This window comes from Triticum aestivum, chromosome 5D (genome assembly GCF_018294505.1).
Source record: "Triticum aestivum cultivar Chinese Spring chromosome 5D, IWGSC CS RefSeq v2.1, whole genome shotgun sequence".
In the NCBI taxonomy this organism is placed as follows: Eukaryota; Viridiplantae; Streptophyta; class Magnoliopsida; order Poales; family Poaceae; genus Triticum; species Triticum aestivum.
The window spans coordinates 499,916,661-499,988,749 of NC_057808.1; the positions used below are offsets into that span (position 1 = coordinate 499,916,661).

The 72,089-nt window shown below is 45.8% G+C and overlaps 3 protein-coding genes across 3 annotated transcripts; 2 read left to right on the top strand and 1 right to left on the bottom strand.

The window, feature by feature from the left end:
- Positions 1-22,270: 22,270 nt before the first annotated feature.
- On the bottom strand, positions 22,271-23,645 carry LOC123123200 (RING-H2 finger protein ATL38-like). Its single transcript, XM_044543666.1, has one exon. The coding sequence runs from the start codon at positions 23,576-23,578 to the stop codon at positions 22,562-22,564; it is 1,017 nt and encodes a 338-aa protein (XP_044399601.1). The 5' UTR covers positions 23,579-23,645; the 3' UTR covers positions 22,271-22,561.
- Positions 23,646-28,231: 4,586 nt separating this feature from the next.
- On the top strand, positions 28,232-29,073 carry LOC123123202 (pathogenesis-related protein 1). The gene has a single exon (XM_044543669.1). It carries the CDS (start codon positions 28,374-28,376, stop codon positions 28,872-28,874), a length of 501 nt encoding a protein of 166 aa, XP_044399604.1. The 5' UTR covers positions 28,232-28,373; the 3' UTR covers positions 28,875-29,073.
- Positions 29,074-49,613: 20,540 nt separating this feature from the next.
- LOC123123201 (pathogenesis-related protein 1) lies at positions 49,614-50,401 on the top strand. The gene has a single exon (XM_044543667.1). It carries the CDS (start codon positions 49,674-49,676, stop codon positions 50,175-50,177), a length of 504 nt encoding a protein of 167 aa, XP_044399602.1. The 5' UTR covers positions 49,614-49,673; the 3' UTR covers positions 50,178-50,401.
- Positions 50,402-72,089: the final 21,688 nt, after the last annotated feature.

The following is a 72,089-nucleotide window of genomic DNA, read 5'->3' on the forward strand; positions in this document are numbered from 1 at the left end:
AATTATAAAATGCGACAATTGCTAACATGATTCGGACAGACTTAAGCATCACTACGGGTGAGAAGGTCTCATCGTAGTCAATCCCTTGAACTTGTCGAAAACCTTTTGCAACAAGTCGAGCTTTATAGACACTAACATTACCGTCAGCGTCAGTCTTCTTCTTGAAGATCCATTTATTCTCAATTGCTTGCCGATCATCGGGCAAGTCAACCAAAGTCCACACTTTGTTCTCATACATGGATCCCATCTCAGATTTCATGGCCTTAAGCCATTTCCCGAAATCTGGGCTCACCATCGCTTCTTCATAGTTCGTAGGTTCGTCATGGTCCAGTAACATAACTTCCAGAATAGGATTACCATACCACTCTGGTGCGGATCTTACTCTGGTTGACCTACGAGGTTCAGTAATAACTTGATCTGAAGTTTCATGATCATCATCATTAACTTCCTCACTAATTGGTGTAGGTGTCGCAGAAACCGGTTTCTGCGATGAACTACTTTCCAATAAGGGAGTAGGTACAGTTACCTCATCAAGTTCTACTTTCCTCCCACTCACTTCTTTCGAGAGAAACTCCTTCTCCAGAAAAAATTTGAATTTAGCAACAAAAGTTTTGCCTTCGGATCTGTGATAGAAGGTGTACCCAACAGTTTCCTTTGGGTATCCTATGAAGACACATTTCTCCGATTTGGGTTCGAACTTATCAGGTTGAAGCTTTTTCACATAAGCATCGCAGCCCCAAACTTTAAGAAACGACAACTTTGGTTTCTTGCCAAACCACAGTTCATAAGGCGTCGTCTCAACGGATTTTGATGGTGCCCTATTTAACGTGAATGCGGCCGTCTCTAAAGCATAACCCCAAAACAATAGCGGTAAATCAGTAAGGGACATCATAGATCGCACCATATCTAGTAGAGTACGATTACGACGTTCGGACACACTATTACACTGTGGTGTTCCGGGTGGCGTGAGTTGCGAAACTATTCCGCATTGTTTCAAATGAAGACCAAACTCATAACTCAAATATTCTCCTCCACGATCAGATCGTAGAAACTTTATTTTCTTGTTACGATGATTTTCAACTTCACTCTGAAATTCTTTGAACTTTTCAAATGTTTCAGACTTATGTTTCATTAAGTAGATATACCCATATCTGCTCAAATCATCTGTGAAGGTGAGAAAATAATGATATCCGCCACGAGCCTCAATATTCATCGGACCACATACATCTGTTTGTATGATTTCCAACAAATCTGTTGCTCTCTCCATAGTTCCGGAGAATGGCGTTTTAGTCATCTTGCCCATGAGGCACGGTTCGCAAGTACCAAGTGATTCATAATCAAGTGGTTCCAAAAGTCCATCAGTATGGAGTTTCTTCATGCGCTTTACACCGATATGACCTAAATGGCAGTGCCACAAATAAGTTGCACTATCATTATCAACTCTGCATCTTTTGACTTCAATATTATGAATATGTGTATCACTACTATCGAGATTCAACAAAAATAGACCACTCTTCAAGGGTGCATGACCATAAAAGATATTACTCATATAAATAGAACAACCATTATTCTCTGATTTAAATGAATAACCGTCTCGCATCAAACAAGATCCAGATATAATGTTCATGCTTAACGCTGGCACCAAATAACAATTATTTAGGTCTAAAACTAATCCCGAAGGTAGATGTAGAGGTAGCGTGCCGACCGCGATCACATCGACTTTGGAACCATTTCCCACGCGCATCGTCACCTCGTCCTTAGCCAATCTTCGCTTAATCCGTAGCCCCTGTTTTGAGTTGCAAATATTAGCAACAGAACCAGTATCAAATACCCAGGTGCTACTGCGAGCATTAGTAAGGTACACATCAATAACATGTATATCACATATACCTTTGTTCACCTTGCCATCCTTCTTATCCGCCAAATACTTGGGGCAGTTCCGCTTGCAATGACCAGTCTGCTTGCAGTAGAAGCACTCAGTCTCAGGCTTAGGTCCAGACTTGGGTTTTTCTCCTGAGCAGCAACTTGCTTGCTATTCTTCTTGAAGTTCCCCTTCTTCTTCCCTTTGCCCTTTTTCTTAAAACTGGTGGTCTTATTGACCATCAACACTTGATGCTCCTTTTTGATTTCTACCTCCGCAGCCTTTAGCATTGCGAAGAGCTCGGGAATTGTCTTATCCATCCCTTGCATGTTATAGTTCATCACGAAGCTCTTGTAGCTTGGTGGCAGTGATTGGAGAATTCTGTCAATGACGCTATCATCCGGAAGATTAACTCCCAGTTGAATCATGTGATCATTATACCCAGACATTTTGAGTATATGCTCATTGACATAACTATTCTCCTCCATCTTGCAGCTGTAGAACTTATTGGAGACTTCATATCTCTCAATCCGGGCATTCTTTTGAAATATTAACTTCAACTCCTGGAACATCTCATATGCTCCATGACGTTCAAAACGTCGTTGAAGTCCCGGTTCTAAGCCGTAAAGCATGGCACATTGAACTATCGAGTAGTCATCAACACGTGACTACCAGGCATTCACAATGTCTGCAGTTGCTGGCGCAGGTGGTGCACCTAGCGGTGCTTCCAGGACGTAATTCTTCTGTGCAGCAATGAGGATAATCCTCAAGTTACAGACCCAGTCCGTGTAATTGCTACCATCATCTTTCAACTTTGCTTTCTCAAGGAACGCATTAAAATTCAACGGAACAACAACACGGGCCATCTATCTACAATCAACATAGACAAGCAAGATACTATCAGGTACTAAGTTCATGATAAATTCAAGTTCAATTAATCATATTACTTAAGAACTCCCACTTAGATAGACATCCCTCTAATCCTCTAAGTGATCACGTGATCCATATCAACTAAACCATGTCCGATCATCACGTGAGATGGAGTAGTTTCAACGGTGAACACCACTATGTTGATCATATCTACTATATGATTCACGCTCGACCTTTCAGTCTCCGTGTTCCGAGGCCATATCTGTTATATGCTAGGCTCGTCAAGCTTAACCTGAGTATTCCGCGTGTGCAATTGTTTTGCACCCGTTGTATTTGAACGTAGAGCCTATCACACCCGATCATCACGTGGTGTCTCAGCACGAAGAACTTTCGCAATGGTGCATACTCAGGGAGAACACTTATACTTTGATAATTTAGTGAGGGATCATCTTATAATGCTACCGTCAATCAAAGCAAGATAAGATGCATAAAAGATAAACATCACATGCAATCAATATAAGTGATATGATATGGCCATCATCATCTTGTGCTTGTGATCTCCATCTCCGAAGCACCGTCATGATCACCGTCATCACCGGCGCGACACCTTGATCTCCATCGTAGCATCGTTGTCGTCTCGCCTATCTTATGCTTCTACGACTATCGCTACCGCTTAGTGATAAAGTAAAGCATTACAGGGCGATTGCATTGCATACAATAAAGCAACAACCGTATGGCTCCTGCCAGTTGCCGATAACTCGGTTACAAAACATGATTATCTCATACAATAAATTTAGCATCATGCTTTGACCATATCACATCACAATATGCCCTGCAAAAACAAGTTAGACGTCCTTTACTTTGTTGTTGCAAGTTTTACGTGGCTGCTACGGGCTTAGCAAGAACCGATCTTACCTACGCATCAAAACCACAACGATAGTTTGTCAAGTTGGTGCTGTTTTAACCTTCGCAAGGACCGGGCGTAGCCACACTCGGTTCAACTAAAGTTGGAGAAACTGACACCCGCTAGCCACCTATGTGCAAAGCACGTCGGTAGAACCAGTCTCGCGTAAGCGTACGCGTAATGTCGGTCCGGGCCGCTTCATCCAACAATACCGCCAAACCAAAGTATGACATGCTGGTAAGCAGTATGACTTATATCGCCCACAGCTCACTTGTGTTCTACTCGTGCATATGACATCTATGCATAAAACCAGGCTCGGATGCCACTGTTGGGTAACGTAGTAATTTCAAAAAAATTCTACGCACACGCAAGATCATGGTGATGCATAGCAACGAGAGGGGAGAGTGTTGTCCACGTACCCTCGTAGACCGAAAGCGGAAGCGTTAGCACAACGCGGTTGATGTAGTCGTACATCTTCACGATCCGACCGATCCAAGTACCGAACGTACGGCACCTCCGAGTTCAGCACACGTTCAGCTCGATGACGTCCCTCGAACTCCGATCCAGCCGAGCTTTGAGGGAGAGTTCCGTCAGCACGACGGCGTGGTGACGATGATGATGTTCTACCGACGCAGGGCTTCGCCTAAGCACCGCTACGATATTATCGAGGTGGATTATGGTGGAGGGGGGCACCGCACACGGCTAAGAGATCAATAGATCAATTGTTGTGTCTTTGGGGTGTCCCCCTGCCCCCGTATATAAAGGAGCAAGGGGGAGGCGGCCGGCCTAGGAGGAGGGCGTGCCAAGGGGGGAGTCCTACTCCCACCGGGAGTAGGACTCCTCCTTTCCTTGTTGGAGTAGGAGAAGGGAAGGGAGAAGGAGAAGGAAGGAAGGGGGCGCCCCCCTCCCTAGTCCAATTCGGACTAGTCCATGGGGAGGGGTGCGGCCACCCTTTGGGGCCTTTCTCTCCTTTCCCGTATGGCCCATTAAGGCCCAATACGAATTCCCGTAACTCTCCGGTACTCCGAAAAATACCCGAATCACTCGGAACCTTTCCGATGTCCGAATATAGTCGTCCAATATATCGATCTTTACGTCTCGGCCATTTCGAGACTCCTCGTCAAGTCCCTGATCTCATCCGGGACTCCGAACTCCTTCGGTACATCAAAATACATAAACTCATAATATAACCGTCATCTAACTTTAAGCGTGCGGACCCTACGGGTTCAAGAACTATGTAGACATGACCGAGACACGTCTCCGGTCAATAACCAATAACGAAACCTGGATGCTCATATTGGCTCCCACATATTCTACGAAGATCTTTATCGGTGAAACCGCATAACAACATACGTTGTTCCTTTTGTCATCGGTATGTTACTTGCCCGAGATTCGATCGTCTGTATCTCAATACCTAGTTCAATCTCGTTACCGGCAAGTCTCTTTACTCGTTCCGTAATACATCATCCCGCAACTAACTCATTAGTTGCTATGCTTGCAAGGCTTTAAGTGATGTTCATTACCAAGTGGGCCCAGAGATACCTCTCCGACAATCGGAGTGACAAATCCTAATCTCGAAATACGCCAACCCAACAAGTACCTTCGGAGACACCTGTAGAGCACCTTTATAATCACCCAGTTACGTTGTGACGTTTGGTAGCACACAAAGTGTTCCTCCGGTAAACGGGAGTTGCATAATCTCATAGTCATAGGAACATGTATAAGTCATGAAGAAAGCATTAGCAACATACTAAACGATCGTGTGCCAAGCTAACGGAATGGGTCAAGTCAATCACATCATTCTCCTAATGGTGTGATCTCATTAATCAAATGACAACTCATGTCAATGGCTAGGAAACATAACCATCTTTGATCAACGGGCTAGTCAAGTAGAGGCATACTAGTGACACTTTGTTTGTCTATGTATTCACACATGTATCATGTTTCCGGTCAATACAATTCTAGCATGAATAATAAACATTTATCATGATATAAGGAAATAAATAATAACTTTATTATTGCTTCTAGGGCATATTTCCTTCACAGCATATCATCAACATACAACAAGAGAATAATGAAGTCACCCTTGGCATACCTCTTCATAAAGACACAATGATCAGGTTGTGCTTTATGGTAACCAAGCCCAGTCATAAAAGACTCAAACTTCTTGTACCACTGTCGAGGAGCTTGCTTCAAGCCATACAAGCTCTTCTTCAATTTGCAAACTAAGTGCTCCTTGCCTGCAACCATGAATCCCTCTGGCTGCTCCATGTATATCTCCTCCTCTAGGACACCATGTAAGAATGTTGTCTTCACATCAAGTTGTTCAATTTCCAAGTCCATGGTGGCAGCCATGCCAAGCACAACTCGGATCGAAGACATCTTGACCACCGGAGAGAATATCTCATCATAATCAATGCCCTTTTTCTGACTGAATCCTTTCACAACCAATCTGGCCTTGTACTTTGGATGTGAGGTGCTTTCTTCAGTCTTCACTCAGTACACCCACTTGTTCTTCAGTGCTTTCTTGCCTTTTGGCAGATTCACCAACTCAAAAGTATCATTCTCGTACAGGGAAGTCATCTCATCCTGCATGGCTTCTGACCATTCTTCTTTGTTCTCATCAGACATTGCCTCCTCATAGCATGAGGGCTCACCTGCATCTGTCATCAACACATATTGATGTGGTGGATATTTAGAAGAAGGAATGTGACCTCTTTCACTTCTTCTTTGCTGCTGCACTGGTGGTGAATCAGGTGGATTTTCGTTGGCATCATCATTACCAACTTCATCATCATCATCACTTGATGGCTGCTCGTCACTTTGACTTGTACTGCCTTGATCAGTTGCATCTCCACTGTCTTCAGTGTCATCATCTCCCCCATGATTGTCATGCACAAGAGGAGGACGGATTGGATCCATGTCAACCTGAGGTGTGTTGGTCATTGGCTTCTCTGGTTTCCCAATATCTTTTATTGTTTCATCTTCAATGAACACCACATCTCGGCTTCTCACAATCTTTCTATTGGCTGGATCCCATAACCTGTAGCCGAACTCTTCACTTGGTTGGCTAAGGTAGATGCACTGCTTTGTCTTGCTATCAAGCTTCGATCTCTCGTCCCTTGGAACATGTACAAATGCCCTGCAACCGAAGACCTTCAAGTGCTTGTATGATACCTCTTTCCCTGACCAAACTCTCTGAGGAATATCACCTGCAAGAGGAACTGAGGGAGATAGGTTAACCACATACATAGCATTCATCAATGCTTCAGCCCAAAATGAATTAGGTAAATGAGCATGAGAGAGCATAGCTGTGACCCTTTCTGTGAGTGTCTTGTTCATTCTCTCAGCAAGACCACTGAGCTGAGGCATCTTTGGTGGACTCTTCTCAAGCCTGATGCCAAACTTTCTGCAATACCTTTCAAAGGTACCACGGTATTCACCACCATTGTCTGATCTCATGCACTTCATTTTCCTGCTAGTTTCTCTCTCAACCTTGGCATGGAACTCCTTGAACGCTTCAAGCGTCTGGTATTTGTGTTTCAGCACATACACAAAAACCTTTCTGGAATGGTCATCAATAAAAGTCACAAAGTATAATGCTCCACCATGAGATTTTTCAGTCATGGAGAAAACATCCGTGTGCACAATATCAAGAACATTTTCTGCATAATATGGAGGGAGTGTACGAAATGCAACCCTATGTTGTTTGCCAGCAAAACAATGTGCACAGGGTTTCAAGGATATACCTTTCAACTCAGGGAGGTACTCCATGCGAGCAAGAGCATGCATGCCCTTATCACTCATATGCCCAAGCCTCTTGTCCCACAATTCAACCAAAGTGTCTTTTTCAGCAATGTTCAACACCTCATTGCACAACTTGGTCTTAGTCACATAGAGATTACCTTGCTTGCTTCCTCGAGCCACAATCAAAGAGCCTTTGGTGAGCTTCCATTTTCCTTCACAAAAATAACTAGGATGTTTGATATCATCAAGCTTGCCCACTGACAACAAATTCAGCCTTATGTCGGGAACATGCCTCACATCATCGAGCACCAATCTGCAACCTGTGTTTGTTTCAATGCATATAGAGCCCTTGCCAACAATTGCCGACGAACCACTATTTCCCATCCTCGCTTGGCCAGTAACACCACTAGTGTAAGATGTGAAATTCTCCTTGTGTGATGTGATGTGGAAGGACGCACCTGAATCCACAACCCAACTCATGGCATCATCACGAACAACACTATAGCAATCTTCATTTTCAATGACTAGATAGTCTTCATCTGTTGTGGTCATGGCTGAACTGCTCTCAGCCTTTTGCTCGATTTTCTTTGTGAGTTTCCCCTCTGCAAGCTCTCTTTTGTACTTCCTGCACTCGCTCTTTATGTGTCCCGGATTGCCACAATGAAAGCAAGTAATATCTTTTCTCTGTTTTGACTTTGATCTCCCCCTGGATTTATTTTTGCCTTGCTGAAATCTTGTATTGCTGCGTCCACGGTTCTCATTCTTCCCATGGGTTTCAGCCACATACGCATCAGAAGAAGAGGCATCACCCTTTTCCTTCTTTCTGGCTTCTTCATTCAGCATAGTGTTCTTCACCATCTCCAAAGTCAGCTTCCCATCCGGAGCTGAATTGCTAAGTGACGCAACAAGCGTGTTCCAACTATCAGGCATGGAACTCAGCAGCAACAATGCTTGCACCTCATCCTCAAAGTTGATCTTCATGGCTGAAAGTTGATTTATATGGCATTGGAAGTGTGACGCCCCCGGTTCGACCATACACTAATCATACACGCAAATGTGTACGATCAAGATCAGGGACTCACGGGAAGATATCACAACACAACTCTAGACACAAATAAAACAATACAAGCTCGATACACAAGCGTCAGCGGAAGCAACAATATCTGAGTATAGACATAAGTTAAAAAAGGATGCCTTAAGAAGGCTAGCACAAAAGCAACACGATCGAAGAGGCAAGGCCTCCTGCCTGGGACCTCCTAACTACTCCTAGTCGTTGGCGGTCTCCACATAGTAGCATCCGTCGGCGGTGGCATCTGGCTCCAAGGATCCACCATCTGGTTGCATCAACCGGAAAGAAGAAGGAAGGGGTAAAAGGGGTAGCAAAGCAATCGTGAGTACTCATCCAAAGTACTCGCAAGCATCAGATCTATGCTAAGTATGCATTGGTATCAAATGGAAGGGCTGTGTCTGTGGACTGAACTGCAGAATGCCAGAATAGAGGGGAAGGCCTAGCCTATCGAAGACTAGCATCTTCAAGCAGATCCAAGCATCTTGCAGCAGGTAGAAGAGTAAAGAATAACAGTTTATAATTAACAAGCATGTTGTAGAATTAATGCATAGAGATCCTTCTTCGACTCCCTGCGAGAAAGCAATCCTGGAGCCACATATCCATCACATATCAAGTATCCATTTCTAGTTGTATAAGATCAGGATACAAGTCTGAACGTCCATTACCGTGGACACGGTATTCGAATATATATCTTCCCTGCAGGGGTGCACCACGTTTTCCAACATGCTCGATCACTCTGGCCGGACACACCGTTCTGGGGTCAATGCCCGGCCTCGGAAGATCAACACGTCGCAGCCCTACCTAGGCTCAGCAGAGAGGTCCCCGCCGGTCTACATCCTAAGCACTCCGGGGTCTGGGCCCATCGCCCGTTGCACTCCGGATCGTTGCGCGCAGGGCGATACAGGCCACCTCCACTGGGGCGCCGACCAGGCCGTGCCGCAATGCTGAACTGGACGTCTGCCAAAGCTTCGGCTGATACCACGACGTCGAGGCCCATAACTATTCTCGCGTGGTGGTTAGTGCGTAAAGGCCAGAGGCCAACTCAGAACAAATACCCAACCTGTTAGTGCATTATTAAAAGAAGTGACGGCTGTCGGGACAAGTCCGGAGCTATCACCCCCTCCTGGGTGATACCGCTAAACAGCCAGCCGCCACTGTCACCTCGCACGGGTGCTCTCCGGGCCCGCCCGACTTTCACCAATGTCTCAAGTAAAGTCAAGGTAACCGTGTGTCCAGACATCAAGGGGAAAACCCGAGGAATCACCCCCGGTGGATTCCACTCAATGTAATCACCAAGGTGAACGTAAGAGGGACCACCCTCGAGGTTCACACTTGAGGTGTTGCACGACAGAGCCGTATCGGGAATGGTGAAAGAGGAAATCACCCTCGATGACCACGACCGAATAGCTACACTACAGAATTATCATCAGGAGTGCGTTACGAGGGATCACCCTTGGCACTCGATAGTAGCTCTGCAGAGTCGAGCAACTAAAGGGGCGTGATGTGATGTGACGTGTCAGGCTCTGGTCATCGATCACGTTGATCGAGTCGTCGAAGATGAAGCAGGGGCAACAAGGACAAGGTGGAGGTCACTGATGGATCACTATCCAACCTATACTAAGCAGTTTAGGGTAAGCAGGTAGGTAACAATAGCAGGTACAAAAGCAGGCTATGCATCAGAACAGGAGCAATCAATAACAGTAGCAAAATCTAATGCAAGCATGAGAGAATAGAATGGGCGATATCGGGATGATCAAAGGGGGGGCTTGCCTGGAAGCTCCGCTGAAAGGGAAGAAGGGTCGTCGTCGACGTAGTCGATCACAGGGACATCAACAGCGGTCTCGGGGTCTATCGGAGAGAAGAGGGGGAAGAAACAGTAAATATAGAGCAAACAGATGCATGACAGGCAATAAGCAGCGCTATGGGTGCTCTAACATAGTACTACGCGATATCGGCAAAGGGGGAAAACATCCGAGAAAGTTTTCCCGAAATCCGGCATTTTCAGACAGAGGAACCGGTGGGGAAAAGTTCGATGTTCGCTATGCTAGGGGCATGTGACAGATGAACGGAGAGCGTATTCCGATTCGTCTCGTCGTTCTCAGCAACTTTCATGTATAAAACCTTTTCATCCGAGTTACGAATTATTTTCTATTAATTTCCAAAATTTAATGCCTTTCTAGATTTATTATTAATTCGAATTAAAAACAGAATAAACATTTGTCACCTAGCTCTACACTAGCCTGAGTGTATGACCAATGGGGTCCAGGAGGGGTACAGTCAGCAGAATTGACCCAGTCAACATTTGACTGGTCAATAGGGTTTGGGTCCCACTTGTCATTGGCTCATCTTGCTAACTGCAGTTTTAAATTAACTAATCTACTTCATTAGGTTAACTAAGATTAATTAATTAAGTTAATTAAATATTTAACTAATTAATTAATTAATTTTTTGTTAATATTATTTTTAACCTTTTTTTAGGCAGGGGCGTGGGCCCTTCTGGTCAGCGACCCACAAGGCCTTAGCGGGTGAAACGATTATCGGGCGCTGGGGCGTGCGGGCGCCCGAGCGGAGGCCGAGCCCAGGGCGGTGCCGGCGGCGAACAGCGGCGCAGGGGGGGTGTGCAGGCCGGCGGCCACGCGCGGCGCGGCGGGCGGGGCTGCAGGGCAGGGCGGCGCGTCGCTTGGAGGAGGAGGCGGGTGCACGGGCGGCCCGAGCGGCAGAGCTCCGGCGGGCGCGCAGTCGCGGGGCAGAGGCGGGGCGCGGTCAAGGGGCGGCCAGGGCGCGGTCGGGAACGGGCCCGGGTCGCCGGAGCCAGGGGCGCCGGGGCAATGGCTTGGACGAGGCCGGAGCGAGCGGGTGGCACGGGAGGAGTGGCGCGAGCAGCCCGTGCGCACGGCAGAGAGCAGCGGGGGTGGCCGGGCGTCAGCGGAAAGCGGCGACACGAGCGGGAGCGGGGGCACGACGCCGGGCGTGGAAAAGACAACGGCGACGAGCGGCGTGGCGGCCAGCAGGCAGGAGAAGTAGCAGAAGACGGCGGCGATAGGCGGCAGCAGCACTAGCAGTAGCAGCGACGACACAGCAGCAAGCAGGGCGCAGGAGCAACACATCACGCACGCACATACGCGCATGCGTACACGGGAGGCTCGGACGAACTCGGGGACGGCGGCTACAGCGTCTACGACGAGGGAATCGGAAGGCGAGGCGAGAGTTGCTCACCGGGCTCCTGCAGGTGTGCTAAAGCGGGCTCGGGGGAGGCCTGGAGGAGCGAGACGGCGGCGATGAGCACAGCGGCTGGAGGTTGAAGAACGGGAGGCAACGAGCGTTCCGGTGGCTCCCAGCCCACGTACGTGGTCGGAGTCGGGGTAGCGGACGCGGGTGGAGCTCATGGGCACGTCGGGGCGGCGGGGAAACACTGGTGGCCGCGGGATCTCGGAGTGCAGGGCGATGACAGGGTCCAGGGAGGAGCGAGCGCACGAGGGAGAGGGGAACGAGCGAGGGGGGAAAGGAAATATCTGGGTGCTGACGAGGCTGAAAGGGGGGAGGGTTGGTCTTATCCCACCAGCGGCTCGGGCTGGCTCTGGTGGGTCGAGGCACAGTGAGGGGCGGGGGCCTCTCTCCTTTTATTTACTCTGCATTGTCTTTTCTTTTTATATTTTCTATCTTCTATTTAGTTTTATTATAGTTTTAGTTTTACAAAATACAACACTAGCCCCTAATTCAACACTAGTAACTTATGCCACTCCCAATAATAGTTTGAGGTTTAAAAAGAATAGTTTAGCGTTTTTATAAATTTTGACAGCATTTAGCTTATTATTTTAGCCAATGTTTTATTTAGTTTAGTGCAATTAATCATTTTATAAAAATGTAGGGTCACCACTATAATTAGTTATGGAATATTTTCCACACTTTGAACATTTTATTTTGTGTGTTTGAGAAATTTGAATTTTGAGCTTTAATTTGAATTTGAGTTTGAACTAAGATTTGGATCAAGCGAGGATTGGGAGCAGTAATGCTGATGACATGACACCATTAGCGAGGGTTTACTGTAGCTTAATTATCCGGGCGTCACAGGAAGACATTCAAATGCTCAATCATATTTGTGCCATCTCGGTACTCAAGCTTTGCAAGTCTTTTGATCACCGAGACATTGTTCATTGATGTCTTCCTCTCATACATAGACTCCAACTTCTGCCACATCTCATAAGCATTTGTGTCGTTTGCAACATGGTGAAAAATATTGTGGTTGATATACAACCGAATCATACCTACTGCCTTTCTGTGCAACACTCTCCATTCTTCTTCCGTGACACCGGTGGGTATCTTGTCTTTCACAATTGGCTCATACAAATCCTTGCAATAAAGGATGTCTTCCATCATGGGCTTCCATAATGAGTAATTGGAAGAATCAAGTTTTATCAATGCCACTTGTAGTAGCGCTTTCTTCCAAAGCCATTGTGAGCAGCTCTTCCAGCAACAATCAAGCAACTGGGATTTGCAACCTTCTAAGCAACCAAGGCTCTCATGCCACTCTGTTGGGAATTAGCACACAAATGCACTTGTGGTTAACTGAAAACTGCAGCGGAAACAAGATAATCTCAGCACCACATCATGTACTAACTCAAGGATCATTGCTTGGCACGGAAGGAAACATATGCAGCAGCATAAATGGAGGCAGGAAATGTTACTCAACAGGCAAGACACTCCTCAGCCTAGTGTCTTGCGGTAGGAGTAAGTTTCTGGACAGCACCAAGCATCAATAAAGAGACACCAGATTTTACGTGAAAAACCCCCCAACTTGAGGGGAAAAACCACGGGCCGAAGCCACCCAAATCCTCTTCCACTATTATCAAATGTGGGATACAATAAGTTCTTCTCTAGACATCACTAAAGGATCTCATACATCAAGATTTCTGAATTTTGGATGAACACAACAAGATTTGGAGCTCAAGAACTAGGGATTGGAATAATCTCACCAAAGATGGTGGAACCGAAGCTTGAAGGAGACAAGGTAGTGGATCTGAACCATCACAACCTTGGGGAGGAGCTCCATTTGCTTCTTCGTTTAATCTTCCTCTTCTTCCCTTAATCTCTTGGTTTTCTCTCTTCTTCTCTCTTGAAGGATGAACTGATTTTCGTCATATTTGGTGATGGCTGTTGGATGGACGTAAAGCATCCCATCCACTCACGTGCAAAGTTCAAAATGACCCTAGGTCATAACCCTAATGTATAGTGGGCTTCTGCACCTCTTTGGGCTGCCTAAAAAGGCCTCAAATGGTCATCTCCTCACAGCCCACGTGAGGAGGATATCCCAACAGAGGGCGACCCACGTGCGGACGTCGGGGACGATGCGCTCGCACTGGCTGGTATCCATGACCATGATCTTGTTGCCTTTAGCCGCGAAGAACCTGCTCGCCAAAGCCTCAAGGCGGACGAGGAGCCCTCGGAAGGTGCTGCGCCGTCGGGTGGCCGTCGTCATCCTGGGAGGAATAGGGAGGAAGGAGGGTCCGACGGTAGATCGAACTTGCGGATGCCGTATATAGCCTCCCCGTCGTTCTTGACGAGGTATAGGCGCCGGCGGCGGCGCTTCCGGCCGACGCGCCCGTTGTACGAGGGTCTCTTTGGCATCCTCCTCTGTTGTTTCAACTTCTGTAGTGTTGCTTCGATCGAACTCGAAGAAGGCGAGTCCGGCCGATGTCCGATGTCGATGCGAAGGCGGTGGAGATGGAGTAGCGAATAGCGATGCCGCACGTCGACGTGGCTCTTTCTTCCGGCAGAGCTATTTTTTTCTCCTCTATGTATTGCGCGAGAGATCCTTTTTTTAGAACTAAATAAAAGCCAGCGCGTGGGATCAAACCCCCCACATCAAATACGGTTTGGAAGGCAAACTCCAACTTAGTTAGCTAGCGCATGGCGCTCCACAAACGGGTCAGCCCAATACTGTAGACACGGCAGCGGTTTTAGAAAAGTTCCGTGGACTGGGTTGACCGGTTTTAGAACCTTTTGTGTTGTTTTTTTCTTTCTTTTTTATATGTTTTTTATTGATTTTTCATCGGTTTTTCATTTTTTCTGCCAATACATGCCTACTTTTTCAACACTCTTTATACTTTTCTTGTGTACATCTGAAACATTTGTTATACACATTGAATTTTTTTGCATGATTAACATTTATTATGAAATAAAAGTTAAAATTTAAATGTTTTTCTGTCAATACATGTCAAATGTTTTTAAAATTATACACAAAATTATTTTTATACTATGCAAACATTTTTTTACATTGTACTCCTTCAGTCCCGAGTTGGTTGCCTTAATCTTAGATTTGTCCAGATATATCTAGACATGTTTTAGTGTTAGGTATATCCATATCTAGAGAAATCTAGGACAACTAATTTATGACGGAGGTTATATAACAATTTTTGAAAACTTTATGAATATTTTTTTCTGAAATGTGTGAGCATTTTTTAATGTAAGTACATTTTTTGAATGGTAGATTTTTTGAATTACATAAATATATTTAAGCATAGTACAATTTCTTTTTAAAAATGCCACATCGATATATTTTCAAAACGCCTTAACATTTTTAGAAGGTCACAACATTTTATTGAATGCTATTAACATCTTTTTAAAGGTGACAAACATAAGTGCTTTTAAAGAGGTAGATTTTTTCGACAAAGGGTGGATTTTATTGACTCAAAATGAAGCATCAAGTTGATACAAACACGATGAGAACACACCCGACCTCTGCATAACTAAGATGCACACAACCAACACCAACGCACACAAAAACCCTCTACCAAATAGTAAAGTCATATAAGACCAAAGCTATGCCTAAGCGAGAGAAAACCCCAAAGCGAACAAATCCGCGATCGACAAACTACAACAATGACCATATCCACACCAACATCTCATGACACCATAAGGACAACGGGGTTCTTCAATAGCAACACCTTCATGAAGGGAGCGATGCTCGAGCATCGCCGTCACCGGATCCAACCACCAAAGGCCGGACTCTAAGTTTTCACCATGAAGAATCAGTCTAAGCATATACGAGCAATGCCTTCAACAACGGAATGACGCAAAAACATCACCATTGCCATGTATGACCACTCGTGTCAGACATAGGTTTTCACCTCGAAGCTCGAGACCGGGTACTCGAAAGCACAACCATCGAAGTCAAACATATGTTGTCGCCACCGCTTTTCCACGATCCTAGCAGCTGCTCGCCGCTGTACAACCATATCCTCTACGTCAAGTCGTTGTCCACCGTTTGAATCTCGTCGCCGAACGAAACCACCGGATCTGAAGAGAGTAATCCCCGCGAAGATCTTTCGGTGGCCATCGCAATCCGCAACGAGGCCGCCGCTGACCGGAGTGATCATCATGGACCAACACCGTCGGCGGAGCACATCACCGGTGAGTGCCATCTGGCCAAAGAGAGCCCTATCCAGGCCTATAGACCAAAAGCAGACATGACCGGATCTGAAGCACGAAAGACAGATCTGTCCACCAGGCAAGAACCACGGCACCGCAGCCAACTTGGCCACAACACCACGGCCAAATCCACCGAGGCGCCCCTATGGCCAAAATCCAATGCTTAGCAGGAGCACTGCCGCCACAAAGCGCATGGATCTGGCCGTCGCACTGCACCGGCCCCGCGCCTCCGGCACAGCCTCGCCGCCATGCCGCCGGTAGCCGTCACCACGCCCCACAGGAGGACATCGAGAACAGTCGCTGGTCGCCACGACCCAGCCGAGTCCCGACGCGCGCCGACGTGCCGCCCTACAGATCGAAGGCCGTCGCGAGAAGGCGCCCCGCCGCCGCCACCGGCCGCGTGAGCTTTGCCAGCGGCGTCCTCCGGCAGCGGCGCGGCGAGGCGTGTAGAAAGGAGCAGCGGCGGCGCTAGCAACAACGTTCCGCCCGAGTCACCCAGGGCCAGGCGATGCGGGCGTTCTGTTGCCGAGTTAGCGGTTCAATTTCCAGTTTGGTGTAAGGCTGTCGCTTCGGCTCCGCACACCACATGTACTGTAGATAGGATAGGGGGAAGTGGCAGTTTAAGGCCTTGCATAATGCAAGGTGTTTAGGGGAGGTGCTTAGAAAAATAAACCAGTCTTTCCTTAAGCACCGGTGCTTATTTGTACAAGATAGAAGCTTAATTAGGCGTCTCTTCTGTAAAAATAGACACCGGTGCTTCAAAAAAATTCAATTTATTTTTCTAAGCACCTACATTGTACGAGGCCTAAACGGGAAACATCCAAAGAGATGAGCGCCGCACCAAAACGATTTTACTGTTGGTTGTGGTCAGTCGCAGTCAAGGACGTTGGTTTGACCATGAGCACTTTCAGTTAGTACACTTGTGAAGATTTAGAATAGATTGGATGCGAAAAAGAATAGAGAGGTAAGGGTGAATAAAAACCAAACTAAAGAGATAGCAACGAGTGAATGCAAATAAAAGGACAAATATCATATCAATCTAAGGCAGTTGAAACAAATGAGTAAAAACCAATTTGAGGTGGCATTACCCAAAAGCCGGTGGCCAGAAAATTGAAAACCACATGAAACATGATGATCCGACGACCGTGCGGGGGGGGGGGGGGGGGGGGCTAGGCGGCGAATCCGATAGCAGGGAGGAGCTTGACAGGGACATCGATGGTGATGACGTAATCCAGTGGTAGGGAAGTTCGAAGACGGTGGCAGGAGCTCGGGAATGGCGACGAGGTGCTCAGGGACGACGGCGGGAGCTCGGGGATGGCGGCGGATTGGGTGCCGCGTCTCGAGCTCGGTGTTGAATGGGGGTTGCGGCAAACAACGCTGAGGGACTGCATGGGGCGGCCGGTGTCGCAGGGACGGGGCGACCGCGTAGCAAGCTCGACGCGGTCGGGGGGTCAGGGTGGAAGTCACCGAGGGGCGGGATAGGGCGGTGCGTCACGGTGGCTGGCGGGGTGGTGGTTATGAAAGTTCACTAGATGTTGGGTTCCGCTCACAACCTTTTTTCGACAACCTGTAGCAAGAAAATAGGGCATTTGCAAAAGCTTTTGGGCACCAAATAGAGATAGGGCATCCGCTAGAGCTGGATTTTGGTCCAAAATGCCCCAAACGGCAAAAAAATAAATAAATTTGGCACGATCATTGTTTTGCGTCATCTGTTGCACATGCTCTAACTGACAATCCTTTTCCGTTAGTCAAGGACCATCCACGAGCTTGCAAAAAAAAGTCAAGGAGCTCGTGGATGGTACGTTTGCATCATGGAACTGGGAGGTTATCCAGAACATCTTTTTGCCTATGGACACTGCAACTATCCGTACGTAGCTAAACTAAGCGCTTTTGTTTGAACAAAAAAGATTCTTGTTTCACCGAGGAAAAGAGACAAGTTCTGGATAAATTGACAATGCTGAATTGAATTGTCTAATTTAAGTTCCGCCTATTCCACATTAATGGGAGTACATTACGTTTCTGTTTCACGAATATGATATTTTTTGGACATTTCTAATAATAGCAAGCCTTATTCCTATTTTGGCATTTGCATCCTGGATTTTTTGTTGTGGAATTTTGAAAGGAAAGGGAATTTTTACATTGCGTTCTGCTTTATCCCTTCCCATGCTCGTCGGGACAAAACTGCGACGTGAAAGCTGGCGTTTCGGGACGGGGTTCTTCCAAACACCATAGCCGAGGCCCGAGGAGAAGAGGCGGTCAAATTTGTGGTGGATCGAGGTCCCGGCTAAGCTGAAAGTTTTTCTTTTGAGGTTAGCAGAGTAATCCCTCCCACCTACGATCTGCTTCAACATCAAACACAGACACCAAAAAGCTTGGTGCTGTTCTAGCTTTCTGTTCTTTTGTTCTTGTTGAACACTGTACTAGGACCCGTTTTGTTTTTTGGGCTTGTATGCAACGGATGCTTAGGGGGTGTTTGTTTCCAGGGACTTTTTTGTGTAGGGACTAGAAAAAGTCCCTCTTAGAGACTTTTTTTACCAAACGGGATGGACTTTTTAGGAACTAAACTAGGCATTTGGGACTAAATGAAGAAGACTCTCAAGAAGAGTCTTTTTGGGACTTTTTGGGACTTTTCCAATAATGCCCCTCCATGCATCCATTGGCCCGCCACTCCATGGTGTTGTTTGATTGTTATTTTTCTATATACTAGGGGCAACATGATCATTTAATAACCTCTAGGAAGGGGCTAGGGACTTTTTAGTCTCTGGAAACAAACAGGGAGGGACTTTTTAGGACTAGGGACTTTTTAGTTGCGACTAGAAAAAGTCCTAGGACTAGAGAACCAAACACCATCTTAGAATCAGTAATCTCTTCTTTTTTTCAGTTTTGCTATTTCACATCTAGATGTAATATATTATCTCACATCTAAGCCTAGAACCGTTCGATCCATACCTGATTATTTATGAGTGCGCTGCGTCCCGTGTCGCCGTTGTTTCGTTTCCAACAGCTCATGTGTGCCGCGTACGTCGTTTGTTTTTTTGTTTGGCCCATTGTCCATGCGTATGCTTGGGCTTTGTTTTTCGTGTGCGTTTTCTACTCGGTTGCTGCGAGGAAGTTAAATGATAGGCAGAGTACTTTGTCTTTTTTTTTTGATTCCCTTTGTTCATTTCTATCTTCTCACTTCTCTTTGACTTTGACCCATCTACAAGCCGCACAAGTACAAAGGAGAAAGCGGCCAGATAGATGTGGTGGTGGCTTGCTCCACTCATAAAAGAAGGGTCTGGCGCCTGCCTTCTTGACTCTATTCTTTTTTTTTTCTATTTTTCTTTTTTTGAATTCATGTTTTTTTCAGATTTGCTAAGACATATTTAGATGAGATATAGTTTTCTCACATCTAAGTTTCTCACCATACGATCTAAAGCTTTTTTGTGCAAATTTCGTGATCATTGTTTGCGCGTGACTTCCTTCCGTGTGAGAGAGAGAGAGAGAAAGAGAGAGAGAGGGGGGTGGGCTGGCCTTTTTGTTTGTGTCTGGGCCCGGACTAGGCCGGTTTTTTATGTATGCGTCCGTGTGGAGAGTGGACCGCTTTTGTTTTTGTTTTCAGTGTGCTTTGGGGCGAGCAATTTCATAAGTATGTTTTAAATTCTCAACATTTTAAGTGCTCTCTCATCTAAGTTTGTCATTGTTTGATTTAGTTCCTGCCATTTTCATGCAAGCACTCTATCTATTGGCCTCGCTTGTCAATGTTTGTTGCATCAGGTTTGCTATTTCACATCTGGATGTGAAATAGTACCTCACATATAAGTGCATTTTCATATGATAAACTTTGCTATAAGATTTGTTTATTTTCCCTTGTTTGTTTTTTCCTTATTTGTTTTTTTTTTCATTTTTGGTTTTAAAACTTTTGTTTTTTGTTTTCTTTTTTGGTCTTTTTAAATTCATGATTTTTTAAATTCTATAAGTTCTTTTTAGTTCACGTTTAATTTAATTCTCATAATTTGCATGAAAGCGCTCTACCTTCCGCCCCGCTTGTTGTTGTTTGTTTATTGTGTATCCTGTTGTTGGCTCAGTCATGTTCGGCTCCGCTTTTGTTAGCCCTCGACTCGCGACTGGGGCCTGACCTTTTTTGTCCCAGTTGCAAGTACGTCCTCAACTCGCAACTGGGGCCCAACGTTTTTTGAACGAGTTGCAACTCCGCTCTTGACTTGCAGCTGGGCCCAACCTTTTTTTCCTAGTTGCAAGTCGACCGTCGACTCGCAACTGGGGTCTGACTTTTTTTATAGTTGCAAGTGCACCCTCGACTCGCAATTGGGGCCCGAACTTTTTTGTCCCAGTTGCAATACCCCCATCGACTTGTAACTAGGACCTGACCTTTTTTTTGTCCCAGTTGCAAGTCCACCCTCAACTCGCAACCGGAGTCTAGCCTTTTTTGTACGAGTTTCATGTCCACCCTCGAGTCGCAACTAGGGCCTGACCTTTTTTCCCTATTGCAATTGCACTCTCGACTCACAACCGGGTCTCGACACTTTTTATCCTAATTGCAAGTCTACCCTTGACTCACGACGGGGCTCCGACCTTTTTTGTCCCAGTTAAAAGTCCACCCTCGATTCTTAATTGGGCCCCAACCATTTTTGTCTTAATTGCAAGCCCGCTCTCGACACAAATGGGGCTAGACTTTTTTTCCAAGTTGCAAGTCCACCTTCGACTCGCAACTGGGGCCAACCTTTGACGAGTTGCAAGTCGACCCTTTACTCGCAACTAGGGCCCAACCTTTTTTTTGTCTGAGTTGCAAGTTCACCCTCGACTCGCAACTGGGGCCCAACCTTTTTTTGTCCGAGTTGCAAGTCCACCCTTTACTCGCAACTAGGGCCCAACCGTTTTTGTCTGAGTTGCAAGTCCACCCTTTACTCGCAACTAGTGCCCAACCGTTTTTGTCTGAGTTACAAGTCCACCGCCGACTCGCAACTGGGGCCCAACCTTTTTTGTCCGAGTTGCAAGTCCACCCTCGACTCGCAACTAGAGCTCAATCTTTTTTGTTCGAGTTGCAAGTCCACCCTCGGCTCGCAACTGGGGCCCGACCATTTTTAGTCCCAATTACCACCCTAGATTCGCAACTAGGACCCGACCTTTTTTCCCAGTTGCAATTCCACCGTCGACTCGCAACTGGGGCTCGACCTTTTGTTGTCCCAGTTGCAACTCCACCCTTGATTCGTAACTGGGGTCCAACCTTTTTGGTCCCAGTTGCAAGTCCAAACTCGACTTGCAACTAGGGCCCGACCTTTTTTATTCCCAATTGAGAGTCCATCCTCGATTTTCCATTTGGGGTCCGACCTTTTTTTGTCCTAGCTGCAAGTCCACCCTCGTCAGCGAACATACTATAGATGAGCCGGCCCAAATAGCTAGGATATGTTTTTTGTTTTGTTTCTTTATGTTTTTCTGTTTTTTTATGTATCATGTTTCTTCAGTGGTTTTCTTCTGCTTTTAATTTTTCTATTTTTCAAAAATTGTTCTCATTTTTATGATTCTTTTTCCATAAATTCACAAGTTTCAATAAATGTTTCAAATATGTAAATTTGTTAATTTTTCCAAAATTGTTGGTGCTTCTCAATTTTCTAAAACAAATCTAAATGTGTTCAAATTTTTGTTCTCTTCTTTTTTATCTATTTTCTCTATTTGGTTTTCTCAGTTTTTTTGTTTTTTCCTGTTTGCTTTTAGTTCAATGTATATAAAAAAGTTTGCTTTTAGCTCATCATATATAAAAAGGTTCACCATATATCAAAAAAGAATTTTCATTGTATATTGCGAAAAAAAAATTTTGTGGGTGTTCAAAACATTGTTCACCGTACATTAAAGGATTTTTCACCGTACATTAGATTTTTTTGGCAATCATTAACATTTTTATAATTTAAAAAAATTATGTAAATTCGTGAACATGTTTTTGAAATATGTTTTCACCAAACTTTGTTCCTTACTGAAAATTAATTATAAAATAATAATAGTGAAAAACGCAAAAACCAAAAGACAAAAAAATCGTTAGTAGCCTAGAAGCTAGTTGTGAGAGATGTACTTGTAATGTATAACGATCGGACGCAAAAGTTAACAAATCGATGTTAGCACTACCGATCAGTTTTCTTTGAGAAAAAGCTAGCGATCAGTTTTTATATGGGTAGCTAGCGACCAGATTTTTTTTAGGGAGCTAGTGACCAGATTTGCGTACAGGCCAGCCACACAAGGAGGACGCAGGGTGAGCAGGTTTTTAGTTTTCGGCATTGACAAATTAAAATCAAACAAAAAGGATAAACAGGGAAAAAAAGGTGGCGCTGACATCATACTTAGATAATATCTCACATCTAGATGTGACATAGACGGCTCTTTTTTTTTTCTGTTGCATCTGTATAATCTGATCCCCAGTGGTTCCTGTGACAAAATACTCTGACGGTTCCGGAAGTATGGGACATTACCTTATGGATCCTCACTCTGACGGTTCAACAGTGAATCCTGGAACAATTACTACTAGTACGAACTAATACTACGGAGAAAATAGAATGCCGATCACTCACGCTCTGTTTCTTGAAATTCTGAAGGAAAATTGATCCAATTCTCTGATCACAGTTCACAACCAAACCAGCACAACTACCAAATCATTTTCTACCTCAATGGGGTCAATGTTCCGCTCTCATTTTCGTCAATCGTTTCTCTTGTCTTCTCCTGCTCCCCGCGCAGAGTCATCGCGCCGCCAGCGAGACGAGCCCCCGGACTTGTCCTCGACGTCGCCGCTCCACCCATCCCCGGGCGCGAAAAGTGAGAAGAGCCTCGCCACGGCGCTCCGCACAGAATTCCCGCCGGCAGCTGGGTCGTGGGCGCTCCCCTCCCTCACGCGCACGGACGCGACCGCGCTCGTCACGTGCCTCAGCCTGTGCGACATCAGGATCTCGAGGCGAACGTGCTCCGGCAGCCGCAGCCGGAAGCGCTCCATCCCGCCGGCGCGCTCGTGCCCCGTCGAGTTGGACCGCGGCAGCGCCTCGCGCCCGGCCTCGCGCCGCGTCCTCGCGAGGATCCTGGTCCTGTCTTCCTCCTCCTCGCCGCGGCCGGGGTCGTCTTCGATTAGCACCACCGTATGGTGATCGTGAACAGGCGGCGAGCCGGGTGGCACCGGCGTTTCCAGCTCCTGATCTGGCACTCGAGGCGGCGGCGGGTCGAGGACGCTGGCGCGGCAGAGCGGGCACGTGACGTGCTTCTCGAGCCAGAGGCCGATGCACTGCGGGTGGAACGCGTGCGGGCACGTCGGGAGGAGGCGCAGGCTGTCGTCGTCGTCGAACTCCAGGAGGCAAACCGCGCACTCCAGCGGGTCGACACGGCCGTCGCTGATCCGGTGCTGCTTGACGTCACGGTAGGACACTAGCGGCAGCGCCGCGATCTCGGCGGCGTCCAGGCCCTCCTTGTGGTGCGAGTGCGCCCACTCCGCCGAAGAGTTCTCGGCGGCCGGGGGGTCGTCTGGCGGCCGGTACAGGCGGAGGCAGGCAAACGCGAGGAGGACGACGAAGACGGGGAAGAAAATGGCCATGAAGAAGGAGATGGCCATCACGTCGGAGAAACTCATTGAACTGTCCGATCCCGGGCCTCCCGGCGTCTGCGCTGCTGCGCAGGAAGCGATCGCCGTGAAAACGACGGAGGCGAAGGCACGCTTGCGGGAGGCGGCCATTGCGCTGCGCCCCGGCGGCTAGGGTTGGTTCTGGCGGAGCTGGGCGTGGGCGTGCTGGGTCCCAGAGTCTAGGAGTTACTAAACCCTACCAAAATTTCCGTTAAGATACGTGCGCTTTCCATTTGCACGCCGGCGTGACATTTAAAAAAAAAAATCAAGGATACGTCAAGGGCGCCAAGAAGGCAGATACTCCCGTACGGGCACCTCAAACCCGCCTCATACGTTTGGGTAGGCCGCCCGATCACTGACCAGTCATGTTTTTCTGATCCAGACAACTCCAAACGGGTCTCAAACGTCTGGATTGACCAGCAACCTTCATATCCAGCCCAAATATGAGGCGGATATGGGGCGCTTGGGCGCGCTCAGGCACGCGTAGGACTGACGAAGAGGTCCCACGCAGAGTCGCCCGGAAACCCAGCGGTCCGACGTATGCCTGCTCCGTCGTCGCGGTGTGAACACCGCGTGGCGCCGCTCCGGCTCGCTGCCCGAGAGCAAATCCGCCTATTTAACCCGTCCGGAGTCCTGCAACCCTAGTCCATCCACCTCCCCCCTCTTCGCGCCACCAGTCCGAGCCCATCCACCTCCTCCCTCTCTCGCTCCGGCGCGCTACCCACGCTCCGGTGCTCCGCCATGGTCCGGACGAAGATCACCTACTACGCAATGCTCCGCCGAAGCGCTGCACCGAGATCCAATAGGAGATCTGGGCAAGACAAGCCGCGCGCACATCCCGCATCGCTGCCGGGCTGCCTCCGGACTTGCCGGAGCCGAAGGAGGAGGAACAGCCGGGGGAAGAGGAGGACGAGGCGGAGGAGCAGCAACTGCCGGGCTTCAACATGAAGCAGGCGGAGGCGGAGTTCGCCGTCACCCAGTCCGACAAGATGGCGGAGCAGCAGACCATCTTGAAGTCCATCCGGGATGAGGCCTATGTGGAGGCCAACTGGGCGTTCCTCCGAAGGAGCAGGCGGCGTCCGACGCGCTCTTCGTCGAACTCGACGCGGAGATAGAGGCGAAGGAGGCCGGAGTGGAGCAGCCGGAGGCGCCAGAGGAGCCAGAACTGCAGCTGCCGCCAATCCTGCCGGAGCCGGGCACGGAGATCGTCGACATCTTCAATGATGAGTAGGTAGGTGATCGGCATAGTATGTAGGTTATTTCATTTACATGTCTTTGTATGGATTTAAGAATCTAGTACAAGATGTTCGGATGCATCAAATGAAATTTAAGGCGTGCTCGATCACTGCTTGCAGACGTGCCTGGACGCGTCTGCCGGCGTTTGAGGGGCTATATTTGACATATCCGGGTTTACATGCTGACGAGGCTTGGCTGCTCAGTTCCGAGCTTCGATACGTACGTGCTTCCCGCCAGTCTTCGGCACCGTACGGTTATAGCAAATGGGATATCGAGGTATCTTTTTTTTTCAAAACCATATACTCTTTTTATTTACAATTCAACCAGCATTACATCACTTAAAATAAGAGAGGGTTGAACTCGCTAGGAGCCTAGGAGGCTCAGCAAAAAAAAAGCTATACAAGACAGGCCCTGAGCCAAATTTTCTAATTCATGAGCACCAGAATTAGTCTCTAGGACAATGCACAAAGCGAGGTACAAAGTAAGTTGCACATGATATTCACATTATAAAAAGTATCTTTAATTTTTAAACATCAATACCAACACAAATGCTCATAGAGATAGAATATGTGTGCGTTCATAAAGTACCCTTAATTAGTCAGTGATTTCGAATCATCGTGAGAGTCCTTTTGTCTTGGGCCTCGCTGGGCAAGAACGTTGATTTCAGAGGGATGTATAGGAAGAAAAGGAACGGACGCTCGGCATGAAAACAATGTATGTAACATCTAAAAAATGATTATACAATTTATTTATTTTTGCAACCGGAGAATTTATTTTTTACCATTCAAAAATATACGTTACATTTTAAAAAATGTTTGTGCATTTCAAAAATATGTTCATGACATTTAAAATTGTTTATACAATCTACAATAATGTCTGTGTAGTTTAAAAAATGTTTCATATCATTCAAAACTATTTCAACGTGTATTTGAAAAACTTTTCACACACATTCAAAAATTGTGTTTGAAAAATGTTAATCATGTATTTTAAAAATATTAAATGTGTATAAAAATGTTTTAGATGTATATACCAAAAATGTACAATGTGTATGAAAAAATAGATATCAAAACATGTATTTGAAAAATGTTAATCATATATTGGAAAATTGTTAAACATGTAGAAGAAAATTTTCTTGCTGTATAAAAAATATATACAATGTGTACGAAAATGTAGACATGTGCCGAGAAGCAAAGAAAATAAGGAAAAAATGTCGCATAGTTTTCAAAAATGTTTATTGCCATTAAAATTGTTCAAACGTGTATATGAATTTTTTTACCAAGTATTCAAAAAAGTTCAAAACATGCATTTTAGAAAATATACATCATGTATTCAAAAATTGTCAATGTGTATAAAAAATTGTTGAAACCATGCATTTAATAATACCCTCCGTTTCAGCCCCTGTTCAAGAATTCGTCCGATTAACCAGTTAACTTGCTGATTAATCGCTACTAGTAGGGTCACCGAGTAGTTGATAAACTGATAAATTAGCCGATTAATTAATTAAATGGCTAATTAACTTGCCGATTATCCTATTAGTCCCCTACCCGCCAGCCAACAGAGCAGCTACCAGTTAGCGATTTCCTCAACAATGCTTATAGCTCTGGCGGCAACGTGGCCTCGGGACTATTCTTCATGACTCATTTGGGGCTTCATTACCCCTCAAAAAAAATTTGGGGCTTCATTGTTGCTGCATGCAGGTACAAGCATTCATGGTTGGATGTTCCATCGATAGAGGCTGAAGATTTATTGAGGGTCTACAACTAGCAGCAGAATTGGGGCCCTTGTGATGGTGAATAACTTGATGAAAATTGTTCAAGCCTGGAAGAACCCGTTAGAGTACTTCCCTTCGGGGGCGATTGTCACTGATAATTGTCAAACTTTAATCACAAGCGTTAGCAGGGCGACAATTATACACCGCCGGCGAAAAGCAAATGTAGCTTCACATGAACTTGCTCATTTTGGTTTTATTAAAATGGCTTGTGAGGTCTGGAGGAACCATCGCTTGATTTATCGACTCCAATTGTTCTAAAGGACATAACAATCATTTAATAAAGTCTCTAAACTATAAAAGAAAAAATCCTCCCTTTAGGGCCTCTTTGATTCGCAGTTTTGAAAAAGCAGGAATAGGGAAATCATAGAATTGGAATGTCGTGCTCATTTGAATTCTACCGAATTTGAGTTTGTTTGATTGCATCACAGGAAAAACAACGATTTTTTTCTAAGAGGTTAGAGTGGATGTTAGATTTCTTACGGAATGTAGTACAATTGATTCCTTTGGAAAAATACGAATCAAAGGACCAATGTTGAAAAAATTCCTAAGAATTTTATTTCTCCACAAATCCTATAAAATTCCTATGAATCAAAGTCCTCCTAGGTCCCTCTTTCTAATATCAGGTAAATATTCGTTTAGCCACTCGCAATTGCAGGTCTTATTTTCTACGAATTCATTAAATCTCAGCTGGCTCAAACTCTACATGAGATCATAGAAAGAGGTTAATGCTATTTTTTTAGTTTATTTTTGTATGTTATTTGTACCTAAATGGCTAAATATGATAACGTCATGCAACTCGATTAAGACTTGATTAAATCTCAGTCAACTGAAAGGTAGCCAGTACCAATCATACTACGTACCAACCAAGCACAAGTACATACGTCACAACTGAGAAGGCCTGACCTGATCTCATACAATGAAGGCGACATGTACATATGTACCATGAGATCGAATGACGAAGATGCATGTGAACTGAGCGTAGCTCGGTTAGTTAGGTTTCTTGTCATATAACCATCCCCTCAGGGTTTAAGTTTTAGGCTTAACATCGGTGCCCGCATTTTTTTAAATATATTTTAGCCTTTCCGGCAATGTTCGTTCAGTGAGAGGACTCAATATCTCGAAGGTGTTCATATGTGCGTTCATAGGGATAGTGTATGTGCTTCTGTGTGAGCATCTACAAATGTTGTGAAAAAAAATGACGAGGATACGTCGTGCTACACCATCGGCGCGCAGAGGTAAACTCAGAAGAAATAACACGTTACACTTTTTTCCACCGGACAACGAGCAAGACAAGTCGAAGCTTACTACACATCGGCGGGCAGAGGTAATCTTATAGAAAGATGACATGACTAACTGACGCGACGAGCCGGACAACGCACCTTTTTCCACAGTTGCACTTGCGTTTCCAAAGCACCTATTCCAACACGTACTTTGGGCGCAATATTACTCCGGCAATCACGGGCAAGCAAGTCATCTAGAACCTCAGGAATCGATCGAGAACCACAAGAACTGAAAAGCCTTCGTCTAGTCAATTATAGTACTGTACTAGAGTTTATCCTCCCTCTCCCTGCCGAATGCCGATCGATCGAAAGCGCAGGTGCATGGAATTCCTGCCGTCTCTTGAAAAATATTACGTACTTGGATTGAATTTCTCGAACTTGACCAGTCAAGAATTTTTTGCTGAACTTTCATTTAAGAAACCCAGTGCAAGGAACCTAACCTTCCTCAACTTTCCAAACTTCCCTACTTACCATGGAACCTATGCAGTATAAATACACTACTCATGGTCGCAGCACCATATCTCATCATCTAAGATAGATTCACAGATAGTACATATTTCCTTTCCCTCAAAAAAGAAGAAAGATTATACATATTCCCTCACTTTTGTAAGCCATAGCGATGGAGTACTCGCTGAAGCTGGCAGTAGTACTGCTCTTAGCTCTCGCGTCCGCCATGGCGGTCACGGCCCAGAACTCGCCGCAGGACTTCGTGGACCCCCACAACGCGGCGCGCGCCGACGTCGGCGTCGGGCCGGTGACCTGGGACGACAACGTGGCCGCGTACGCGCAGAACTACGCGGAGCAGCGCCGCGGCGACTGCCAGCTGATACATACTCCCGATGGCCGGCCGTACGGGGAGAACCTCTTCGGAGGCGGTGGGACCCAGTGGACGGCGGCGGACGCCGTGAGCTCGTGGGTGTCGGAGAAGCAGTACTACGACCACGGCAGCAATAGCTGCTCCGCCCCGGAGGGCGACTCGTGCGGGCACTACACACAGGTGGTGTGGCGTGACTCGACGGCCATCGGCTGCGCCCGCGTCGTCTGCGACAGCGGCGACGGCGTGTTCATCATCTGCAGCTACAACCCGCCGGGCAACTACGTGGGGCAGAGCCCATACTAGGATATGCATGCATTCGTGCATGTACGTAGCAGAGCGTATATTTGCATAAAGAATAAAGCCGAGATCACAGTCGTGATAAGATGTGAAACTTTAGCAGGAGATATTCAAGGTATGTGTAGTTACCCTTCATGTAAGTTGTACTATCATTGTAGGTCCCTGCTATGCAGGGCTTATGAATGGAAATAAAGTTTTATTATCAGGGGTGAAGCTAGAGAAAAAAAAGATAACCTAGGTGTATAGCTTTAACATTAACATAATGATTAATGTAACGTCACTAGTTGGATGGGATCTGATTGGATGAACTCCCACACCTTCCGAGCCGCACGGGACGCCTTGAGCCAGGATGCCATATAGCATCCCTCGCTAATAGGAAAAGGGGCTTTTATCCCGGTTTGTAAGGGTCTTTTGTCCCGGTTTTTGAAACGGGACTAAAGGGTCGTTACTAGAGCCCTAATCCTTTAGTCCCGGTTCTTACACGAACCGGGACAGAAGGTCCTCCACGTGGCCGCTGCTGCCAGCCCAGGCAGGGGGGGCCTTTGGTCCCGGTTGGTGCCACCAACCGTGACCAATAGGCAGGGCCTTTTGTCCCGGTTGGTCCCGGTTGGTGGCATAGGCATCCACGCGTCAACATTTCAGGGGCTGGAGTTTTTGTTTTTTTGAGGGGGGGGGGGGGTTGCGGGGTTAATTTAGGTGTTTCATATATTGTGTTAGCTAGCTAATTAATAAAGAGAAGTGTCCTCTCTTATCTCCGTGCTTGGTCGACGCTACGTACTATATACGTATGGAGAGGACTAGACACGCTAGCTAGTAATCAAATGAAGGAAACAGAAGATCGTCATGAACATATGCATACAGAGAGAAGTGATATCGACCACCTCTCCTTCTCTGAGAGATTGGTCGAACAACAAGTTCTCGTATATCTATCCGACACTACCGGCTACATATATACAATAATTATCTCTTACAATACAATCTCCTAATTAAATTGTAAGAACACAGGGTCCACATAGTATTCTCCGTTTTCAGCGATCACGCGGTCAAGGAAGAATGCCGCCAATTCCTCTTGAATTCCTCGCATACGATCTGGTGCTAGGAGTTCATCCCGCTTCCGAAACATCTAATTTGAAAAAGGGGGTCAATACATATACATATGAATAAATGAAACTCAACACAAATGATGGTAATAAAATAAAATTGTGAATATTATTGCTTACGCACTTCATATTGTTCTTCAGAGTAGCCCCGCTCACAGGTCGTGTAGCGGATGGACTCGCAAACGTAGTATCCACAGTAATTATTCCCGGGTTCCTGCCACAACCACTTTACAAGAAATAGAGGTCAATCAAACTGATAAGCAAGCATGCTAAATGGTATTGATGAAACTAGCGCTTGAATCACTAGGAGATGCGCGGAACATGCTACTGTAGTACTTACTTTCGGGTGTTTAAATTGCAGCTTCTTCGGCAGTCCCGGAGCTTTTGTGGTGAATTTTCTCCAAACCCTGCCAGACAAAGAAAACAATTACTTGATATCAGGAAATGAACAAAGTTGCTGATATGGTGGATAATGATCGATTTAACTTACTTCTCGAGCATTTGAGTCATGTTCGCATAGTCCTGGGGATCTTTTCGTCTCGAGTCTAAGACGGTTACTACTCCCTGCTCAAGCTTAATCTCTAGGAGAATATAGTGGAAGCTGTGCATGCATGCATAAGTCATCAATTACATTACCATAACCTGGACTAATAAGGGAAACCGAATATGCACAAGACAGTAACACTCACTTGAAGTTGTAAGGAAAGAGTATTATATCTTTGTTTTGATTTAATACCAACGATTGTAGCAAGTTGGCCTCGGCTTCTTTGGGATGTTTTTCAACCGTATATGCATCTATGAGATTTGTGTTAATGAACCAAATATCACCGATTTGTCTTTTCTTCAATTCGGCGATCTTCAATCTGCATAATATAGTGAGGATAATTATAAATACATGCAATGAAAGAGCTGACCTATATGGAGAGACTTAATGATAGAAGTAGTACTACTTACAGACAGTAGCAAATGATCGTTGTTTTATCGAGGGCCTTTTGATTGTAAAACTGGAAGAAATCCTCAAATGGAACATTCAACAGTTCAATTCCAACGAGGTCATGCTCCGGTTTAACTCTCAGCGTCAAAGTACTCGTCCCATCAGACTCTCTGCAGGTTTTCATGTACCAATCATGTAATCTTCGCATCATCGTTGTTAGAGATCTTTCATCTTTGACGAGAGGCTTCCCGTAATGGTATTTGTGTTCGTCCACCTCCATGATTTCATAATGTACATCGTCGGGCAGGTAATCTCCAAGATTGCTATAACCGGGCACCATCCTCGGATCATTAGCGACGATGTCTTTTGACACCTTGAGCGGGGGGCACGATTGGTTCGCTTGTTCGCCGAGCTGGGCAATTTTTTTCCAGCTCGTCGTTCTTTTAACCTTTGATCACTGACAGTACTTCCCGACCGCTCCGCTTCGGCATATGTCTTTGCAAGAATGCACTCATAGTTGCCTCTCGGCGGAGACTTTGGTGGTTTTGTCAGGGCAGCCAGAGTGCGCTTTGCTTTCACCGGATCTACCTTCTCCTCCGGAGGTGAATGTTTCTTTGCTTTCACCCCTTCAAAGAAGTTTGTCACTTCGGCTCGCACGATCTTCCTGGTTTCCTCCTCGGTCCTCTCGTATGGTAACTTCTCTGGAGTCTTCAGAGAAGGACCGAATCTGTATTGCCTCCCGCCTCTGGCAGCTGTACTGCTAGACGCCGGCAGAGCAGACGGAGCGGCTGCGGCTGTCTTCTTTCCTTGCTTACGAGGCGGAGGAGAAGGACTACGACGCGCCGGAGCAGCCGCAGCGGCGGCGGGTCTCTTCCGCCCTTGCTGACGAGGCGGAGAAGGAGGAGGCTGGCTGCTCTGGCGCGCTGGCGCAGGCGGAGAAGGTGGCGGAGTGCCGCCACGCGCCGGAGAAGGAGGCTGAGTGCCCTCATCACTCGCCGGAGGAGGAGGCGGAGTGCCGCCAGGCGCCGGAGAAGGAGGCTGAGTGCCCTGATCACTCGCCGGAGGAGGAGGCGGACTGCCCTTACTCGCCGGAGCCGTCCAGTTCGGAAGGTTGATGAGCTCTTTCCGCCATAGGCACGGAGTCTTCAGAGCTAAACCCAGCTGAGTCTCCCCTTCACCGGTAGGGTGGTCAAGCTGGAGGTCCTCAAAACCCTCCGTTATTTCATCCACCATCACCCTAGCATATCCTTCTGGAATCGGCCGGCAATGGTAGGTTGCGCCGGGTTCAGGAGGTAAAACAGAGCCAACAGCCGCCTTGACTTTGAAGTTCTGCCATTGCGCCATAAGGTGGCAATGTTGAGACTCCGTGATAGCATCCACGGGGTAGCTAGCAGGAGCCGTCAAGACATGCTCCAGCTGAAGCAGCTCGGTGGAAGCCACGCTGCTTCTCCGCTGAGATGGCGGGGTAGCTTCGGGGGTAGTTTCGGCATGTCGATTGCTGTCTCGTTCCTCTAGCGCTTGAACCCTTTCGTGCAGCTTCTGAATTTGGGTCTGCTCCATTTTTTTCCTCCTCTCCTGGCTTTTGTAACCGCCTGCGTCCGGAAAACTAGCCTTCCACGGAACGGAGCCTGGCGTGCCTTGTGTCCGTCCATGGTGCTCAGGATTCCCGAGGGCCATTGTGAGCTCGTCGTTCTCTCTGTCTGGAACGAACGTCCCTTCCTGCGCTGCATCGATATATTGCTGAATCTTCTTGACTGGTATTCTCAAAAGCTCGTTCGTCCAAACGCACCTCCCTGATACAGGGTCCAAGGTTCCGCCAGCCCCGAAGAACCAAGTCCGGCAACGGTCTGTCCAGTTCATTGTCTGTGGTTCGATCCCTTTTTCAAGCAGATCATTCTCAGCCTTGGCCCACTTAGGCCGGGCTTTGAGGTAGCCACCTGACCCCGTGCGATGGTGAAGCTTCTTCTTCGCAGCATTCTTCTTGTTTGTCGCTGACATCTTCTTACTCTTTTCGATGTCTTGTGGGCCACAAATGCGGGCCAGTGATCTCTGATCTTCTCATACCGGCCGATGAATTCTGGTGTCTCTTCTTTGTCAACAAACGTTTTCAGCTCATTCTTCCACCTCCTGAATAGGTCTGCCATCTTCTTAAGAGCATGAGACTTGATTAATTGCTCTTTAACTGGCTTCTCCGGATCCTCCTCTGGCGGTAGGGTGAAATTTGCCTTCAGCTCAGTCCAAAGATCATCTTTCTACATATCATTGACATAAGACACCTCAGGGTCTTCCTTCTTACGCTTATACCATTGGTGGATGCTGATCGGGATCTTGTCCCTAACTAGAATCCCGCACTGAGCAGCAAAAGCATCCTTTGTCCGGAGGGGTTCAATCGGTTGGCCGTCGCGCGCGATTGCTGTGATCTCAAACCTTTCATCCGAGCGCAACTTTCTCTTCGGGCCTCGTCTCTTTACCGCAGTTGTGCTCGATCCGGAGGGCTAGAAAAAAGAAGAAAGACGAGTGTTAATTAATATGTGTACATACCAAAACAATGAATGCATCAATTAGCTAGTCCGCACAGGCTTAACTAATATATTTACCTGGCCGGACTCTGTTCGGTCACCGGAGCCGTCACCACGGGCTCCTTCTTGCACCAGCATTGGGTCACCGGAGCCATCATAATCATGTCTTTCCTCCTCCACTCTTCGATCACCGCAGCCTGCTTCTTCACCCTGTTCTTCCATACCATCATTGTCGTTAAGATACGACAATATATCACCTCCGGCTAAGATTATGTCCCCCAACACCTCTTCTGCTTGCTCGTCTTGTCCGTGCTCCATTGTTTCTGCAAATATTACAACATGGCAATTCTTACACAAACATGACAGCAGGTGGTTAGTGCAAACGTAGACCTAGCTTATTCCGGGTTTGGGGTGGCCTTAGCAACGCTTCAAGGGTAGGGGCGCGGCGGGAGGGGGTAGGAGACCGACATCGTTTTTTTCTACGGTTTGGGTGTGATCGAGAGTTTTGGTCGAGCGAGAGGGCCGGGGGGTGCTCCCGTGGTATAAGTTATCATGGTCGAGAGGGGGTATAAATATCGATCGTCCATCATGTCGAAGTTATCTGGGAGGGAGTTATATATATCGACAACGACGACATACATACATGGGAAAATAATGTTATCGGGGAGGGGGTATATCAGCCCCCCCCCCACGTGTTGAAGTTATCGGGAGGGGGTTATATCGACAACGACAATGAACGTACATGGGAAAATAATATTATCGGGGAGGGGGTATATCGACCCCCCTCGTGTTGAGGTTATCGGGAGAGGGGTATATCGACGACGACAGACCCGATAAAACATAAGAAAACGAAGAAGAAACAAAAATAGGAGAAGAAAAAAAGGAATAGAGGAGAAGATCGAAGAAAAAAAAGAAGAAAAAAAAGAGGAGAAGAAGAAAGGAATAGAGGAGAGAAGAAGAAAAAATAGAATTCTATTTTTTCTTCTTCTCTCCTCTATTCCTTTCTTCTTCTCCTCTTCTTTTTCTTCTTTTTCTTACCGCGATTTAGGGAGACCTATCTTCTTAAGGCCAGAAATGAAGTCAACACAAAACCCAATGACATCCTCTGTTTGATGGCCCATGGAGATGCTTCCTTCTGGCCTAGCGCGGTTACGGACATATTTCTTTAGGACTCCCATGAACTGAAGGAAATATGCCCTAGAGGCAATAATAAAGTTATTATTTATTTCCTTATATCATGATAAATGTTTATTATTCATGCTAGAATTGTATTAACCGGAAACATAATACATGTGTGAATACATAGACAAACAGAGTGTCACTAGTATGCCTCTACTTGACTAGCTCGTTAATCAAAGATGGTTATGTTTCCTAGCCATAGACATAAGTTGTCATTTGATTAACGAGATCACCTCATTAGGAGAATGACGTGATTGACTTGACCCATTCCGTTAGCTTAGCACCCGATCATTTAGTATGTTGCTATTGCTTTCTTCATGACTTATACATGTTCCTCTGACTATGAGATTATGCAACTCCCGTTTACCGGAGGAACACTTTGTGTGCTACCAAACGTCACAACGTAAATGAGTGATAATAAAGGTGCTCTACAGGTGTCTCCAAAGGTACTTGTTGGGTTGGCGTATTTCGAGATTAGGATTTGTCACTCCGATTATCGGAGAGGTATCTCTGGGCCCACTCGGTAATGCACATCACTATAAGCCTTGCAAGCATTGTGACTAATAAGTTAGTTGCAGGATGATGTGTTACGGAACGAGTAAAGAGACTTGCCGGTAACGAGATTGAACTAGGTATCGAGATACCGACGATCGAATCTCGGGCAAGTAACATACTGATGACAAAGGGAACAACGTATGTTGTTATGCGGTCTGACCGATAAAGATCTTCGTAGAATATGTGGGAGACAATATGGGCATCCAGGTCCCGCTATTGGTTATTGACCGGAGACGTGTCTCGGTCATGTCTACATAGTTCTCGAACCCGTAGGGTCCGCACGCTTAAAGTTACGATGACAGTTTTATTATGAGTTTATGTATGTTGATGTACCGAAGGAGTTCGGAGTCCCGGATGAGATCGGGGACATGACGAGGAGTCTCGAAATGGTCGAGACGTAAAAATCGATATATTGGACGACTATATTCGGACTTCGGAAAGGTTCCGAGTGATTCGGGTATTTTTCGGAGTACCGGAGAGTTACGGGAATACGTATTGGGCCTTATTGGGCCATACGGGAAAGAAGAAAAAGGGCCTCAAGGGTGGCCACACCCCTCCCCTTGGTCTGGTCCGAATTGGACTAGGGAAGGGGGGGCGCCCCCTTCCTTCCTTCTCTTTTTCCCTTCCTGTTTTCCTATTCCATATGGGAGGTGGAATCCTACTAGGACTAGGGAGTCCTAGTAGGACTCCACACTTGGTGTGCCCCCTCCTAGGGCCGGCCTCCTCCTCCCTTGCTCCTTTATATACGGGGGCAGGGGGGCACCCCAGAGACACAACAATTGATCCTTGAGATCTTTTAGCCGTGTGCGGTGCCCCCTCCACCAAATTACACCTCGATAATATCATTGCGGAGCTTAGGCGAAGCCCTGCGTCGGTAGAACATCATCATCGTCACCAACATACTGATGGGATTTTGGAATCACTTGATGCTTCCGAACCGTGCCTCATGGGCAAGATGACTAAAACGCCGTTCTCCGGAACTATGGAGAGAGCAACAGATTTATTGGAAATCATACATACAGATGTATGTGGTCCAATGAATATTGAGGCTCGTAGCAGGTATCATTATTTTCTGACCTTCACAGATGATTTGAGCAGATATGGGTATATCTACTTGATGAAACACAAAGTCTGAAACATTTGAAAAGTTCAAAGAATTTCAGAGTGAAGTGGAGAATCATCGTAACAAGAAAATAAAAGTTTCTACGATATGATCGCAGAGGTAAAATATTTGAGTTACGAGTTTGGCCTTCAGTTAAAACAATGTGAAATAGTTTCACTACTCACGCCACCTGGAACACCACAGTGTAATGGTGTGTCCGAACGTCATAACCGTACTTTATTGGATATAGTGCAATCTATGATGTCTCTTACCCATTTACCACTATCGTTTTGGGTTATGCATTAGAGACAGCTACATTCACGTTAAATAGGGCACCATCAAAATCCGTTGAGACGACGCCTTATGAACTGTGGTTTGGCAAGAAACCAAAGTTGTCGTTTCTTAAAATTTTGGGTTGCGATGCTTATGTGAAAAAATTTCATCCTGATAAGCTCAAATCCAAATCGGAGAAATGTGTCTTCATAGGATGCCCAAAGGAGACAGTTGGGTACACCTTCTATCACAGATCCGAAGGCAAGACATTCGTTGCTAAGTATGGATCCTTTCTAGAGAAGGAGTTTCTCTCGAAAGATGTGAGTGGGAGGAAAGTAGAACTTGATGAGGTAACTGTACCTGCTCCCTTATTGGATCACAGAAATCTGTTCCTGTGACTTCTACACCAATTAGTGAGGAAGTTAATGATGATGATCATGTAACTTCAGATCAAGTTACTACCAAACCTCGTAGGTAAACCAGAGTAAGATCCGCACCAGAGTGGTACGGTAATCCTGTTCTGGAGGTTATGTTACTAGACCATGACGAACCTACGAACTATGAAGAAGCGATGGTGAGCCCAGATTTCGCAAAATGGCTTGAGGCCATGGAATCTGAGATGAGATCCATGTATGAGAACGAAGTGTGGACTTTGGTTGACTTGCCCGATGATCGGCAAGCAATTGAGAATAAATGGATTGTCAAGAGGAAGACGGACGCTGATAGTAGTATCACTATCTACAAAGCTAGAATTGTCGCAAAAAGGTTTTCGACAAGTTCAAGATGTTGACTACGATGAGAGTTTCTCGCTCGTATCTATGCTTAAGTCTGTCCGAATCATGTTAGCAATTGCCGCATTTTATGAAATCTGGCAAAGGGATAAACAAAACTGCATACCTTGATGGATTTATTAAAGAAGAGTTGTATATGATACAACCAGAAGGTTTTGTCAATCCTAAAGGTGCTAACAAAATATGCAAGCTCCAGCGATCCATCAATGGACTGGTGCAAGCATCTCGGAGTTGGAATATACGCTTTGATAAGTTGATCAAAGTATATAGTTGTATACAGACTTGCGGTGAAGCCTGTATTTACAAGAAAGTGAGTGGGAGCACTACAACATTTCTGATAAGTATATGTGAATGACATATTGTTGATCGGAAATAATGTAGAATTATTCTGCAAAGCATAAAGGAGTGTTTGAAAGGAGTTTTTCAAAGATAGACCTCGGTGAAGCTGCTTACATATTGAGCATCAAGATCTATAGAGATAGATGAAGACGCTTGATAAGTTTTTCAATGAGTACATACCTTAACAAGATTTTGAAGTAGTTCAAAATAGAACAGTCAAAGAAAAGAGTTCTTGCCTGTGTTACAAGGTGTGAAATTGAGTAAAGACTCAAAGCCCGACCACGGCAAAAGATAGAAAGAGAATGAAAGTCATTCCCTATGCCTTGGCCATAGGTTCTATAAAGTATGCCATGTTGTGTACCAGATCTATTGTATACCCTACACTGATTTTGGCAAGGGAGTACAATAGTGATCTAGGAGTAGATCACTGGACAGCGGTCAAAATTATCCTTACTGGAATAAGGATATGTTTCTCGATTATGGAAGTGACAAAAGGCTCGTCGTAAAAGGTTACGTCGATGCAAGTTTTGACACTAATCTAGATGACTCTAAGTCTCGGTCTAGATACATATTGAAAGCGGGAGCAATTAGCTAGAGTAGCTCCATGCAGAGCATTGTAAACATAGAAATTTGCAAAATACTTACGGATCTGAATGTGACAGACCCGTTGACTAAAATTATCTCACAAGCAAAACATGATCACACCTTAGTACTCTTTGGGTGTTAATCACATAGCGATGTGAACTAGATTACTGACTCTAGTAAACCCTTTGGGTGATGGTCACATGACGATGTGAACCATGGGTGTTAATCACATGGTGATGTGAACTATTCATGTTAAATCATATGGCGATGTGAACTAGATTATTGACTCTAGTGCAAGTGGGAGACTGAAGGAAATATGCCCTAGAGGCAATAATAAAGTTATTATTTATTTCCTTATATCATGATAAATGTTTATTATTCATGCTAGAATTGTATTAACCGGAAACATAATACATGTGTGAATACATAGACAAACAGAGTGTCACTAGTATGCCTCTACTTGACTAGCTCGTTAATCAAAGATGGTTATGTTTCCTAGCCATAGACATAAGTTGTCATTTGATTAACGAGATCACCTCATTAGGAGAATGACGTGATTGACTTGACCCATTCCGTTAGCTTAGCACCCGATCATTTAGTATGTTGCTATTGCTTTCTTCATGACTTATACATGTTCCTCTGACTATGAGATTATGCAACTCCCGTTTACCGGAGGAACACTTTGTGTGCTACCAAACGTCACAACGTAAATGAGTGATTATAAAGGTGCTCTACAGGTGTCTCCAAAGGTACTTGTTGGGTTGGCGTATTTCGAGATTAGGATTTGTCACTCCGATTGTCGGAGAGGTATCTCTGGGCCCACTCGGTAATGCACATCACTATAAGCCTTGCAAGCATTGTGACAAATAAGTTAGTTGCAGGATGATGTGTTACGGAAAGAGTAAAGAGACTTGCCGGTAACGAGATTGAACTAGGTATCGAGATACCGACGATCGAATCTCGGGCAAGTAACATACTGATGACAAAGGGAACAACGTATGTTGTTATGCGGTCTGACCGATAAAGATCTTTGTAGAATATGTGGGAGCCAATATGGGCATCCAGGTCCCGCTATTGGTTATTGACCGGAGACGTGTCTCGGTCATGTCTACATAGTTCTCGAACCCGTAGGGTCCGCACGCTTAAAGTTACGATGACAATTTTATTATGAGTTTATGTATGTTGATGTACCGAAGGAGTTCGGAGTCCCGGATGAGATCGGGGACATGACGAGGAGTCTCGAAATGGTCGAGACGTAAAAATTGATATATTGGACGACTATATTCGGACTTCGGAAAGGTTCCGAGTGATTCGGGTATTTTTCGGAGTACCGAAGAGTTACGGGAATACGTATTGGGCCTTATTGGGCCATACGGGAAAGAAGAAAAAGGGCCTCAAGGGTGGCCGCACCCCTCCCCTTCCTTCCTTCTCTTTTTCCCCTCCTCTTTTCCTATTCCATATGGGAGGTGGAATCCTACTAGGACTAGGGAGTCCTAGTAGGACTCCACTGAACGTGTGTAGAACTCGGAGGTGCCGTGCGTTCGGTATTTGATCGGTCGGATCGTGAAGACGTACGACTACATCAACCGCGTTGTGATAACGCTTCCACTGTCGGTCTACGAGGGTACGTGGACAACACTCTTCCCTCTCGTTGCTATGCATCACCATGATCTTGCGTGTGCGTAGGATTTTTTTTTGAAATTACTACGTTCCCAACATGAACCTCTCAAAGGGGAACATATTGTGTAGAAATACGGGCCCCAGAATGACAATCTCGTCGACTAGATGAACTAGGACGTGCGTCATGATATTGAAAAAGGATGGTGGGAACACCAGCTCGAAACTGACAAGACATTGCGCCACATCACTCCTTAGCCTTGGTATGATTTCTGGATCGATCACCTTCTGAGAGATTGCATTGAGGAATGCACATAGCTTCACAATGGCTAATCGGACGTTTTCCGGTAGAAGCCCCCTCAATGCAACCGGAAGCAGTTGCGTCATAATCACATGACAGTCATGAGACTTTAGGTTCTGGAACATTTTCTCTGGCATATTTATTATTCCCTTTATATTCGACGAGAAGCCAGTCGGGACCTTCATACTGAGCAGGCATTCAAAGAAGATTTCTTTCTCTTCTTTCGTAAGAGCGTAGCTGGCAGGACCTTCATACTGCTTCGGAGGCATGCCGTCTTTTTTGTGCAAACGTTGCAGGTCCTCCCGTGCCTCAGGTGTATCTTTTGTCTTCCCATACACGCCCAAGAAGCCTAGCAGGTTCACGCAAAGGTTCTTCGTCACTTGCATCACGTCGATTGAAGAGCGAACCTCTAGCTCTTTCCAGTAGGGTAGGTCCCAAAATATAGATTTCTTCTTCCACATGGGTGCGTGTCCCTCAGCGTCATTCGGAACAGCTAGTCCGCCGGGACCCTTTCCAAAGATTACGTGTAAATCATTGACCATAGCAAGCACGTGATCACCGGTACGCATGGCGGGCTTCTTTCGGTGATCTGCCTCGCCTTTGAAATGCTTGCCTTTCTTTCGACATTGATGGTTGGTCGGAAGAAATCGACGATGGCCCAGGTACACATTCTTCCTGCATTTATCCAGGTATATACTTTCAGTATCATCTAAACAGTGCGTGCATGCGTGGTATCCCTTGTTTGTCTATCCTGAAAGGTTACTGAGAGCGGGCCAATCGTTGATGGTTACAAACAGCAACGCGTGCAGGTTAAATTCCTCCTGTTTGTGCTCATCCCATGTACGTACACCGTTTCCATTCCACAGCTGTAAAAGTTCTTCAACTAATGGCCTTAGGTACACATCAATGTCGTTGCCGGGTTGCTTAGGGCCTTGGATGAGAACTGGCATCATAATGAACTTCCGCTTCATGCACATCCAAGGAGGAAGGTTATACATACATAGAGTCACGGGCCAGGTGCTGTGATTGCTGCTCTGCTCCCCGAAAGGATTAATGCCATCCGCGCTTAAACCAAACCATACGTTCCTTGGGTCAGCTGCAAACTCAGCCCAGTACTTTCTCTCGATTTTTCTCCACTGCGACCAGTCAGCGGGTGCTCTCAACTTCCTGTCTTTCTTACGGTCCTCACTGTACCATCGCATCAACTTGGCATGCTCTTCGTTTCTGAACAGACGTTTCAACCGTGGTATTATAGGAGCATACCACATCACCTTCATAGGAACCCTCTTCCTGGGGGGCTCGCCGTCAACATCACCAGGGTCATCTCGTCTGATCTTATACCGCAATGCACCGCATACCGGGCATGCGTTCAGATCCTTGTACGCACCGCGGTAGAGGATGCAGTCATTAGGGCATGCATGTATCTTCTGCACCTCCAATCCTAGAGGGCATACGACCTTCTTTGCTGCGTATGTACTGTCGGGCAATTCGTTATCCTTTGGAAGCTTCTTCTTCAATATTTTCAATAGCTTCTCAAATCCTTTGTCAGGCACAACATTCTCTGCCTTCCACTGCAGCAATTCCAGTACGGTACCGAGCTTTGTGTTTCCATCTTCGCAATTGGGGTACAACCCTTTTTTGTGATCCTCTAACATGCGATCGAACTTCAGCTTCTCCTTTTGACTTTCGCATTGCGTCCTTGCATCGACAATGACCCAGCGGAGATCATCATCATCGGGCACTGGTTCCTCTTGATCTTCAGCAGCTTCCCCCCTTGCAGCATCATTGGGCACATCGTCTGTTTCCTTTTGATCTTCAGCAGCTTCCCCCGTTGCAGCATCACCGTATTCAGGGGGCACATAGTTGTCATCGTCCTCTTCTTCTTCGCCGTCTTCCATCATAACCCCTATTTCTCCGTGCCTCGTCCAAACGTTATAGTGTGGCATGAAACCCTTGTAAAGCAGGTGGGTGTGAAGGATTTTCCGGTCAGAGTAAGACTTCGTATTCCCACATATAGGGCATGGACAACACATAAAACCATTCTGCTTGTTTGCCTCAGCCACTTCGAGAAAATCATGCACGCCCTTAATGTACTCGGAGGTGTGTCTGTCACCGTACATCCATTGCCGGTTCATCTGCGTGCATTATATATAATTAAGTGTGTCAAAAACCATTACAGAACATCATGAATAGATAATTAAGTGACCAAATTAATAGAAGTTCATCATCACATTAAAACCAAAGTACATACATAGTTCTCATCTAACAACATATATATAGCTCTCCAGAGCATCTAATTAATTAAACCATACATTGAAACTATGTAAAACATTTCAATGCGAAAACAAATGCGATCATAATCGCAACCAAGGTAACAATTGATCCAACGGCATAATGATACCAAGCCTCGGTATGAATGGCATATTTTCTAATCTTTCTAATCTTCAAGCGCATTGCATCTATCTTGATCTTGTGATCATCGACGACATCCGCAACATGCAACTCCAATATCATCTTCTCCTCCTCAAATTTTTTTATTTTTTCCTTCAAGTAATTGTTTTCTTCTTCAACTAAATTTAACCTCTCGACAATAGGGTTGGTTAGAATTTCCGGTTCAACCACCTCCTAGATAAATAAAATCTATGTCACGTTGGTCGGTATATTTGTCATAAACAATAAATGAACCAAATAGTTATAAAAAGATAATATATACCACATCTGAATCATAGACAGGACGAGGGCCGACGGGGGCGGATACCAAAACCATCGCACTATGTAATAAGAAGGAATAATAAAAGTAACAAAATTAGACAAGTAACTATCTAAAGTAAGAATTTTTTCCTTTCAGAAAGAAGATAAGAACAAGAGGCTCACCACGGTGGTGCTGGCGACGAGATCGGCGCGGGCGATCGACGGTGGTGAAGACGGGGACAGGACGTGTCGGACCGCTAAACCTAGACAAATCTCGGGGAAAATGGAGCTCGGAGGTCGAGTTTCGAGAGGAGAAAGATTAACTAGTGTGGCTCAGACATTTCATCGAACACCTCATGTGCATAGGAGGTGAGCCAGAGCACCCAAATGCCCTCCCCTCGCCGGCCAGAAAAAATAGAGCACTGTGGAGTGCTCTGCTGTGGCGATGGGGTATATATAGGGAACTCTTTGGTCCCGGTTCGTGGCACCAACCGGGACTAAAGGCCTTTGGTCCCGGTTGGTGCCACGAACCGGGACCAATGCCCCTTTAGTCCCGGTTGGTGGCACCAACCGGGACCAAAGGCCTTGTGCTGCCCCGCGTCAAAAGTTTAGCCCCACCTCGCTAGTTGAGAGGGCTCGAGAGTGGTTTATAAGCGCTGCTGCGCCCACCCTCTCGAGCTCCTCTCAACTGCAGGCTTTCGGGCCTAACCGTTCTCTTTGCCTGTGGGGCCTACTGGGCCTTCTGCGGGCCTGAATCCTGGCCCACGGATGGGTTTCAAGTCGTATTCAGGCCGTGGTGGCCCAGTAGGTGGCATAATTTTTTTCTCTGTTTTTTGTTTTCTCTTTTGCTTTATTTGTTTTGTTTTGTTTCTACTTACAACAAAAAACTTATTTATTTTATTTCTAATTACTTATGTATTTTACTTTAATTATTTTATTTTTATTTATTTTATTGCTGCTATTTTTATTTATTTTACTGCTGCTATTTTTATTTAATTTATTAAGGTTTATTTATTTTAGTTACTATAGTTTATTTTATTAAGGTTTATTCATTTTTATTTACTATAAAAAAATGAACATAGATGCGCCTATAGAGAAAATTCAACCTAAATTCAAAATAAATTTCTATGAAATTCAAAGAAATTTACTGTGAATTTAGGTCAAATTCTCTGTATAAGGGCATCTATTTTCACTTTGAGAGGAGCTCAACAAGGCAAACAGGGACGGGCTTATAAACTGGTGTGAGCGCCCTTCGGTTGGCGAGGTGGGACTAAACACTGGCCGCAACTAGGACCAGCCCTTTAGTCCCGGTTTGTGTTATGAACCGGGACTAAAGGGTGGTGGGCCAGGAGCGTGGCCCATTGGTCCCGGTTTGTGCCACCAACCGGGACCAAAGGGTCCGGACGAACCGAGACCAATGCCCCCATGAGGCCCGGCAGGCCCCTGGCCGCACGAACCGGGACCAATGCTCACATTAGTCCCGGTTCGTGACTGAACCGGGACTAATGTGAATATTGCCCTGTGACCAAAGCCCAGTTTTCTACTAGTGCCTAAGGCACATCGCCCGAGCACGATGTATGTATTTGTGCGGAGGCCACCATGGCCATCCTCCCTAGGTGCTCGGAGAGGAACTCATGGACGACAGGAACCGCCGGCGCCGGCATGGCCGCCTCCACGCTAACCCTAGGCAGAGCCTGAGTCAGCACGGGGACGGGAGAGGGGAAAAAACACCCGAATCCCCTGAGGCTATGTTCGGTTAAGCCCCGCGCCCCGCGTGGATCGGGCCCAAACCCCGCGGATCACCGTGGGTTTCGCCCCGACTGGGGCCAGATCTTGGCCTGGCTTGTAACAACCTTCGGTTAGACCCGGCGTGGATCACGCCCCTCCCAAAATCCCTTCCAAATCGCGTGGAAGCCGCCGGGATATAACCCACGCATCCCACCTTGCGGAAACGAACCCCGTCTCTGTCTCTCGCGAAACGGTTACGCGCTCTCTCCCGGTTTCGTGGCTGATAGGAGGGAGGAGATCTCGGGAGGGAGTAACCGAACTGAATTTCATAGGAAGGGATTTGTGAGGAGGGTGTTGGCGGGGGCTGGGTGACATGAAGGGATTCACCCAATCCCTGCAGGGGTTGATTCCTCGTGGGGAAGGAAACCACAACAATCGAACATAGCCTGAAGGATTAGCGGGCGGCGCACCCCTAGGAGAGGACAAGGGAGAGGCGGCGGGCCTGACCATTCGGGATGGGACTAAATGAAACTGCTCTACGTACGACTGTTTTTCGTCGGACACTGGTACGACCAGACAGCAGATGCTATGGCCCACAAACTGATCATCTATGATCTGTCTAATCGTACTGAGTGTTGGAGGGAAATTCATCGTGTGTATAGCTTCAGGACTAAACTAAGCGCACTCATCTCCAGCCGATTACGGTGGACGGGGCGGAGGAAGGTGGAAAAAAGAGGGGCGGAGTTGCGAGGAGAAGGATGACGCGAGGACATGGCGACGGCAGAAAACAGTGGGAGGGGCGATGGCGATGGTTATGGTGTTAGTGGAGCCTGTATCCGCCCCGGGAAACCCCTTTTATAACCAAAAGGAGAAGGGAAATCACGGGTAAGAGCAGCAAAAACTCCAAGGCCTGCATTTAATGAGACCTCCTCGGGCCTCTGGGGTAGTCAGCCTTGGAATAAGAATCAAAACCACAGTCATTATTACCTATCAAATGGTCACGTTAAAACCTTTTCCCTTCTCGAGCAAGAATCGTATTTCTTTTTCTTGGCCGCTTCAAGATATGGTTACTAATTAAAAAATATCAACCTATCCAGAAAAATTGTCGGCCTACGAATGTGGTTCCGATCCCTCCTTACGTCCATGCAGAAGCTACTTCCTTTTCCCACTAGTAGCAAGGCATTTTGCGAACTACGAGACCGGCGCAGTTATTCGGCTCTAGGCCCCACCCGCATGATGATAACAGTGCACGCTCGCCTTTTTGACCATCACTAGAGTGTTGCGGGCGGGTCCGGGGACTACTGACGGAACAATGGATATTAAGGGGGTGTTTGGTTTAGAAGTCCTAGGACTTTTTTTAGTCCCAGGGACTAATCAAAAAAGAATCTTTAGTAGAGTCTTTTTTTAGTCCCTGTAGAAAAAATCCCTCCTGTTTGGTTTCTAGGGACTTTTTAGGAACTTTTTCTAGTCTCTGAGACTAAAAAGTCCCTGAACCAAAGGTATACACAAAAGTTAGGTATCCAAGTTTCTTCGGAAATATCTAGCACTAGGAAAAGGATAATCTATACCTACTAATAAAATAAATAGGTAGTCTTAGTCCGTTTTGCTATTTTATTGAAAACCCCCTAATATTTCTGGCATTAAACCCGCAGTACATATCAAATGTATTTTAAAATACTCATATCTTCTAAGCCATAACTCCAAATTTAACATGTTATATATGAAATTTGATTAGAAAAATATGTAGCATCTGAATATGATATTATTGTACCTAGGCTGCACTATTAATCAATAATGCATTTTCCGTCTTTTTTCATAATAGTACTGATTCAGATTGAGGATGAACACCTCGGCAAAATCAGGATTGATATACCGGCACTAATTCAGATTGTGGATGAACACCTTGGCAAAATCAGGATTGGACATGAAATTGAAGATAAATTTGCTAGAGAAACCCAATAAATAAGGACATGCATGACAAGAAATAAAAGAACGACCCAATAAAGATGGGATGTCCGCTATAAATGAAATAATAGAGAAAATGCAGAGGAGATCTGATAATGATGACATGCTGCGCTATTCTCCTATATGTAAGAAGAAAAATGAGGGGACATGCATGAAAAATAGTAAAAAGGAGGCATGCATGACAACCAATAAAATAAAAGACAAGTTTTTTAAGATATAAATAGCGATGAAATAGGGACCAATAACGACGACATGTATGTCAAGAAATAGTGATGAAATAGGGGCGCAAGTACCTACGTCCACAGGAGACCATACAAAAATGTTCTTTTCTAGACAAAAAAAACTCTTTTCTGATTAAAAAATCATGTATCTTTTGAACAACCTTTTTAACAACTCTTCATGTATTTAAGAAATATGCATGTGAAAAAAAGTGTTCAAGACTTACCATAAGTTGGTGATTTTTAAACCGAAAACCGTCATTGATGCACACATGTCTCCGTAGTGTGCTAATATGTTATCGTTTGTTTTTGTCGTTTTTCTTTACTCGCCCGTAACAACACCCCATTCCGAACATGACATGAATAATGCATGATCACATGCCCGTTTATTTCTACGGATTAAATCTACATGTAAGCCGTGTTGAAATAGAACACCTATAGAATCTTAAACTGCGCTTTTATAGGTTAAGACCATCTTTGTTTAGGCCGTAGGTACAAATTCTCAAATTATAGACCACTTTTCGCAAATAAAGAGCGTGTGGTATTTTTTTCCTCCCGTTGCAACGCACGGGCCTTTTTGCTAGTCATGATTAAAAAAATATACCTTGGTACATTTATTTAGTGCAGGAATTGCAAATTGCGGGTCACACACGGTAAAATAAGTCAAAGAAGATCCTAGAAGAGGCCCATGACGCCAGCTGTCGTGGTTTTGTCACGGCAGATGTCCTAGTGAAAGGACTTAGTCGCGAGGCCATTGCAACGGTGATTTAACTTGTCATGGTTGAGCGGGACGAGAGACATTGGGCCCCTCATGGTGGAGGTAAAAGCCTACTACTTCTCTTGTTGCTTATTGCTTGAGTATCGATTATAAGGGAGCCGATTCGTTTCACCTAGCTCTCGATTGATTATAACCTGCCCTATTCTATGTCGGGGACTCGCCTTTATATACAGGTTGAGGCCGCCGGCTTACAAGAGTCCGGGTCGGGTCATGTTCCGTGACCGATGCTAACTCTAAATCGTCTTGCCTTCTACTACAAGTCATGATTGGGCGGCATACACCTCTAGGCCATGCACCGTCTTCTGGCCTTGGTCCTTAAGCCGACCCATCTTGTGAGCCGCCCCTCCGGCCCTGCGTCTTGATCACTTGGGCTTGTATGAGGTCTAGTTTCGAGAGTCGCCGACGGCCTAACCCGGCCCTTTCAGGGTGGGTTATACCGCGGGGTTATATCCCCAACACCAGCCATGATGCACTCGGGGGCTAAGCCCCCCAGAAGATGGGACACGCGTCAGCCAAGAAGGGTGGCCTTGCAGAGAACTCCACCGGTCGGGCATTTAATGACCGGTCAGCCTACCCCGCGTAGCCCGGCCCAGGGCTACGGGTAGGGCCATCATCATGACGACCCAGAGGGATGGATGACATGACCGGACGCTGGCGCGGTGTAAATAATGAGAAGGGCGGTGCGGCGCATCACATTGAAGGAAATATTCGAGCACCTGACACACTCCAGCGTTAGCTCATCTTCTAGAATATGACAGAGGCAAGTGGAATGCCTCGACTGGCCATTATTCATATATCTTCACATGTATTTTTATAGACCAAATGTGGTACCCCAAGCCTATATAAGGAGAGGGTGGAAATAAGACAAACTTCTTAGCAAGCACAACACTACCGGCAACCACAAGCCAACCGAAGACTAGCAGATAGGTGGAAGAGTAGAGTTAGGAGTGTTCGGGCACTCTATCTAGTACCCCAACCACTACCGGTCTCACCCCGACCACCACCTTTGTAACACAAAAGCACTTGTATTCCCCAGTTTATATCAATACCAACAGGACATAGGGTTTTACGCTAGCATGGCGGCCTAAACCTGTATAAAACCCCCCTTTGTCAGTGTGTTCTTGTGTGCCTTTGCCTGTGGATTGACAAGGCGTTTAGCCCTTGGCCGTACTCACAAACACAGGGTATCCTTGATCCCCGGTGTCCTGAGTACACACTCCGACAGCCCTGCTATATTGCATGCGGCTTGTGCTAATGAATCGTTTGTTTTATTTTTGCTCAACGCAAACAGCTAAGTCAACTTAACTGTGTATCATATATCGCATACGTATCTCGTTTCTGAATTGTGCCTGAAGCCATCGCACGCAATTCAATTCGATCAAAGGATGTTGATATGTGCCTCTTCTTAGCAGGGTTCTGCACCAGTGACAAGAGTAATTGACGAAGCTACTACACATCGGCGCGCAGAGGTAATCTCAGAAGATATAACACGTTACACTTTTTTCCACCGGACAAGGAGCAAGACAAGTCGAAGCAAGTACTGTACTACACATCGGCGCGCAGAGGTAATCTCAGAAAAATGACACGACTGACCGACGCAAAGACGAACGCACTGTTTTCCACAGTTTGCACTTACGCTTCCAACAAAAAAAGAATCTGGGTGTCAATAATACTCCGGCGATCGCGGCCGGACAAATGAGTCGTCTAGAACCGACGACCAGAAAAATTGGAAAACCTCCATTCCACAATGCCGAGCTAATTCCTTTTCAGTGTCTAGTCAAATATACTTGAGGTTATCCCCACTCTCCCTGCCCATCGAACACGCAGGTGCATGGAATTCATGCCCTCTCTTGGAAAATACTACTTGGATTGAATTTGTCAAATTTGACCAGTCAAGATATATTTTATTGAACTCATTTTTGCAGAAACAGAGTGCAAGGAAATCAAATCATCTGAGTGCTCGATCGGTTCGCAACTTAATTAGTTAGCCTAGACCTAGAGAAGCCATACAGCTTATGCAGTATAAATACACGAGTAATGGTCGCAGCCTATCTCATCAATACGGCTGATACATTCACGGATAGTAGCGGATACCACACCTTTCCTTAGCTTCGTAAGGCTTAACTAGCGATGGAGTACTCGCCGAAGATAGCAGCACTGCTGCTCTTAGCTCTCGCGTCCGCCATGGTGGTCGTCACGGCGCAGAACTCGCCGCAGGACTTCGTGGACCCCCACAACGCTGCGCGCGCCGACATGGGCGTCGGGCCGGTGACCTGGGACGACAACGTGGCTGCGTACGCGCAGAACTACGCGGAGCAGCGCCGCGGCGACTGCCAGCTGGTACATTCGGGCGGGCAGTACGGGGAGAACATCTACGGAGGCCGCGGCGGCGGGGCCGACTGGACGGCGGCGGACGCCGTGCAAGCGTGGGTCTCGGAGAAGCAGTACTACGACCACGGCAGCAACAGCTGCTCGGCGCCGGCGGACAAGTCGTGCTTGCACTACACGCAGGTGGTGTGGCGCGACTCGACGGCCATCGGCTGCGCCCGCGTCGTCTGCGACGGCGGCGACGGCCTGTTCATCATCTGCAGCTACAACCCGCCGGGCAACTACGAGGGGGTGAGCCCATACTAGGCTATGCATGCGTGCGTGCGTGCGTGCATGTACGTAGCAGCGCATATATTGCATAAAGAATAAAGTTGAGATCACAATCGTGGTAAGATTGTGACACTTTAGACCGGCTAGATTCACGCTATAGTTTAGACCGGCTAATGGGATAATGTGTTACGATTCATGTAAGCTGTATGCTTGCACGTGCTTGATATGCAGTGCTTAATTGTATGAATGGAAATACAGTTTTATTATCAGGGGTGAAGCTAGAACGTGTGCCACATCGCGACGCTACCCTGCACCAACGGATCAAATGGTGATGTGCCATGCTTGAGGTCATGGCTAACGTGGTGTCAGTCGGTATGGCCGTCGTGTCACAGTTATCTCCCAAGTACAAAAATTGGGTATAATTGTTAAGATACAATTATGGATTACATGCACCAATTTGGATACAGGAACGGGGATCGAGAGGAACACTGCACCCACTCGAGTCCAGCCACCTTGGCGTTGAGCTTGTGGTGCCTCACATGACGCTGGCCTGGCGTGAGACGGATCGGCTCGGAGACAGGTGTGGTCGCCGTGTCAGGTCTTCCTGCGATGCTGCTGTCTGGTGGTGAACTACTGCACTCGGGAACAAGTTGATCCAAGCTGGGCTGGCAAGCGCAGCAACCTTTTTTTTGAATAGCCACCTTCTGCCGATGAAACCCAGATCAGCCAAGGTGCACACGTCAACGAACCATGATAACTTCGACTGCGTCCTGAGTGCTCGTCAACGTGCAAGACTTTGTTGAAGTCACCAATGCAGAGCCATGGGAGAGGACTAGCCGACACAAGGGACTTGAGAAGGTCCCAAGACTGATATCTCTCGTTCATCTGCGCCTCCCCATTTACGCAAGCCAGCCTCCATTCATCTTGACCGGGTTTTGAGATAGTGGCATCAATATGACACTTACAGTAGCCAAAAACTTCAATGTATATTTCAGTGTTTCAAAAACTACCAAGGCCTCCACTATGGCCCAAGCCTCCCGGCGACAGACCTCCACTTCGCTCCGTCAGAAGTTAGCCTTTATAGGAATTTGGATCACAACTAGAATTGAAATTTTTAACTACCTACAAGGCCATTGGACTTGTTTCTTCTATCTTGAGTGGTTACAGTTGGTATTCTGTGTTTCAAAGTTAATTGAGCAGTGTCCAGGTTTTCCCTCTTTATCCTCCGAGAGGACAATAGAGTTGACTGGAAACTATCTTTGTTGACTGTTGAGAATTTTCCTATCCCCGGGAGATGGAATACTCGATATCCGTGGAGTGAAATATCATATGAATCCACAGAAAGGACACCAAGTTGGAAAGACTGCACGTGCAAGAACTTGAAATGTCTGAAGATGTAGGTTCCCTTACAAGTTGGTCAAGGGATTTTGTTGCTATTGAATTTATCTTTTAGGTTAATATTTTATCCCTTAAGTCATTTTACTGGCCTGTAAGATCAGTGCTCATTTATTGTATACATAGTGTTTGCTGTGAAAGATGTCAATGTGGTTCTATTGTGGTTCTACGTGCATAACGTGTGCGTATGCCTGTATGGCTTTGCCATGTACCACTGACCAGTCGCCAAAGGGGCACAATGCAAACAAGCAAAATATTGTATAATAAACCTCCAAATGAAAGCTGATACATTTGTCATTTCTTACTAGTATTTTCTTTCATAATTTGATGATAGAGTTTGGGTTCTGTGTTTTGTGGTTAAACAGTTTCCTTGCCAGGCTCCGTCTTTAGAGTACTTAGAATAGCAAATATGGAAGTAAAGAGAACAAAAAATTATTGATTGTTGTGGTCATTTCCTTTGCGTCTTACATTGTCAAGATAATTTTTAACTGAATTTTCAAAAAGATAATCTAAAATAGTGCCAAAGTTATAACCAAATAAGCACTCCCTACATTCCAAATTGATCGAAGTTTTAGTTTTGTCCTAAGTCAAACTTTATATTTGACCAAGTCTATACAGATGTTCTAATATCGACAACACTAATGAGATGCTGCTTTCTTTCGTAACATTTGCGTTACTGGTGAACCCCTTTCATTCTCTCAACTCAGTTGATGGCCCTTACCTTTTCTAATAGCTAGGCAATGATTTGGATATTTTTTTAGATCATAGGATTCTACCGATTGGTAGTTTGTGACTGCATTTCTAGGTATTGTGAGTGTTCTGCATCAGGTAGATATTGCAATGATGGCAACTGCAAATACTTTTCTGATAATGCTAGTCATGATGCTGCAAGACAGGATGCTATCGGTAAAGGAAAGGAATCTTGTGGCCTTTATGCCCAAAACTGGGAATATTCCTCCACATGAGCCCAGACCCCAGAACCGCGGGGTAGAGCAGAATGTATATTTTCCAAGAATCACTTGTGTACAGCGCATAGTACAGAGACCCTGTCACAGTCAGAGTTCAGAGGGATTGTATCTTACTTCACCTAAGGAAAATTTGCACATATCTTAAGTATAACTCACCACCAAGTGCTTGCAAGTTACTAGGGAGAAGCTTTCGATGTTTACTTCTGCTTTGGATGAAAACCCACACATATAGAACTTATACTGCTAGTGGTATATTTCATTGAAGGTTCTAATGGTGATAAATGCTTATATGAATTTACATCTTATCACGACATAATTTCTCTGAATCTCATTATTGTTCCAAATCCAGGTGTTAAGCAGAACACTAACAGAAGAAAACTGGATTGAGCAGAGAGTTATCTTTCTTCCACAAACCATGACACGGAAGCAGTTCAGAAACAGCATGATGAACAAGTGTGCGCAACAGAAAACATTTTAACCGCAGTTCCTGTTTCTGTAGCAAGGGCAGGAATGCCAAGATCCGGCCCTTCTGACACATGGAAGTATGACAAAAGGCCTGTGTCCCCTGGAACCCAGGAACTGATGTGTAACAATCAAGATCGGTTTTTCCAGCCATCGAGTGTTGCAGCTGCAATTCCCTCAGCCAACAAACAGAAATAGCAAGAGAAGCGTACTCTGAAAATTCTGCACAACTATCTTGGTGAGCTTGTGAACTGCGGAAGGCTTCATGGTGAGCGTTCATCAAGCTTGGTACGTACATAAAAACACCAATTGTCCTTCTTACTCTCGCAGAAATGTTGTAGGATGGTAAAAAATAAATTCACCTATCTGAAACTAGTTAATTAAGTAATGAAGTAGCAGGTCACATTGCGCCTGTAAAAAAATCAAGCTGGTCTTCAACAACACAAACCAAATATTTTTACTCTTGTCATCTTCTAGAGTTATATACTGCACCACAATATAAAATAAGAAAATAATTGAAATGTCTTATTCATTCGAGCCTCCAAGAAATGGAAATCTACCTCGGAGCTAAATAACAGTAGACAAATATGCATGTTGACTGAAGGTCTATGAACCTCTGAAGTAATGTGGGACTTTTTACCTTTTTACTCTTGGTGGAGGCTTCAAGGCAGCCTCAAATTTATTGAATATAACAATTCATTTGGACGGTGGAAACGATCACACGTTGTGTGTGACTTCTGAAAGTACATATGTATCACGTATAGGCAGAGATATGACTTAGACATTTGTGATATGAAAAACAGAATGGAGCATTGGCACATATAAACTAATTGAACAGATTGTAATTAGTGTTGTAAAATTTTTAATCATGTCATCTAACTGATGGAGAACCAAAGGTAAAGTTAGCTGAGAAGGGCTAAGCTGTTACTTCTTCTTGTTGGGTAATTGTTAATGTTAACGAAATTCGACTCACCTCAGTTAGCCCAGCTATACTGCTCTATTCCTAATGATGAACGAAAAATGCAGCTAGGATGCTTAGAATATTTGTTCAACAACTATACTGGATATGACCAGTCGTAACGTCCAGATTCACAAATAAGTCATGTACTCTCAAGGCTTCTCCCCGCTATGAAAATATGGCAGAAACTCACACGTCAACCTCAGGAAGAATAAACTAAAATCGAATTGATAACAGAATCAAACTATGTAGTGCAACTTTATTTTAGAAAACTTGTAGAATTAATTGTTATGGCAAACTGAACCGAAATTTCACTGACACATCAAATTTTTGCCATGCTTGAAAGCTTATACATGTATGTACGACTTCAGGCTGAAGCTAAAAAACTGAAATTATAACCACGTCTTGTAAATTGGCACTTGAAAATAAGAACTTTGTTTGCTCAGATGCTTAACAAATTAAGTTACCCCCCAAATCTTTGGGCCTTCTCAAGGATTGGTTGTCCCCAGGAAAACAGACCCGGCTTTATCCATCGCTGGGGTGCAAAGGATTAGTTTTGCTTCGGATAATCGGATAGCATGCACAGAGACCAAGCTAACGTTAAAAGGAGAAACACGTTCGATAAAAACCTGAAATGATAATTTTTGTCATACCGTAATTACATAAGAAATATGAGAGCAAAGCACCTCTAAACAGAGGACTGGCAAATATGGCATTTTTAATACCATGGAGGCTTTGTGTGACCTATGTGGTTGGGAATTTCGTCAAATTCCAATGAAAGCAGTTCAGATCCTCCCTTGTAAGTTCTTCTACATCATGAATCTCTTTGCATCGTTCCATTCTAACTTTGCAAACAGTAGCATCCATGAGGGCTATAATATGTTTGTTTGACAAATCATGCGCGCCAATGTGTAAACCTGAGTTCAAAACCTGCCATCATATTCAGTTATTCACTTTCTCTTCTTTTATGATTTAGTGTGCATCCACTCAAGCAGCCCCAAACTGGCTAAAACAGGGCTAAATCATAATCTATCTGGAAATATAAAATGTTTAGCAACAGCAAGCAGGAGCACGTTTAGGCTGCAGTATGGCCTAAAAACGGCTTATCAAATCTAAGTACAGTAAAATAGTTGTAGGCAGATCATGACATCTATATTCTTACCAAATCGGTAGCCTACCTCCAAGTATTTCATTCACCATTCTAGTAATTTATCGAGAGCGGTACTCGACAAATTGAAATTGCACTGGAGGCAAGACAAAGATCAGAAGATGGATGTTGCTTCCCAGGGTGGATTCCCAGATTCAATTCAGTAGGAAGAACCTTGTAGGGCATAGTGGGGAGCACGTACTAAATTCCACCTTGGCCAGGCATACTACGGCCCTATAAACAAACAGGGGACTTGGGAGCGGTATTTGAGACCAAGCCGCCGCTGCCGCGTTGTGCTCAAGCAAGAGAAGGGGCGCAGGGGACTTGGGCGTTGTTCGGTGCTGTAACCCCCCCCCCCCCCCCCCCCCCCCCCCCCGGTAGGTACGCTGCCACATCCTGTAAACCATACTCTTTCTTCTCAATATATCGACTCACAAAGGTTTTACGAGCTCACAAAAAGACTACGAATGCCAACAACACAATGAAATTCAGTGGGATGACTAGCAGATCAGAACCCCTAGAGAGCGCGATTGAATGGCTGAGGACGTCAAATTGTTGTGGGAGGATGTTAGTGGCAGCTTTACTGTTTTTTAATAAACAGTTTGTTGGTAGTGGGATCACAAAAGACTGGAAAAGAACAGATGGAAACAATATGTGCCACAGGAGCATATGGGCCACAGGAGCTACAGTCGCATCGTAATCACGACCATGCTCCTGCTGAAAGCCACAAGCCACAAGACGAGTTTTTTAACACTTAAGAAAACCATCGGAGCGAGTCTTAACCTTGTAGACCCGCTTACAAGTGATGAGACGAACACGGGGAGGAAAAGAAACAAGATCACACGTGTCGGTGCGCCCAAGAGCATCAAGCTCCTCTGCCATTGCAAACAGCCATTCAGAGTGAACAGCTTCACGATAAGAAGTCGACTCAAGAACAGCAGGGTCGGCGCTTGGAAAACCAAGGCAATGAACCGGTGGAAGCAAAGGACGACCCAAGCCATAAGTAGACTGAGACGAGGAAGATGACACATCAGTAGAATATCCACAACAGATGAACGACGAGTATACAAGGGAAGAAACGATGGAAGAATACGAGGAATCACCGGGGTGGACTCAGTTGATGGAGACAGAGAAGTCATCGGAGATGAAGGTGCAGAATCCTGTGACAAGCGAGGTGAGGAAACCATGGGAGATGGCAACATCGGATCTGCAATAGTCAGAGAAGCAGGGGCAATAGGACGGATGGGCAAGGGCTCAACGGTTATGATAGATGTGTCAAGGAAAGTGAGGAAAAAGATATCCTCCACTAAAAGGGTCAAGGAAGATGGACGCGGGTAGAAAGAAGACTCATCAAAAGTCACATCCCAAGAAATAATACGTATCCGACGACCAACATGATCACAACAACGATAGTCCTTATGCTCATCACTATACTAAGGAGACACAGTCGACAAATGTGCCATCAACAACCCCAACAGTCTAAAGACACACTGCCGGAGACGGATCCAAGAAGACCACGTCAAACTAAGGATGAGAGACGAGAGCCGCATAGATGACCAAGGTGATGATGCAACTACTGAAAAGAGCTTGTAGGCAAGGCAACGGAGGTGGAGAGACTGGCAGCGTCGTAGCGGAGGGAAGGTAAAGCCAGTCAAGCAAAACTATCTCTCGTCTGAACACCTGCATTGATAACTGTGATTGGGCCCTCTCTCAGCTGAATGGTATCGAGGATAAGCGTTCGCTCTCGGTACCTGAAAGTAACTTTCGTCTCATCCTCAAAACGCACTCCTGACTCTGCTAAAATATAAACAGGAGTGTTGAAAAAAGAGGTACACGGTCAGATGGTTTCATGGTGGTAGTGTTAACACCAAGTTCTTCCATTCTACAGCTACCGAGCAAAGAGGCGATCTTGTTTCAAACCTATAAAGAGAGACCTGGCCAGTCTAACCCTGTGGACATAAAATATAAACAGGAGTATTGAAAAAAGAGGTACACGGTCAGATGGTTTCATGGTGGCAGTGTTAACACCAAGTTCTTCCATTCTACAGCTACCGAGCAAAGAGGCGATCTTGTTTCAAACCTATAAAGAGAGACCTGGCCAGTCTAACCCTGTGGACATGAAGTTTGACCTGTTGTCTATCTCAAACGTGTGGATGGCCTCGAGGAGCTAACAGTTCCTTTCACAAGTGAGGTAGTTGATCAGGTTGTGAGGGACATGCCGGCTGACCGTGCGCCTATGCCCGATGGTTTTGACGGTTGCTTCTTAAACCATGTTGGCACATTGTCAAAGAGGAGTTATACAAGGTTCGCATGGATTTGTATTAAGGGAATTTAGATTTGAGTAGCCTTAACTCCGCCCAAAGTTCTGTCGCTCAGACAACAAATGATTATCGCCCGATCTCTTCTAAACTGTTGTGAGAAGTTGATCACTAAACTCCTAGCAAACAACTTGCAGAAACTTATCCTTCATATCATCCATCGTACTCAGTACAGGTTCTTCAATGGTAGGTCCGTCCAACACTGCTTGGCATGTGCTTTCGAATACATCCACCAGTGTCAGGTGTCACGTCGTGCTTGCTTTCTCTTGAAGTTGGATTTTGCCAAGGCATTCCACACGATCGTGCATGAACCGATGATTCAAATCATGAGAAACATGTGTTTCAATGATAAGTGGCTGCAATGGATTGGTTGTATCTTTTCTTCAGGAAGCTCAGTTGAGTTGTCAATGGATTGCCGGGCCGACAGTTCTCCTGCAAGCGTAGGGTCAGACAGGGTGAACCCTTGTCGCCGTTGATTTTTGTTCTAGCTGCGGATCTACTGCAATCAGCCATCAACGATGCACATGCAAGAAATCTAATTCAGCTCCCAATTGCAACCTGTAATAATGACTCCGGTGATTCAGTACGCCGATGACATCATGGTCATGTCGGCCTACCCACGTCAAGCTGAGCAAATGAAACTTATTCTGTCGGACTATGCAACTTCTGTTGGGCTGTGCATTAATTTTCATAAATCAACTATGGTGCCAATCAATTTGGATCATGCAGAAAACTTTTGTTTTGGCCCGGATCTTTCAGTGTATGGTGGGACAAATGTCGTTTACTTACCTGGGGTTGCCTTTGAGCACCACACGCCCCTTCCGTCATGGATCTTATGCCACTAGTTTCTTCTATTTAGAGAAGATTGCACACGGCTAATTCCCTGCTTACTATGGTTCAAAGCTTACGCTGGTTAACTCCGTGCTTACATCTTTGGCCGTCTATGCGATGTGCTCGACGAAGGTACACCCCAAGATCATTGAACATCTTGATAAACTACGTAGGCACTATCTATGGCGTAAAAAACTGATGATGGAGTCAACGGGAACTCGCTGGCTGCCTGGGACATGGTCTGTCGCCCAAAAGACAGAGGTGGACTAGGTGTTATAAACTTCGAGGTGGAAAATCACGGTTTGTTGCTCAAACAGTTGCATAAGTTCTACAATAGTGAGGATATCCCGTGGGTGCAGTTAATTTGGTTTGCATATTATACTGACAAGATCCCACACTCTGGTTTGTGGATCCTTCAGTTGTCAGATATCTACAGGGGTGTGATAAAATTCGTTGTAGGGGATAGCAAAACAGTACTTTTTTGGAAAGAACTCTGACGAGATAACAATAGCCTCGCATCCTATCTACCCTTGTCCATTGAGGCTCGCGAGGAAGTCAGAGACTTGCAACTCATTAGGTTGATCGTGTGTCGGATGTCATCGACACTTGGTTGAGTGCCTAATATGGGTGAAAGAGTTTAAGATCAGCAAATTCTACACCTATTGTTTTAGAGATGTGCAGGTGGATGATGCATTCCGTTGGATATGGAGAACCACATGCGCCATGGAGTGGAAGATGTTTCTTTGGCTCCTTCTACCTGATCGTCTAAATACAAGAAATATGTTGCGCAGGAGGCACTACAAGATTGATAATGATGATTATAGCTGCCTCTTATGCCATAACCCCCTGGAGGAATGCCTGGCACACCTTCTCTTCAAATGCCCATTCAATGTTTATGTCGTGTGCTTGCCTTGGGACAAACCCTAGGATTTTGGACCAAGGTAGGGGACGATTTGGGGAAGGGGATCAGAACGAGAGAAGGAAGAAGAAGTCAAGGGGAAAGGGGAAAGAGGAAACTGTTTCTTTTCATTTCTTTTTTGATGCCGGATAGCTACAGTGACTCGAGCTTATATACAACTCCACACCCACGCTCTCTCTATTACATGGCCCATGGCCCATGGCCCACATCTACCAGGCCTACATTTGAATAACACTCACTCGCTGGTGTTTTCCTCTATCTGAACTGCTCCTCTGTTCTGCCCTATCTCGCCTGATGACGTTGGGGCGATGACAGTGCCCTCTCCTTGAGAAGCTGCTTGTCCCCAAGCAGCGGCTTGTGGAAATCTCTTCTCAAGTGCCACATAATCCTCCCAAGTTGCAAAGTCAGCCGGCAAATCAGACCAGCGAATCAACACTTGTAATAATGCTGCATTTCCTCGCTTTACCAGACGGCGGTCCAAAATTTCTGATGGAGTCAACTCTTCAATATCCAGCCTTGGAAGCTTTGGTAATGTTTGGAAAACTGGAGTGTGATCAGGTACTTGTTGCTTCAACTGAGACACGTGAAACACTGGATGAATTTGTGTATCAGGAGGAAGGGCCAACTTGCAGGCTGCTGGACCAAACTTCTCCAGAATCTGAAATGGTCCAAAGTACTTGAAAGCCAGTTTAGGACAAGGTCTGTTGATCAAGGATAGTTGTCCATAAGGCTGCAATTTCAGGAAGACAAATTCCCCTACTGCAAACTCCCTCATTGTCCTGTGCTTGTCAGCATCTGCTTTGAACTTCTGCTGAGCTCTCTGAAGATGATGTTTCAAATGTTCAGCATGGGCTTGTCTATCCTGCAACCACTGTTGAATATTAGGAGAAGTATCTTCAGGTGGTCTGAGAAACTGACCCATATGTGGATCTTGCCCATACAAGGCCTTAAATGGTGTGCATCCCAAGGAAGAGTGGTAAGTGGTATTGTACCACAGTTCTGCCAGTGCCAGTCAGTTGTGCCACTTGGTAGGTGAGTCATGAACTGCACACCTCAAATGCATCTCCAAACATTGATTCACCCTTTCTGTTTGCCCATCTGTTTGAGGGTGTCTGGCAGTGGACATTTGTAATTTGGGGCCCCATATTGCCAGCAGCTCTTTCCAGAAATGGCTAGTAAACACTGTGTCTCCGTCAGATGTTATAGTCAAGGGCATGCTGTGGAGCTTCACCACTTGTTGCATAAATGCTTGAGGTACTGTAGCAGCAGAGTATGGATGCTTCAAAGGGATGAAGTGACTATATTTGGAGTATCTGTCCACCACTACCAAAATGGCAATGTATCCATTGGATTTTGGCAGCCCTTCCACAAAATGCATAGTGATATCTTCCCAAGCTCTGACTGGTATGGGCAATGGATTGAGCAACCCTTGGTATTTAGAGTTTTCATGTTTAGCTTGCTGACATACTTGACACTGATGTACAAAATTCTATACATCTTGCTTTATCCCATTCCAATGAAACAACTTCTTCACTCTCTGATATGTAGCTTGAATGCCACTGTGTCCTCCAATGGGAGACGCATGGAAAGCTTCAATTAACTTTGTATGTAAACCTGAATTAGAGCCCACCCAGACCTTTCCTTTAAATATGATCAGTCCTTGAGAGAGAGAAAATCCAGGCTCATCAGCATCAGTTATTGCTAATTTAGTTAACAGCTCTTGTGCTCTTGTATCCGCTGCATAAGAATTTGCCACTTCTTGTAGCGAAACTGGCTGAGCAGTAGATACAGCTTGTATAGCAAACACATGTCCCACTCTGGATAGTGCATCAGCTGCTTTATTTTATATGCCCTTCTTGTACTGAAACTTAAACTGTAGCCCGGCTAACTTGGACATTGCTTTCTTCTGTAATTCAGTGTGTAGCACCTGATCTTCCAGGTTACATAAGCTTTTGTGATCTGTTTTAATCACAAATGGCCCTATGCTCAGATATGATCTCCATTTATCTACTGCCATGAATTCCTTCTCATAAGTAGGCAATTTTTGATTTTGCACACCTAGAGCTTTACTGTAGTAGGCCACTGGATGTCCTTGTTGACTCAGCACAGCTCCAATCCCAGTGTCACAGGCATCAGTTTCCACTGTGAATGGTTTAGAAAAATCTGGCAGAGCCAGGACTGGAGTGGAGCTCATGGCTGTTTTAAGTTTCTCAAATGCAGTTTGCGCTCCATGTGTCCATTGGAATGTTTTGAGCCGCAACAAGGAAGTGAGGGGTTTTGCTAGTATGCCATATTGAGCCACAAATTTCCTATAATACCCAGTGAGTCCTAGGAATCCTCTCAACTCAGTTTTCTCAGGATCTGTGGCCACCCCTTTGTCAGAGATCACATGGCCCAAGTAGCTCAACTGCTGTGTAGCAAAACAGCACTTGCTCATTTTAGCATACAACTGATTTCCCTCAAAGTTTGTAACACTTGTTTCAGATGTTCTCTGTTTTCTTCTAATGTCCCACTAAACACCAGTATATCATCCATGAATATCAAAACAAATTTCCTGGCATATTTTTTGAAAATAATATTCACCAGACACTGAAAAGTAGCAGGTGCATTTGTCAATCCAAATGGCATTACTCTGAACTGATATTACCCATGATGAGTCTTGAAAGCAGTTTTTTCCTCATCAGTCTCAATCATCCTTATCTGGTGGTATCCAGATCTTAAATCCAATTTGGAAAACCACTTTGCTCCAGCAATCTCATCCAACAACTCATCTACCACTGGCATGGGAAATTTGTTTTTGATTGTCAGAGTGTTCAGTCTTCTATAATCTACACAAAATCTCCAAGTTCCATCTTTCTTTCTGACAAGCAGCACCGGAGAAGCAAAGGGAGACATACTGGGTTTGATGAGACCAGAAGCCAACATTTCATTAACTTGCTTTTCTATTTCATCTTTTTGCTGTGGGTTATATCTATAAGGTCTGACATTTAGTGGTACACTGTCAGGTATGAGAGCAATAGCATGGTCAAACTCCCTGTGGGGGGGGGCAACTGTTTTGGGTCAGCAAACACATCAGCAAAATCTGCTAATGTAGAGGAAATGCACTTTGGTACCACATGATCTTCAGCTTGCAGAGTGGGACATATAACAGCAATGGCCCATATATATTTCCTTTTTCCCACTTCAGCATTTGCTCCATAGTAATAGCTTGAATCTCAGTTTGTTGTTTCTCAACAATCCCTTGCGATCTAATTTGTTGGCCCTGTTTGTCAAACTGTAACCATTTCTCTTCCCAGTGGCAGACCATAGCTCCCCATTGAGCCAGCCAGTCCATACCTAAAATGGCATCATATCCTCCAAGGTCAATCACCTCCATATCAGATGTAAATGTGTGTCCACTAATCCACCACTGTAAACCAGACAATTCAGTCTCACACTGCAGTTGATCACCATTGGCAACTTTGACTTGTAGGGATTTGTCTAGCACAGTTGCTTTGTGTTTGAGCTTCTCAGCTAGCTGCCTGTCTATGAATGTGTGAGAACTCCCTGAGTCCACCAACAGTAACATGACCTTGTTCTCCAGTAATGCCCTCAACCTGATTGTTTTGCTGTTGGCAGAACCTGATATGGCATTGACAGAAAGGTAAGCAGCTACCTCCTCCACTGCCTCTTCAGCGGCAATGGCGTTGAGCGCCTCATCTGAAAGTTTCCCGTCAATTTCCTGAGCTTCCAATGCCTTGAGCTGTAAGGGTGGTTTGTTGGCACACACATGACCCTGATTGTATTTGTCCCCACAACTGTAACACTGGCCATTTGCTCTCCTGAATTCTTTGAGTTGTTTTGCTCGCCACAAATCTCCTGCTGCAAATTGAGGACGGGATGAATTTTCTTGTCTGAGAGCTATGACTTTGTTCTGACTCGGCTGTTTCTGAAATTTAGGGGCCTGCATCTTCTGCCGTTCCAACACGGCCTCCTGCACCAGAGCACATTCAGCCGCATGAACCACCGACTGCGGTAACTGAATTTCCACGGCAGCTCGGATTTCCTCTTTCAGGCCCAACACAAATTGAGTTACTAGCATAGTCTCACTAATGTCAGCATCATATAACCGGACTTGATAGACCAACTGGTTGAAATTAGTGCGATACTGCTGGACGGACTCGTCTTGTTTAAGCAAGAGCAATTCTCTCAAGCAATTACGGTGCATGTTCAGGTCAAACTCTCGCAGGATCGCCTTTCCGAACCGTGGCCAATCCGCACATGCGCCAGTGTGCTTACATGCTTGGTACCAGTGAGCAGCATTACCTTGCAGATGCAACGAGGCGACATGAGCTTGAATCCGTCCGGAATCTGATAGAGCTGAAAATAAACTTCGCAGTTGTCCAGCCACATGCGGACCCCGTCGCCATTGAACCGAGGAAACTTCATCTTCGGCATCCATGGCCTTTTGGAGCTCTATTGATCAGGAGGGTGTGGTGATGGCGGCCCCCTTCCTGGATCAAACCGTCGACGAAGCGGTGTTGGAGCTTGAGAGGCCGACGCAGCCTGAGCGGCCGTCGGGGAGGCCGCAAAACAGCCGGGTTGCGCCAGCCGATCCAGATCTGCGTCCTGGGTGCTGTGAGACTCCTTGATCGCGCGCGCCACATGAACTTGCTCTTGATGAATCTCCCCAATCGACGTGACCGAGAGGTCCACCTTGGTTTGAACCTGATCGAAGCGATGTACTTGCTCGGAGAATTTTGTGTCGAGGTCGTCGAGCCGCGCGCTGATCTCGTCGATGCGCGACACCTTCTCTCCATCTCCTTGAGGGCGGCCAGCTCCTTAAGAACGCGCTCGAACGTCGCCATGACCTCCGTTAGATGCCTAGTTTGCGCGCTCGGCTTGAACGGAGCCGTCGTCACCCTCTTTGAACCAGACCAACGTCGATCTCGGATTTACAGGTAGCCACTGAAGCAGCTGCACAACCGATCGGTCGATGTTACAGTCCGATCTCGAGGCAGCGGGGAACAACGGATCACCAAGGCAATCTGATACCAACTGTCGTGTCCTTGCCTTGGGACAAACCCTAGGATTTGGGACCAAGGTAGGGGACGAGTTGGGGAAGGGGATAAGAACGAGAGAAGGAAGAAGTCAAGGGGAAAGGGGAAAGAGGAAACTGTTTCTTTTCATTTCTTTTTCGATGCCGGATAGCTACAGTGACTCGAGCTTATATACAGCTCCACACCCACGCTCTCTCTATTACATGGCCCACATCTACCAGGCCTACATTTGAATAACACTCACTCGCTAGTGTTTTCCTCTATCTGAACTGCTCCTCTGTTCTGCCCTGTCTCACCTGACGATGTTGGGGCGATGACAGTTTAGTGTTGGAATGCCTTGGGTATTGTTTGGCCTGACAGCGGCTGCAGATTGCATATGGTTCATGTGGGGGCCGATGTTTATGGAGGTCTTTGTTGTAGCTGCTTGGGGGATTTGGAAGGAACAAAATCAAAAGCTTTTTCGGGGTGTGCCTCCATCACACAACTCACGGCTTTCCAGATTTAAAAAGGTTGCTATGTTGGCGAATATGGCAAAGCAGAGGCTTAAGCCCTTCATTCTATCCTTTGTTGCTACTCCACTGCTTGTTAGTGCCCTACTTGCTCTCCCTATTTGTACTTCCCTCTCCCTCTCTCTTCTTTAGATTACTAGACTCCTGATACACACCCTTTCCCTATGTAATTCCCATCTATGTACATTTCACCCCCCGTCCCCCCTATTAGAGCCTTTCACGAGGTCCAGTGAGGATCACATCAAGTACTACCTCCGTCCCAAATTACGTTTTAGTGTTAGGCAAATCTAAGATAAGTAATTTGGGACGAGGGAGCAGGAGAAAATGGAATTGTTAGCTCTTTATGCTAGTTTTGGGACTCCTTACATTAAGTTTAGACGTATTCTACTTATCTTCTATGAAATTCTTTTCTCAAATAAGATTTCAAAGGCAAACCTGGATATTGATCCTTGATTTTAGGCCAGCTCATTTTGTTTCAGAACTTCCATGTTAAAGAGCCAACAATTATGAATAGAAGACGATGCTGGTGAAGATAGAAAGCATGTTTTCCGTTCTTCCTTGCTGCAAGGAGTTGCCTCGACATACATTTTAACATTGTAACGTGATCTAGAAAAAAATTATTCTCTAGGACCAACCCCTAGCAAGTTAGAATCAATTCCTAATGGTCGCAAGCTAACTGACAAAAAGGGATACTGCAAACAACAATTTGTTGAAAGTGCATTCCCTTGTAGCATAATAATGAGCCAGTACAGGCCAATTTGGCATCTTTATCACAAAGCCCGAGCATAGGTATTATGTTGCAATCTTAGTGTATGGATAGCTTGAAGCATCACGTCTGTGTTTTGAGAACATGGTACTCTAGATAGTTGACTACCACAGTAAGCACTACAGACTAAGTTGCCCTTTCTAAGCTTAACTTTAATGGAAATAACATGGTTGATGATGAAGCAAACTACACCAAACCTAATGCAAGTTGGAGTGAGTGATCTGGTGAAGACCACAACTCTTGTCGATGCCATCATGGATGGCTAATTTCGTTTGACTTTGACCGATTTTGTTGCAGCATTTGGTCCAACATATGAACGATGTGCACCCCTATATCTTGATTGTTTCTTTTGCATCAACATGAGTAGAATGAATCTAAGGACATGCAACTCCCAGCAAATTCGCATAGAGAGAGAAGATTGTCGGTCTCACATCACACGACAAGAGCAGGGGACATCAATGGAGTATGAAGACTTGAAGAGAGTTACACTAATCAGCCCTTCACGGTCACCACTGACCATGTCATCTCCCATGACCATGGGCCTCAACCTCGCCATTATTCTAGCAGTAGGGAGCAACTAGAAGGCAACATCCCACTGATGAGGAGAGGAAGGTAGCCACAACAACACAGGGGTGCAGCTTGAAGTAGCTCCCGCAGTGTCCGTCGGTCCCAGTCCAAAGGCATCAGCCGACAGTGCGGGCAATGGCAAGGGAGATGGTTGGTCAATGCAGATGATAGTGCAACTGCAGTAGATATGTGCACCAATAACACGGAGAATTTTCGGGAACACAGCTTCTTTGTGACCTGCAACGGTATGAGGCGTTGAGAGTCGTATCAAATTGGAAGAGGGGGTCAGTAGATTGCTTTGATGGTGACCTTGAGGCTTTAGGTGAGACGAAGGACAGCCGCGTGGTGTGCCTGTATCTGGTAGCTAATCCGAAGGCTAACAATGAATTTTGGCCTGATCGGGCACTACTTTCGATCTTGCGCGAGGATTAACCTGAAGGCTCGTATGGTGCCTCCAATTAGTAGACATAAGATTCTAGCGCGGCTCTTCTCGAGAAGTAGTTGTTCATCCCGAACGGTAGCATGTGATGGCAGAGATTGTTGTTGTTGAGCGCACTGGCACGTGGGATCTCAATTCCCTTACTCCCCGTGCTCGTCCCATCACTTGTAAGTTGGTCTACAAGGTTAAGACTTTGATGGTTCTCTTAAACGTTACAAAGCTCGTATTGTGACCTTTGGCTTTCATCAGGAAATGGTTGTGACTATGGTGAGACATTTGTCCAGATGACCACTCTTTGCAAACTTCTCGCTATGGCTTATGTTCGCCATTGGTCTGTCTCTTAGCTTGATGTCAAGAATGTCTATTTTAATGTAGCCAACACCAGGGTATTATGTTCCTGATGGCATGATATGATGTCTTCGTCACTTTCTCTATGGCCTTAAGCAAACCCATCATGCATGGATTGAGCGTTTTGCCTCGATGGTGACTGCAATTGGTTTTTGGCGAGTGCTCATGATCCTGCGCCTGATGTCCACCTTTTAGCCCTGTGTCAGACTCTTCTTTCATATGTCCATTACATAATCATCACTTGCAACAACTCTAAGTACATTGCCTTTGTGAAGGCTCGTCTTACTGAGTAGTTTCTGATGCCTGATCGAGGTCCTCTTCGCTACTTTCTTGGGATTGAGGTTTGTACCTCAGATGGTTTCTTTATTTCCCAAGATTAGTATATCTAGGATCTTCTTGCTCGTGTTGCTCTTATTGATGAGCGCACTGTTGAGATTCCTATGGGCCTGAACGTCCACCTCTGTGCTTCTAACAGTGAGCCTTTTTCTAATCTGACGAGCTATCGTCATCTTGCTGGGAGTCTTCTCTATTTAGATGTCACTCGTCCGGACATTTCATGTTCCTTCACATTAAGTTAGTTTTTTTGTGTGCTCCCACTTCGACCCACTAGAGTCACCTCCTCCATATGTTATGATATCATCATCTGGACATTTATCCTTTCTTTCATTGTGTTTGCTACTTCTTGCCCCGGTGAAAGCACCAAACTAACTACTTTGTCTATTGAATGTGTCTTCTTAGGTTACAGCGATGAGCACAAGGGCCCTTGACATTGGGATGCTATGGGTAGTCGGATGCACATTTTTGGTTGTCCTTTCTATCCACGCCCGTGCTCTACTCCCCCCATTTAAGATATTTCTTTCCTCAATTTCCTCCATACACCTATTACTAATGTATTACCCTCGTCCACCCATCCCACCATGTCTTCCCATACTACTATTGTAGACCCACGTCGTCATGACTTGTGGCTTCCACTTTGTTCGTTGCCTGAGGCTACCTCGCCTTGCCCGTCCCATGAGGCTTCTCCGGTGATTCCCCCTCATCCTCTTATTTACTACATTGGTCGTCTGTGTGTTGTGGATTCTTTTGGTGTTGTTCTGATGAAGAGAATGTATCTACTACCTTCTTGCTCAAGGGCTTCATCAAAAAGCTTTTCCCATGAAGAAGCTTAGATCACCATTCTCACTCAGATGAAAGAGCTCACTGAGCTATCCAAGAGTGATGCTCCAAGGCAAGAAAGGTTAGAGCAAGTGCTTAAGAATTGTGCTCGGGGCTTAAGCTCAAGATTCTTCATATCTCCTCTTGATTAGCCATCTCCCCCGACTACTATGTCTCCTTACCTTAGCCATGCACCACCTCCAGCTCACCCTATTTATGGCTTCCGCGCTATGTTGCCCCCGCCTAATGACCACTATGGTTATTCTGGAGTAGCTCTTCTCGAAACTTCTTATCGTGACGTTGTTGCTCATCCTGAACGGCAGCATGCGATGGCACAGGAGGTTGTTGCCTCTGTTTGTAAAGCGTCCCTAAAGCGTCGCTTAAGCGTCAGAGCGCCCTCCAGGGTCAAGGCGTCCAACTCGCTTTAGTTATATGTCTAAGGCGTCCGCCTTCGACTTTAGAGCGTCTAAAGCATCCGCTTAGGCGTCCTGATGGTCGCTTTAGGACATACATGACACTTTACACTTGCCAGGCAAGGGGACACCGTTTTTAGGCGGGAAAACTGGGCTGGGCAGGAACAAAAGGGCGGGAAACTGGGCTCACATGTGAACAGTAACAGGAGGGAAAATAGAGACCAGAGCATGCAGCTCCTTCCCCACCCCTCCTCTGGCTCTCTCCTCTCTCTTCTAGCAGCATCTCCCTCTAGATCTGGACCAGCTTCCTCCTCTCTGGCCACAACTCCTCCCCCCTCCTCTGGCACACCACAAGGTATGGCTCCTGGCCTCTCTTCTCCCCCTTCCCCTCCCCATGTTGTATGCTCTTTCTTCCATGCTCGGATCTGCACTAGCTTGCGTGCTTTTCTTGCTCTGTTATGTGTTATTGCTATGCACAGCTCCTTTGCTTGTTGTTAGGTGATGTTGTTGCCTCTCTTATAGTGGTTGGTTAATTACTTACTGCTTAGTGGATGGATTAGAATAATAGCTCCTGATGCATGATGTGCTCACTAATGGAAATAGTATAAAGCAAGTTGATGATGTGTTATGCTTACTAGAGTAATGGGCTAATGGCGACTAATCTACCATGCATGCTGATTAGTTTAAGGACTAATGGGCTAATGGCTCACTGCCTCACTAGTTGATTATAATAATGCATGAGTACTACTACTTGATTGTTTTAAGGATTGTATAGGTTCATCTTTCTAGTTAGTGCTGCTAGTAATTGTTGTTTAAGAGTACTTGGTTTTGCAGCAGGCAATACAAGTGTAGCACCATGGCTGCAAATGAAGGGGTTGATGGACATGAGGCCGCCTATGATCCAATGAAAGATCCAACAAGGAGGCCACATCGGTCAAATGATTCGGGATGGAAGTATGGGTATTGGCTCAGTCCTCCCAGTCGAGAATCTGTTGTGTGCAATCTTTGTGGTAAGATAACTACTGGAGGAATCAAGAGGCACAAGGAGCATCTTGCTGGCTGTGGTGGAGATGCGACTGGTTGTCCTAAGGCTATCACCCAAATTATAAGAGAGATGACAAAATATTTGGAGCAAAACAGGAGGAACAAGGGAATAGATGATGATGAGATAATAATGAGGTTGTGGAGGTGAGTGAAGATGGAACAAATGTCCCTATTACCAAGCCAAACTCAAGGACAGCAGCCAAGAGGAACAAGAGAGGGAATATGTGAATATCCAGTGGGCATTGTTTTTCTATGAGTGTGGCATTCCATTCAATGCTGCAAGCAGTAGACAATTTGAGGTTGCAATTGCAGCTTCTTGTCAATATGGTTCAGGTTACAAGCCTCCTAGTGCCTATGAGCTGAGGCTTAATGCTTGTGTCAAGGAAACTAGTACTTTGAGGAAGCAACACGAGGCAGCATGGAAACAATATGGATGCACACTCATGTCGGATGGCTGGTCAGATAAAAGGGGTCGCCCCTTGATCAACTTCCTTGTTAACAGTCCGGAGGGCACTTTCTTCTTGGAGTCGGTTGATGCCTCAAGTGAACCACATGATGCTCAAATGATAGTTGATCTGCTAGAGAAGAGAATTATGGAAATTGAGAAAGAAAATCTTGTGCAAGTTGTCACCGAAAATGGTGTGAACTACAAGGCAGCAGGCCACCTTCTAGAGTTGAGGTTCCCTACACTATATTGGAGTCCTTGTGCATGTCATTTCTTGGATCTAATGCTGGAAGACATAGGGAAGTTGAAGGCATTCAAGAAGCCTATTGCACGGGCTAGACGTGTCACAACTTTCATCTATAGGCATGGAAGAATTCTTAGTCTAATGAGGAAGGCGACGAATGGGCTAGATCTTCTGAGACCCGCAGCCACTCGTTTCGCCATGGCCTTCCTTACACTGAAGAGTTTGGTGAGGCACAAGGCAGCTTTGAGAAGTATGTTTACATGTGCAGCATGGGCTGGAAGCAAAGTGGCAAAAACACAAGCTGGCTTGAATGTGCAAGACATTGTGCTCTCAGCTGAGTGGTGGCATTCAATTGAGGACTACCTTAGAGCTTCAACACTGCTTCTTCGAGTGCTTAGGGTAGCGGATGGTGATGAGAAGCCTGCCATGCCAGAGATTTCAACACTTATGCTTTATGCAAAGGAAAGGATCAATCAAAGCTTCCCCCAACAAAATAAGCAACCTTTGCTTAAGAACATCTTGGGCATTGTTGAGAACCGTTGGGAGACTCAAATGGATCATCCATTGTATGGGGCTGCCCTATATTTGAACCCAGGAAAGTTTTTCCCTATTGTAAAGAGGAATTATGATGCCTTGTATGGGGAGCTAAGGAGCTGCTTTAATGATGTGCTTGCAAAAATGGTACGTGGGATTTGATTTCCCTTCCTCCCCACGTGCGAGCACATCATTAAGGCATCGGCACATGGGATCACATTTCCCTTCCTCCCCGTGCCCGCCCCATCACTTGCAAGTGGGTCTACAAGGTTAAGACTCTAATGGTTTCTCTTGAGCGTTACAGGCTCATATTGTGGTTTGACTGTGCCTCCTCCTTGGGCTGAAGCTCCTCAAGACTCTTCATATCTTCTTCTCAATATCCATCTCCCTCGACTATTATGTCTCCTTCTGTTGGCCATGGACCACCTCCAACTCACCTTATTTATGGCTTTTGCGCTCGGTCGCTTCTGCCTAATGACCACTATAGTTATTCTGGTGTCGCTATTCTCAAGACCACTTCTTATCGTACGTTGTTACCCATCCTGGACGGCAACATGCGACGGCATAGGAGATTGCTTCTCTTGAGCGCATGACTGTGCTCGTCCCATCACTTGTAAGTGGGTCTACAAGATTAAGACTGTAATGGATCTCTAAAGACTAATAATGGTTCTTTTGATTAGCCATCTCCCCTGACTACTATGTCTCCTTCCAATAGCCATGCACCACCTCAAGCTCACCCCATTTATGGCTTCCGCACTCGACCGCTTCCGCCTATTGACCACTATGGTTATTCTGGAGCTACTCTTCTCAAGACGACTTCTTATCGTGGCGTTGTTGATCATCCTAAATGGCAGCATGTGATGTCACATGAGATTGCTGCTCTTGAGCGCATCGGCACGTGGGATCACATTTCGGCCTTTCCTCCACATGCCCGTTCCATCACTTGTAAGTGGATCTACAAGGTTAAGGCTCTAATTGTTTCTCTTGAGCGTTACAAAGCTCATATTGTGGTCTGAATGTGCCTCCTCTTCTTCATATCTTCTTAGTAGGCATCTCCCTCGACTACTATGTCTCCTTCTGTTGGCCATGCACCACCTCCAACTCACCCTATTTATGGCTTTCGCGCTCAGCCGCTTCCACCTATTGACCACTATGGTTATTCCAGTGTCGCTCTTCTCGAGACGACTTCTTATCGCGATGTTGTTGCTCACGCTAAATGGCAACATGTGATGGCACAAAAGATTACTGCTCTTGAGCGCACCGACACATGGGAACACAATTCCCTTTCTCACCGTGCTCGTCCCATCACTTGTAAGTGGGTCGCAAGGTTAAGACTCTAATGGTTCTCTTGAGCGTTTCAAAGCTCCTATTGTGGTATGAGGCTTTAAGCACCAACATGGCCATGACTATGATGAGACATTTGCTCCTATGCCCCACATGACCACTC

Excerpts from the sequence above, each read along its gene's own strand:
- LOC123123200 (XM_044543666.1), bottom strand. The coding sequence starts at position 23,578 with ATGGCCGCCTCCCGCAAGCGTGCCTTCGCCTCCGTCGTTTTCACGGCG.
- LOC123123202 (XM_044543669.1), top strand. The coding sequence starts at position 28,374 with ATGGAGTACTCGCTGAAGCTGGCAGTAGTACTGCTCTTAGCTCTCGCG.
- LOC123123201 (XM_044543667.1), top strand. The coding sequence starts at position 49,674 with ATGGAGTACTCGCCGAAGATAGCAGCACTGCTGCTCTTAGCTCTCGCG.